Source organism: Peromyscus leucopus, chromosome 7, assembly GCF_004664715.2.
Source record: "Peromyscus leucopus breed LL Stock chromosome 7, UCI_PerLeu_2.1, whole genome shotgun sequence".
Taxonomy (NCBI): domain Eukaryota; kingdom Metazoa; phylum Chordata; class Mammalia; order Rodentia; family Cricetidae; genus Peromyscus; species Peromyscus leucopus.
The window spans coordinates 29,996,339-30,066,930 of record NC_051069.1 but is presented as its reverse complement, the minus strand read 5'-3'; the positions used below and the strand labels follow the sequence as shown (position 1 = coordinate 30,066,930).

The window sequence follows — 70,592 nt, the reverse complement described above, 5'->3', positions numbered from 1 at the left end:
GAAAAATAAGCCCTATTTACTTCAGGCCACCCACCTCCCAAGCACAGCAATGACGATCAATAGTATATCTGAATCATTTATGTATTTTTTTTTTCTGGGCCAGGCTTGGTGGTGCACACCTGTAATCTCAGGACCCAGAAAGCTGGAGCAGGGTAAGTTTGAGGCCAGCCTGAGCTATTTAGCAAGGAGTCCTTGCCTCAAGCAAGTAAGCAAGCAAACCAACAAAGCCAGGCACGCACAGGTGGTGTGTATCTGTAACCTTGCCACTTGGGAGGTGGAGGCAGCAAGGTCAGAAGTTCAAGATCATCCTCCGCTTACGAACTCCCGGCTCTTAACAATGCACATTAGAGATTTTTGTATAAATCTACTTTATTTATGCACACATATATAACTTTTTTTTTTTTTTTACATGATATCTAATTGACGTCACTTTTTGCCTGGTATCATAGAGCATGGCCACTAGGATTTATTGACCTCTCCTAATGAAGGACGTTCCAGTAGATTTTACGGACGAAGCTGCGGAGCCAGCCTTATCCATAGCCATCTGTGCAATTTCTAGAAACAGAATTGCTGCCACAGGGAAATGCATCTCAAGATTGATAAGCATTGCTTAGGTTGTCTTCTGACCAGCATGGACCCAAAGTGGTGACAGGATTGTGTGCCAGCCTTGCAGCTCTGCTCCCTCTATCCTGCCTACCCCCCAGGCAGGCAGGAATACAGTGCAGTGATGTGGGTAATTCCCCTGGGGAGTGCTTGAGAATCACTCCTATGAGGTTCGGGGATGCATGAAGAGAGAGGCCTTACAGGACAATCCATCCTCCTAACAATGCTGAGATGATGTTTGCTTCAGCTGAGCGCTGCTTACATCCCCTGGCCTGCCCCCAGGGAACTCCATGGACTTCTTCCTTGCATGCAGTCATGTTTTGATCATTCACATCATGGTTTTAATTTTTCAAAGCCTTTTGCAGCCCACTTTGCATTTCCATTTCAGCTGCGAGAAAGGTGAAATAGATATTCTTGGTTAGATGAAGAAACCAAGATCCCAAAAGCCTGTGTGATGATGGACTGTGGTCATAGGACGGTTCTGGTTCAAGGGTAAGGAGTCTAGAGTTCAAATCCAGTATTGAGTTCAGTTAGCTACATGGCCTTGGGTTTATGGGGACATGCTTGGTTAGGAGGATCACCAAGCCCTCACCATAAAGGACATGATTTAATGTCTGTTCCAAATGCTACAGTTAGTTTTGGGACCCAATGGGACATGCCATGTTCAACTGGCTGGCTGCTTGTGGTTTGATGACTAGGTGTGGATTGGATGGCTCCGAGCTTGCTCCATTATCCTGACAAGGCTCCGGTAGAGAAAGAGCACAGGGGCACTCTCTCTTCTAGGTGGCTTTGGTGGGGTGGAGGGGATCCTGTATCGTAGGCAGGGACGCAGAGCAGTGGCTGGGGCTGATGCAGTTAGTCAGATTGCTAAGGAAGGGGAGGGACCCCATACTGTGGGCCTTTTGGGAGGCACTGAAGGAAATATCCTTCTCCATCCTCTCCATCCTCCTCCATCCTCTCCATCTTTCTCCCATCCTTCTCCATCCTTCTCCCATCCTCTCCCATCCTCTCCATCTTCTTCCATCCTTCTCCATCCTTCTCCATTGTCTCCCATCATCTCCCATCCTTCTCCATCCTTCTCCCATCCTTCTTCATCTTCTTCCATCCTTCTCCATCCTCTCCCATCCTTCTCCATCATCTCCCATCGTCTCCCATCCTTCTCCATCCTTCTCCCATCCTTCTCCATCCTTCTCCCATCCTTCTCCATCCGTCTCCATCTTTCTCCTTTCTCTAAATTCATGGCAGCTGTCCCCCACAAAACCAACTGATCTCTAGAGTGAGATTCTCCACATGGCCTTGGGAGCTGACTCAAAGCCAGACTCTTCCCTGGCCTCTGGCTCTGATTCTGATCTGCTAGCAGCCTTCAATCTTCCTGGTTCCCGACCTCCTTAACCAATGAATCCCTGGCTCTTTTCCTTCTCTTTTAGCACCCTGGACTAGGACACACTTGGGCCATCCCCAAATCAAGTGTGAACAAGTTCTGGGAGAACATTGTGCTCATGGAGCCTGGGCTCCTCTGGTCACTACCGACTTCTGTTGGCTTTGGAAAAGCTATTCAACCTAGCAGGGCTTTGGTGTTCCTGTCCTTGGCAATCAACATTTATATTGTAATAAAGAACTTCCAGAATGAGTCCCACTTCTTAGGTCTCACAGAATCTTTCAAAAGGAGTTAATTACAAAGCCAGGCAGTAGTGGCACACACCTTTAACCCAGCACAGGGGAGGCAGAGGCAGGAGGATCTCTGTGAGTTTGAGACTAGCCTGGTCTACTTAGTGAGTTCCAGGACCACCAGAGCTGTTACACAGAGAAACCCTGTCTTGACCCACACTCCCCTAAAAGGAGCTAATTACACCTCTTTTGACGACCATCACAGAAGGAGTTCAGGAACACGTGGGCTGCAGGGAACAAGAAACCAGACTCACTGTGCCGGACTGAGAGGGGTCGCTGGGCAAGGCTGAGCTTGTCTCTAAGTTGACAAAGGCTCACAGAGGACCCAGGATCTCTTCAAGCTCTTTCTTCTCTCCTCCCTTCCTCCTCCCCTCCTTATTTGGACACAGGATCTCATGTAGTCCAGGCTGGCCTCAGTCTTTTGCTGCTCTTGCCTCTACCTCCCAAACTCTGGAATTACAGGCAGGCACCTCAGCTTTAAGCTCCATCGTTTGCTGTTGTTTGTTTTTCTTTTCTTATTTTTAGGAGACAGGATCTCCCTATGTAGTTATGGCTGGCTTTGAACTCTCAGCAATCCACCTGCCTTAGCCTCCCATGTACTGGGGCTACAGGTATAAACTATCATACCTAGTTGCTTCTCCTCTCTCTCCTCTCTTCTTGCCATGCCCCACCTTGCTTCACTTCTTTACCCCCCCCCCCCCATGTTTTTCTCTGGGCACAGGGTTTTAATCTGCAGCTCAGGCAGATCTGGAACTCACTATGTAGCTTAGGTTGGCCTCAAACTCATGGCACTCTATTTGCCTCCACCTTCCTAGTGCTGGGATTTCAGCAGTGGACCACTTCACCTTGCTCTTCAGGATCTTTCACCCTGATTCTTGGGGAACTTTGGCGCCTCCTGAGGCTCTTGATAAAACTTAAAATGGTGGGATTCAGGAAGGTCAGAGAGGAAGCCACCCAGGGTCTCTAGGTGGGGGCCCATGTGGGAAGCAACACCTCTGCTCCAGGACACTCAGCTGTACTCAGGCTCCACTGGAGTCAGAGCCTGACAAAGAAGGACACAGGCTAGAGTGGATGCGGGAACCAGACCCGAGGTAGGGAGGAGTCAGCGGAGCCGGCCCCGGGAGGCTGGTTGAGCAGTGGTGTGGAGACACCCTGTGGTGAAAATGGAAACTACACCTTGGTTCACTCCAGGGACTGAGAGCAGAGCCCTGACGGTGCCCAGCAGCCCCTCCAGTGTGGGACAGTGGCCCAGTTACTACCCACCTTCTAGTTCCACCTACCGGAAGCCTTACCTACTCATAAAGCCTCGGTTTCTTCACCTGTGGAATGGGGTGTACCAGCAGGTTGCACCACTTGAGGGGGAGGGTGCTTACCTCAGGGTCTGGCATGGAACACCAGCCAAAGAAAGGCTGGCCATTGCTAGAAAGGGACCTCTTTCCCAATGTCTCATAGTTAGAAGGAACCTACCGAGACTCACAGGAAGCAGAGTTGGGACCCCAAGTCAACAATGGTTCTTAAGATGGAGAGAGTATATGCCATCTCGGGTGGGGCGAGACAAAGCTGATTGGCCACGTCTGGTTGTTTGTTTGTTTTGGCAAGCTTGCTCTGGCAGGATCTGGGGCAGCTGGGCTGAGTTGAGATAGACTGCCACCCGTCCACTTTTAAAGAGGAGACCATGGGCTGCAGTGATCCCAGTAGCCTGGGCAAGATGATCCAGCAAAGGCAGAGTTGAGTTGGGGCCCGTGGAACCAGATGTTACCCAGAACATCTATTTCCAGACTTAGCCAGGGGTGGGGGACAGTGTCTTTCACTCTTTCGGGGTCCTTCTGTCGCCTGCCCAGCTCCTATAGGAGACCTCCAAGGGGTCTTGGCCTGGACACCTTACGGTCCTTCCTCTATTCCCACCAGGGAACTGTGAGAGAAGGAAGTTGGGTGTGGTCTTGCACATCAGTGGCTCTGATCACGTGTCCTAACTGTGTTCGGGAGAGCTGGCCCTGCACCAGCCCTTGTTTTCTCCCTTCATCTTTAAGAGGCACAGCAGGAGCCAAGAATGAGCTGGGTAAATCAAGCAGCCACTGGCTGGGTGATTCAGGCCCCTTGGGGGTAGGGTGGCCTCCTGGGCTGGGATCCTGTCCAGAATCAGGGTGGGACCTCTCCATGCAACATGCTAGAGCTGGCCCAAGGAGACAGGACTCCTGGGCCAGTGTCTTGGCGCTCAGGCTCGGCTGCTCCCTGCCCCATCTGCCCCCAGACCTTTTGCAAACATTGGCAGGGCTTGCCCGTGGTCTGTGCATATCTGTGATGGGTAAGGAGACTGAGATGTGGCCACAGTATGCCAGGCAGCCCACCCTGATGGATCATACCTGGGGCTGGCCAGCCTGCGCTGCAGGGCGTTAACCTGGATCCCAGGCTCCTGATATCTGTTCCCCCAAGGATTGTAGAGGTGGGATTTGAACCCAGCCCGACTGAGTCCATACTTATTGCCATGGTCCCTGGTAGTCCTTGTGTTTGGTTTTGAACAGAAAGTGGGGCTGTGGGCAGGGTTGGGGGAGAGCTGGGGCAGGGAAAGGAGTTACAAGTCCTGGTGGGCATTGGGGACTCTGGAAAATGGGGCAGGCTGGGAAGAGCGGAACCAGTGTGGTTGGTGATTTCCATGGGAGACAAGAATTCCTGGCCAGAGGTTAGAGGCTATAAGTGCCACCTCCAGAGAGCAAAGTCCCATGGACACCCAGTACACAGATTACCACGACAGGGTTAGGAGCAGATCAAGACAGAGACCATCCTAGGCTCAGGATGTAACTGGTCCTGACCCTCTTTGCTGGCTGAGCAGTCCCGCCACCTTGTTCAGTGTGTCATGGAGGTTGAATTTTCTCACCATGACAAGGGTCAGGAAGATCTTCCTTAGGGCACCCTGGGAGTAGAGGGTGAGAGGTGGGGTGTTATTCAGTATCTGAACCCTGCCAGGCACGGCAGACGCTACTTCAGCAGCTGTCTCTGCAGCCACTGGCCTCAGGCTCCAGGCGGAGGCCGGCTGTTGCTACCTAGTGCTCTGGCGCTCTGTGGGTGGGTTAGGCCTGTCTGTCTCGGTGGGCTCTGCCCTGGAGCTGGCTATTTAAAGTCCCTCTAGCTAGGGAATTGCCAGTCTCTGGCACCCCTCCACCTGTCCCTCACCTGATCTTCGGTAGTTGGTTTCTTGGGCCCCTGGTTCTTCACCAGATTGATGATAATAGATGCCCACCTCAGAAGGTACTTGGGAGCAGAAAATGAGACACTGTGTCCGTGTAGCAAGCTCTTGCTGATTGCCTGCTCGTGATCACTGCAGGTTTACAGAAATGTAAGAATTCAGCCTGATGCCTACCCCAGGGAGGGGCCACTCCTCTAGAGACAAGGACACTGAACCTGATAGAAACGGTGGTGGGGTTCACTGAGTAAGGCTCACAGCAGATCCAGGGAGAAGCCCCACCCCCAACACATGCACCAGAGGAGCCCCTGTTTTAATACAGGATCCCGGCTGGGATATGAATTTCAGAGCAGCTCTCTGCCTGGTACAGGGAATCCGAGGGGGATCATAAAATGCATCCCGGCGCTGACCAAGAAACAGGCTTTTGTGGGGGAGGTGGGAAGCGGTCATCAAAGCCTAGCGAGCCAGGGCAGGCCAGCCAGAGCTGGGAGCCGTGGAGGCATCGGCTTCCCACCGCTCCCATGGCTCGGCAGCCACGCTGCTGCAGTGCCTCTCCTCGCCGCACGGGGGCGCGCGCCCTCCCACTCCTCCGCCCCTCTTCAAACCCCCTTTTCTGGCCTTTTGTCTTCTTTCTGCATTTCGTTCAAGCCAAAAAGATGCCTACGGCTTGAACAGTGCCTTCTTCCCTTCGACTGAGTCATTTGACTTGCTTTCCCATCTAGGAGCCATGATGGTGACGCTCAGAGCCAAGACACTGGTGGAAGATGGTTGTCCATCCACTAAAACGCCTACTCACTTTGTGCGGAGCTCCCCGTGTGATGGCCAGCGGCACTTTGTCCAGCTGTGGGTCATCTTGGATTTGGGGGTCTGCCTCCTGAGAGCCATGGGAGGCTACTGCAGGGACTTAGGTCAGGCAGGGTGTGACGGAGGAAGGTGGTGGACGAGGCTGCTGTGTGGAGAATGGAGCTGAGTGAGCCAGGGTGCTGAGGAGACAGCAGCCACCGCATTAGAGAGGTCCCAGTGGTGATGGTGCCCGGGCACGTGCTTATAGAAGCCAATGCATGTATCTGGGTGTGGTAGCACACTCTTGTAATCCCAGTATTCTGAAGGCAGAGGCAGGTGGGTTACTGCAAACTCAAGCCCAGCATGGGCTACATAGCAAGACCCTGACGCAAACAAAACAAAAACAAACAAACAAAACCCCCAAAACACCAGCTGGGCAAACTGGCTCATGCCTATAAATCCCAGCACGTGGGAGGCAGAGGCAGGAGGATTGCAGCAAGTTCAAGATCAGCTTGGGCATCAGAGTGAAACCCTGTCTCAAAAACAAAAACAAAAACAAAAACAAATGAACAAACAAACCATTCCCTCTCCCAGGCAGCAACACATGAAACAGCTCAGCATCGTGGCTCATTCGTAATTATATCACTTGGGAGACTGAGCCAGGAGGATTGCTGCAAGTGCAAGGCTGGCCCTGGCTCCAGTGTGACACTCGATGTCAGAAAACTTAAATAGGCAAAGAAGACCAAGTGACCGACTAACCAAGAACCCAATGGCGTGTATTTATTGGTGGGAGACAGGCCATGTAGCCTCTCCTCATTCTCCACAGTCACCTCAAGTCATCCCTTGTTGGATCCTAGACCCTCTGCCCCTCCAGAGGACCTGTCCCCAGGATGAGCTTGTCTTGAAGCTTCATTCAAATGGGCCACACCACCACTAGGCTGTGAACACAGCCACATTCACCATGCCTGTAGCTGAGTTCTTGGCAGACCCCCATGCCAACCCCAAAAGGCTTTTACACCTAGTGTATGTATGCGGGGGATGATAGGGTCCCAATTTACAGTCCTTCTTGCTTTTCGGATCCAAGGCACAATCAGAGGCAATCCATCTCCAGGGAACTGACTCATGATAAACTTCTAGAAGCCCAAATAAGAAAGCATAATGGTAAAGTAGTCTATAAAGGTCTCATAGAGTTGCAGGACACAGTCCCAATTATGGTGATATGGCATGGACACACAGAGATCAGAACAGTGCTGGTGTCGAGCACACTGGCTATGGCCACACTGAATGTAGAGGACGTGCAGGATTTAGGTTGGCCGTGCATATGTGTCTGGTGTGTGGATTATCTTCTCAGAATTAGAGACGGCTCATCCATCCTCATTTGATATTTCCAGGAAGTCCCTGGGGGAGGCCTCATGAACTCTTCTGCCTCCCACTAGAAAGTGCCTCTCTGGCATCTGGGAAGTCTCTGTTCTCCAGAGCATTGGGGTGTTCGTAGCTGTCCCCAGGATCTGCTGGGTGACAGCAAACATCTTGTCTCTGTTCTCTTCTTCCTGACACTGATTGCTTTTGAACTCTCACAGTCTTTCTCCAGACAGAGTATGCCTTCTCAGACTGCTTCTCTCCTTCCTGTTTTTGAGACAGCGCCTCAGGCTGAACTCATTATGCAGCCCAGGCTGGTGTCAAACTTGTGGCAGTCCTCCTGCCTCAGCCTCCGGTGCTAGGATTACAGAGATGAGCCACCACACCTGTCTATTTCTCACTGCGCACCGTCCATCCTGCTGCTCAGCGGCTGCTCATCGTGCATCTTAGTTCCTGTGCCTGAACATAATGGGCTTCCAAATCCTTTCAGCTTCCTGTTCGTGGACAGTCCCTTGGTTCACTTCTCTACTCTGCTTGTGTGGTTACTACTCAGTCTGGTTCTCAGAAGGTCACCCTGCCACAAATGCTGGCAACCCATTCTGTGTGGCTAGGTTTTACTGCTAGCCACCTTCCCTGGGCCTGATGATGATGATGATGGTGATGAAGAGGAGGGGGAGGGGAGGGCTCACATGTGTGGCCCTCACAGCTCGCAAACTCCATACTTCTGTTTGATCTTTAGAGCAATACAATAACTCTGTGAGTTACATTGATCCTGATACACCAGAAACCGAAGTTTGGAAGTTCCAAGTAATGGCTGGCATGATAGCAGCACATATCTGTGATATAGCAGGTTCAGAACTACATGAAACACTCGGGACCCAGAACCCTATTTACAGCGCCCCTCTGCTTTCTTGCACAATGTGTGACCAAAATGAACTGTTATGTCCAGGGACTGCTGACGGCAGTGACCCCATCAGCACACCACACTGGTGTGGCCAAAGCCACCATGACACCACATTGGTTGTCTTGAAATAAGACAAACTCAGTTCATGAATGGCTGGTCCGTGGTGTGTTCATGTCCAACAACAGAGACAGAGTAAAAGTGTTTGTAGGGTGAGAAGAGGGAGAGAAATGGGAGCATTCCAAACTAGAACAGAACCCTCTCTCCCATTACGCGTGGAGGCAGGACTTGGATGCTAAAGTTGGTAATTAGTCATATGACTTGGTCCAGTCACATCATTTCTATGGCAGCCCTCCATTTCCTCTGGGCCAAAAGGAATAATAAAGTTTTGGCTTCTGTAATGGAAAAATAGCTTGGCTGGATCGATTCCCGAACCTCAATCAGCCATGGAAGGTAGCAGTTTTAAAACCTGGACGCACACACGAAGTGGGTGGGTGCAGATGTGTGTGCACGGGTGTGTAGATCAGAGGATCGTCTTCAGTGTTGTTCCTCAGGTGCCGTTCACATGGTTCACCTGGTTTTTGCCTACCTCCAACCATGCGGAATTGAAACTAGGACCTCACATGTGCTGGTCAAGCACTCTACCACTAAGCTACCCATCCCCCCGCCCCCCAGAAAGCCACCTTGCTTTTTGAAGCAGGGCCTCTCACTGGCCGTAAATGTGCTGACTTGGCGAGGCCGGCAGGTCAGCATCAGCCTGCCTCCAGCTCCGCAGTGCTGGGACCACAGGGTATGACACTGAACTCACCTGTTTCAGATGAGCTGTGAGGGTTGGACTCAGGTCCTAGTCCTGGCAAGGCAAGCACTTTACTGACTGCGTTCTCCAGCCCTAGACAAATACATTGAAAAAAAAAAAAAGATTCATTATTTTTTATTTTTATGTATAGTTTTTTTTGCTTGCATGAATCTTTGTGTACCACATGGATGTCTTGTGTTTGAGGAGGCCAGAAGAGGGTGTTAGATCCTCTGGAACTGGAGCTACAGATGGTTGTGAGCCACCATGTGGGTGCTGGGAATCGAACCTGGGTCCTCTAGAAGAGCACTCAGTGCTTTTAACCACTGAGCCATCTCTTCAGTTCCATACACAAATATTTTTTTTGCAAGTACTTGCAAACGTCAAAGAATAATCAAAAGCAAGCAGAAACTGAAATTTGATTTGCAAGGAGTGATTTTGTCAGATTTTGCAGATCTACTAGTCTGAGGTGTTAAGGTCGGGCCACGAGAACATTGGGGTACAGCTTTCAAAGAAAAGGTGCTGAAGAGGGGCTGAACTGCTAAAGTAATGCAAAATACGCTTGTATAAAAATTAGCTCAAATCCTTGCTGCTTACTAAGCTAGTAAACTAAATTATCAAGCCCGTGAGGGAAATCTCATACACAAAAAAGTGACATGTAGGATTTAAGTAGAAAGAAACAAGCAAAGATGGCATGCCTTGCTTAATACAGTGGAGATGGTTTGGAGTTTGAGTCCAGCCAGAGTAACTGACATCTGGAGTGAAAGTGATCTATAATAAAATGCAGAGTCCTCTGTGACGTAGCACGGTGCTCAATATCTAATTGGCAGTCACTGGGCATACAAAGAAACATCAAAATGTCACCTGCACCCATTTTAAACACTGGTTGATCCCAACCCTGGGATGACCTATTTTTTTTTTTTTTTGTGATTAGTGGATAAAGATTTGAAAGCAGCTGTTAAAATATGTTCAACATCTGGACCTGGCAGTGCACCCCTGCCTGCAATCTCATAGACTGGGGCAGACTGCTTGAGAGCTTGAAGCCAGCCTGTGTTGCAGAGTGAAACAACGTGTTTGATAATTTAAAGGAAAAGATATAGATTATGAACGAGCAGGTAGGAGAGCCTGGGAAAGAAATAGATGCTGTACTAAAGAACCAAGTGAAAATTCTATAGCTGAAAAAAACACTAAAAAATAAAGTTAAAATGTCATCAGATAGGCTTAGCAGTAGAGTGGAGATGTTAGGAAACGGAGTTAGTGGACTTGTAGGTAGATCCCTGGCAAGGATTGTGCACCAAGTGAGTGACCTGCCTAACTAACATCAGTCAGCTAGTTAGGCCAGAGCTGAGTCTGGGGTGGTGGCACACACCTGTAATCTCAGCACTTGAGAGGTAGAGGTGAAAGTCAGAAACTACACGGAGAGTTCAAGGCTAGTCCGAGCTACAGGGCAGCCCATATAAAGAGCAAAAACAGAACAACAAGGAAATAGCAGGCCTGAATGGAAATTTATCAGTAACTACATCAAATTACAGTTGATGATACAAAATGGATGAATTAAACACGTTAATTAAAAGGCGTGGGTTATCCAACTGGAGATAGAAGCAAGGCTAAGTGTGCCCAGACTACAAGAGATACACTTGAAACACAATTTGGAAGCTAAAGGAGGGAGAAGATATGCCATTGCATTGGTTATGGGTCCACTTGGCTTGGCTGTGGTATCCAGCTACTCAGTCATACAGTAACACAGGCATCCCTGGGACCCTCTAAGATGCTGCGGTGGCTAGTGTTGTCTGTCAACCCGGTTGCATTGAGAAGTGCCTAGGAGGTTGCTAAAGCACACTTCCGGGTGTGTCTGTGTGTGCATGACCATAGTAACTTAACCAAGGAGGAAGATCCACGCTGAGTGTGTGTGGCATCATTCCCCTAAGCTGGGGGACCTGGATGTGAGGAAGCCCACCAACACGGACATTCTCCTGACCCCCTTTCTGTCCACTGGAGGTGACCAGCCTCTGTGTGTGTTCTCACTGCCTTGATGTTCAGCTTCACCATGGGCCCCGGGTCAAGGAACACAAGAACCACAGATGGAAATCTCTGGAACCGTGAGCTAAATGAACACTTCCTCCCTTGTGTGGTTTCCTCAGGTATTTGTCACAGTGCTGTAAGAGCTGCTGAATACAGATATGGTTAATGCCAACACCGACTTACAGTCAAGGAGACCCAACAGTCAAGGGCCTGAATAGCAAGTTAAACTTTCCTAGAAATACGAATTCTGCCTAAGGATGGCAGCCTCAGTTTCCGCCGAGAACTTAGCATTGATAGCCTGGCCTCCCTCACACATTTCTAAGGTGCCATGTCCTTAAAATTCTTCCCTTTCTTTCTTCTCCTCCCTCTCCTCTCTCCCCTTCACTCCCCCTCCTCTCTTAATATACCACTCAAACAGAATTCTTCAAAAAGCTGCAGTTTCTATATTTGTATCAGATGAAACAGATTTAGAGACAGAGTGAAAGTGATATTTCATAATGATAAAAGGGTCAATACATTAAAGAATCACAATAATTACCAACACGTTCTAAAGCCTAGTAATAATAATAATTATAATCTGTACCAAATCTAATAACAGAGCTTCAAAATACATGAAGCAAAAACTGACAGAACAAAGAGAGAAATAGAGAAATTCACAATTACAGCTGCAGATTTTATTCTTCTTGCAGTAATTGATGGTGTAATTGGACACATATTCAGTCAGAATACAGAAAACCTGAATACTACTACCTACTTCCTTGACAGAATTGATATTTCTAGAAATATTACACATAACAATTCATTTCCCCCAAGAGTACATGGAGCACTGGCCCGATGCATCCAGGGCTGGGGTGCAGCTCAGTTGGTAGAGTTTTTTGTCTAGCATGCACAAGGTCCTGGGTTTGATCCTCAGCACCACACAAAACTAGGTACGGTGGTCCATGACTGTAATCCCAGCACTCAGGAGGCAGAGGCCAGACCATCAATTCAAGCTAATCCCAGCTACATAGTGAGTCCTGGTGTATATACAAGAGAGTTCTCAAAAATAAAAATGTAACAGAAAGGAACAAACAAAAATATCATGGCAAGTCACATGTTGGATAAAAGAAAAAGTCTCAGATTTCTCAAGCTGAATAGCATGTTGGCTCACAGGCATAATCTTAGCACTAGGGAACTGGGAAGTCCAGAGGATGGCCTTGAGTTCAAGGCCATGTTTGTATTACATACTGAATTTAAGGCCATCCTGGGTGACAGAGTGATAGCCCCACCTCAAGCCCCCAAAAGGCAAAACGAAACAATAAAAACAACAGAAATGCTATTCAGTGTGTTTTTGACCAAAGTGGAATTGAATTCAAATCTATAAGATCTTTAGCAAATATTCATGTTTTATCGTTATTATTTAGTTTAAGGTATTTTAAAATTTCTGTTTTAGTTTTTCCTTTACCATGAATTATTTAAGGCATATATATAATTTATTATTATTATATATTATATTTGTCTTTGTTGTTGCTGTTTTTAGAGACAGGGTGTTTTTACATAGCCCTAGATATCCTGGAACTTACTATGTAGACCAGGCTAGTCTTGAATTCACAGAGATCTGCCTGCTTTTCCTCCTAAGTGATAGAATTAGAGGAGTGCACCACCACACTCAGCCAAGTTATATTATTTAATTTCAAACTAAATCCAGCAATACACAAACAATGGGGCTCTTAACACTTTTTATTTGTGTGTGTGTGTGTGTGTGTGTGTGTGTGTGTGTGTGTGTGTGTATGTTGGTGGAGTCGATTGCTCACATTTCATTTTCTGCTCTCATGCAGTGTCTCTCACTGAACTTGAAGTTCACCAATTCTGCTACACTAAGTGGCCCATGAACTTCAGGGGTCCACTTTACCAACTGAGCCATCTTCCCAGTCTCCATAGTGGATTTTCATCCAATAGCTCAACCACAAATTGGAAATTATAATCCAAGAATGCATTTGAAGCTGGGTGGTGATGGCCCACACCTTTAATCCTAGCACTCAGGAGACAGAAGGAGGTGGATCTCTGAGTTTGAAGCCAGCTTGGTCTGTCTACAGAGTGAGTTCCAGGACAGCCAAGGCTACACAGAGAAACCCTATACTCCTCCCCCCAAAAAGCATTTGAATTGGGGCTATATGTCAGGGTAGAACATTTACCTAGCATGACTGAAGTCCTAAGTTCAAGCTCCAATAAAGCAAACAATCTCAAATCAAAACCAACCAACCAAATAAACCCAGGACAAAAAGCAAAACAAAACAAAATATATTTGATATACTTAACCTACCGACCATGGTGGCTTAATAACACAGCGGCTGCCCATCAGAATGCTGGCTACTTCTTCTTGTGATCCTAGTGGCTGACTGGGGAACGCAGCTCTCCAAGGTTGCCCATTGTCATAGAAAACTGTGGTACTGGATGCCAATAGCCCAGGAGAAGATCAGAACTCAGAATTTGGACTGATATATATATTTCCCACCAACATAAAGTAAGACAAGAAAATCAGAAGCAGGACTCTCTCCTTCATAAGTAGGACATTGTCCTTGCAAACAGTCCATATCGAATTAAATGTTTAGAGTAGTTACTGTAACCCACCTTCCTTACAGGATCAAAGTGAAAAGTCTTACTATTTGTTTTAGAAAAGTCTGTGTATAAGAACTAGCTGTGAAAGGCAAATGGCTTGGAGAGCCTGAAGAAAGAGGGGGGTTGCACAAAGTGTGTCTTTTTGTTAATTAATTAATTAATTTTTATTTTATGTTCATTGTTTTTTTTTTTCACCTGCATGTGTGTCTGTCTGTGTGAGGGTGTCAGATCCCCTGGAAATGGAGTTACAGACAGACATGAACTGCCATGTGGGTGCTGGGAACTGACTCGGGGCCTCTGGAGAGCAGCCTGTGCTCTTAACCGCTGAGCCATCTCTCCAGCCCCTTATAAGTGTGTCTTGCACGGCAGCAAACGAAGATTCTTGTAACTTGAAGATTCTTGTAACCAAGTTGGACAAAGCAGGGTCACAACCAATGGAAATGTACCTGGGCTTTCTCAAAACCTATGAACATGGCACGTATTGGGTAAGCAACAAACTAGGCCTGGCATGGACTACTTGGGCTGACTCTTAATGACTTTGTTTATCTTCCAGCATGTGGAATGTATGCCAAAGTTGCTTGGCAGACAGAATGGTAGTTAAAATCACAGTGGCTGTAGTCAGGTTAAGCTGGATCCTGACTGGATCTAGTAAGTGTTCAAAAACCATTTGAAAAAAATTCCATCCATTCAAAACTTTGGGAAGCTATAAAAATGCAATTGGTCTGATAAAGGGTATTTATTTAAAAATATAGCTAAAGTCATCATTACTGGTAAAATCCCTAACCCATGAGTCACAGCTCAGGAAAAACTAACAGGATGTTTACATTTGTTACGCTGTTGCAAAATACGCTAGCACTCATAGCCTCCAGAACAAGGCAGGAAAAAGAAATAGATAGCATGGGCAGAAATTAAACTGTATGTTAACACATGGCTTGATGATTTAGGAGGCTAGAAATCTTATTAGGATCAATAAGTTAAATTAGCAAGGTTGCAGGATACTAGGTCATTATATACAAACAAGCTGTGGTCATACATGCTGGTGGTCAGAAAAGCCATTGACTAGACAGGGAATATTTCAGTGACAATAGTATTATACACACCGAAATAGTCCGGAATGTCTCTAACAAAGATATGTAGGAACTGTGCTCAGAAGAAAATCATCAAAATGACTGAATGAAACCAAGAAGAGTCAAGCAAACAGAGAGATATGCTGTTTATGATTGGGAAGACATCAAGAAGATAAATTTTGACAAATTAATCTATAGATTTAATGTAATTCTAGTCATACTCCTGGGAGTCTTTCTGGTAGGTTTATTTTGAAAACATATGGAAGTATAAATAACCAAAATATACATAAAAAAGGAAGACAGATCTGGAAGGATGAGTGACAGGTTTGCTTTAAGATCGTAAATAAAGCTACGGAAGCTGAGATGGGGTTGTATTGGCAGATGAAGAGACAGATCCATGAAACAATAGGAGTTCTAGACATAGGCTGGCACTACACATAGTTGATTGAATTTAGACAGAGGTATCAAAGAAATTCTGTGGAGAAGAGAACATCTTCCACAACTGGTGAAGAAATAATTGAACATTTTTGTCCAGAATACATGAAACTTAGCTGGGTGTGGTAATTCACACCCAGAATCCCAGCACTTGGGATGCTGAGCAGGAGGGCTACTGTGAGTTCCAGACCAATCTGGACTACAAGGATGTAGTCCTGTCTTGCAAAAAACAGTAACAACAAAGGCTGGGGTTGTAGGTCGAGTGGTAGAATGTTTACCTAGCAGGTGCAAAGCCCTGGGTTTGATTCACAGAATCTTGGGAGCCGGATGTGGTAGCACACACTTGCAACTCTAGCACTTGGGAGATGGAGGTGGGAGGGTGGAGAGTTCAAGGTCATCTTTGACTGTGTATCAAGTTTGAGCTCAGCCTGGGCTAACAAGAGGGGGGCGGGATAGATTCTCAGTTAAAACCTAGAAGGAATACAGACCTGCCTTGAGTCATAAAAGGAATTTTGAACTTCTGACTTTGGGGAGAGAAGTAGAAGCTTAATGAACTTAATGCCGTATTTTAATACCTGGGCTGTTGTAAGGTAGTTTTATGACATAGAAAAGTTACTTAGATCACTGGAAGAGAGGAAGAGAGTTTGGAAATAGATTTGTGTAAATATAGTGAATGGGTTTTTCATAAAGATGACATTGTAATTTAATGGGGGAAAATACTTTTTTTTCAGCAAGTGTTTTTTAACAAAGGGTGCTGTAGAGACTGGAAGTCCATGGACAATTGGGGGGGGGGGTTGTCTTGTACCAAAACCAAGAAACCTAAGGTTAGCCAAGATTTTTTTTTTAATGTAGAAAGCACAACTTGACAACTCCTATAAGAAAAAAAAATGAATATTTTAGATTTTATCAAAATGGAAATCCAATTTTTAGAAGACATGGTTCTGAAAGTGGAAAGAGAAGCCATAATGGGGGCTGAAAATATTTGCAAAATCTGCGTCTCACTAAGGGACTTGGGTCTAGAATATATACCAGCACCTCCTTTTCCCACTCAATAAGAACACAAACGGCCTGTGTAAGAACTGGGCCAAAGGTAGAGAGATGCTGAGCCAATAATGGTGAGCAGACAGCAGAAGCTCAATGTCCTTGATTACTAGGTGCACGTGCACCGCCATCACACAGAGGTGCTGTACACGCCTAGAATGGCCACAGTAGGATAAGACTGATTAAACCCTGTGTGGGCAAGATGGGAAACAAAAACTCTTGTTGGAGGGATGCAAGACAGCGTGGCCACCCTGGAAAACAGTCTGAAGGTTGCTTACAGGGTTCTGTGAGCAAAGGATCCACCCATAAGAAATGAAAAACCATACATGTCTGGGGACCAGAAAGGTGACTCCGTGGTTAAAGCATTAGCTGCAGACGTGTGAGGACAGGTGTTTGGTTGCCCAGAATCCATGTTTATGCTGAGTGGGTGTGATAGCCAGCCTGCAGTTCCATGCTCAGAAAGTGGAGGCTGGGGATCCCTGAACAAGCAGACTAGGAAGACTAGCCATGTCTGAGAGCTCTGGGTTTGATTGAGAGGCCCTGGCTCAATGAAGAAAGTGGAGGAGTGGATCAAGGATGATGAGTCCTGATATCATCCTCAGGCCTCCATAGGCATGTGCACACACCATGTGCCCTCACACCCACACGTGTGCACCCACAACATGCAGACATACATACACACATGCATATGCCACACGCGTGAAAATGGAATAAAGGAAAAAAGACATTTCTGTAATTCTTCATAGTATGGTTTTTCTTTTCCATTTTTTCTTTCTTCCCCTTCATTCTTTCCCCCCTTCCTTCCTCTCCTTCCTTCATTTAACTTCTGTCCTTTCTTCTCTCCTTTCTTTCCTTCCATTCTTCCTTCTCTTTTTCTTATTTTTTCCTCTTCTTTTTGTTTTTGAGACAGGGTCATACTTTATAGCCCAGACTGGTCTGGAAACTCACTCCGTAACCTACTGCGGCTTGGGGCAAACCTCCTGCCTCAGCTTCCCACGTGCTGGGATTACAGGCATGAGCCACCATGCCCGGCTTGTTCATGGCAGTTAATATAACAACTTCAAACTGGAACAAAGACCAAGTGTCCATCAGGAGTTGAATAGATAGATCGGTCATGGTTCATCCAGGGATGGACATGGAAAAGGAACGAATAACAAAAGCCTGGATGGCTCTCAAGACATTATGTCAGAGAAAGAGTTCGGGCAGAGAAGATGACAGTCTCCGAGTCCCCACTGACATGAAAGTCTAGAAAAGTTAAAGTCAGAAAGCAGGTCAGTGATGTCCGGAGCCTGCTAGCGGCCCAAAGGAGTTTTCTGGAGTGATGAAGACTTCTGTACGCTGCTTCTCATGAGTGAATACATTGGTTAAAAGCTCTTTGGTTGGCATGCTTTAAGTTGGTTTATGTACGTTCTGACTTATATAATTTTATATAACTTATGTGAAGTATGCTTTAATAAGTCTAAAAAAGCATACTATTAAGAAACTCAACAGGCAAGCCACAGATTTAAAGAAAAGATCCATAAAGCATGTCTGAAAAGGACTTGTTGCTACCAAAATATGCAACAAAGTCCTCTCATTCAGTGGAAGGGGCTGAGGCAGAGCTCTGTGGTGAAATTCAGCACATGTGAAACACTGGGGTCCATCCTAAGCACTAATAACATTAATCATAATAAGGATGCAAGAATTCAAGCAAGGAACTATGGTGACAGCTCAGGGGATAAAGGACTCACCACCTAAGTGTGAGGACCGCTTTCGGACTCCCAACACCCATGTGAGGACTGCGCATGACTGTACTTGGCTAAAACCCCAGCTCCAGGATGCAGAGATAAGGGAATCCCAAGGGTTCACTGACCAGCCAGTATAGCCAATCAGTGAGCTCCAGGCTCACTTACCTCAGAAAAGAAGGTGGAGAGTGATCCAGGAAGACCCCTGACAGAGACCCTTCACATGTGCACACCCACATGCAAATATATATGTACAAATACATATATGCACCCCCCTAAAAAGTCAAGTAACCCTGTTAAAAATGGGTAAAAGAGTTCAAGAGAGTCTTCACACACAAAGGAAAACATATGCACATAGGCACTTGACCTCATTAGTCATTAGGCAACTATGAGAGATCACCACAGACCTCCTGGTGGCTGCATTAAAAAAAGCCTACAGGGCTGGAGAGATGGCTCAGTGGTTAAGAAAGAACACTGGCTGTCCTTGTAGGGGGCCCTGGTTCATCCTCAGCACTCACATGATGACACAGATATCTGTAATTCCAGTTCTAGAGGATCTGATGCTTCTTCTGGTCTCCTCCAGCACCGGGCACATACATGGTACACAGACATATACGCAAGCAAACAGTCACACACATAAAATAAAAATAATTTTTTGTTGTTTTAAGAAAAGAAGGCCGGGCGGTGGTGGCGCATGCCTTTAATCCCAGCACTCGGGAGGCAGAGGCAGGCGGATCTCTGTGAGTTCGAGGCCAGCCTGGACTACCAAATGAGTTCCAGGAAAAGGCGCAAAGCTACACAGAGAAACCCTGTCTCGAAAAACCAAAAAAAAAAAAAAAAAAAAGAAAAGAAAAAAAAGGAAAAGTCTATAAATAAGAAGTTGGCGAGACTACAAAAGCTGAATGTGTACACGCACTGGCGGGAATGTCACATGGGAGAGCCACTTCTGCAAAAGATTTGACTCTTCCTTCCTTATTTATTTGTGTGTTGCGTATGTGTGAATGAGCAAAAACAGTGCAAGGGCACCCGCAAGCCCCACGGTGTTCACTGGGAGGTGAGAGGACAAGTTGCAGGAGTCAGTTTCCTTTTATCACCTAAGTCTCGGGGACCAAGCTCAGGTTCTCAGGTTTGGCAGCAAGTGCCTCTTCCTGCCGAACCATCTGGCCAGTTTCTGTCTGTTTCTTTTCAAGTTAAACACACACACTGTTTGACGCAGTGACTCCACTTCTGGGTATTTACCCAGGAGAAAAGAAAGCATGCCCACAAAGACTAATGTTCACAGGAGCCTTATACACAATAGTCATGCCTGGAAACAACCCAAATGTTTACCAGCAGCAGAACTTTGAGATGAATTCCAATGTCCTCATCTAGAGGAATAAAAAGCTACGGACATAAGATGGGTGAGTCACCAGGATGTGATGCCCGGGAACAAAGCAAGCCTGTGAGGAAGCTTGCTGTGTAATTCTACCTACTCCAAGATCGAGGGGAGGCAAAGCAAACCCATAGTTGGAGATGGCGTTAGTTTGGAATGGAGGTAGGCAGTGGGATGGCTTGAGAAAGAAAGAGAATTTCCCAGTAAGGTGGTAACGTACCGTGTTATGACGGAGATGTGGGCACTTGGATATAAACACTTATCAGCACCACACAGCTAATATTTGTACATTTTATGTATGTAAATTTTCCTAGAAAAGCTATGTCAAAAAAAAAAAAAAAAAAAGAATGAGAATTGAGTGGGTGAAATTATAGCAACGCGGGAATGGCGCATTGTGATGGTTGTTGAAGCCGGTGATGGGCACACAGGGATTCCAATTAGACTATTATGTTTACTTTGTGTGTTTTTCAAGTTTTCTGTAATAAAAAGTGAAATAAAATAAAGGGGAAGAAAAGGATAATTGCACCTTGAGGGGCTGTTTTGAGTTCCCGCGAAGGTTGGGAAAGGTTTGGAAGGCTGTGGAGAACGTTGTGAAGTCTGTGCGCTCTGACTTGCCTTCCTCTCCCCCTTCCCCAGGCTCCTGCTCTCTCTGCTGCGCTCTTCTTCATCCTTCCGGCTGAGTTCTTTACGTTGTCTTCCCCCTCCTTTTTCTTCCCTCCCGTTCCTTTTCGTTTGTTTTGAGGCAGGGTCTCACTATCTAGGCCAGGCTGTCCTCTACTCCAGGTGTCCCCCTGCCTCAGTCACTGAGTGCTGAGATTACAGGTGTGACCACAGGACCTGACACTCTTTCCAGTATTTTCTAGCTGCCTAGCTCCTGCCTTGAACCTTCGTTGCCTTTTCCCTACGGTCGGTCCTTTGTCCACCAGGGTGGCACCATGACAAAGATGCCTATTTTTAGGGGAGATGGGGGGGCTTGGGGCCCCTTTGAGGCTCTGTCTTCCCCCTTCCTTTGCACTCTGCTCATCTGAGCCTGGCGTGTGTCCTCCGGAAGAGGCTGGTGACGTCCAGGCCTCATTGTCGGAAAGCCAAGCAACCTGTAACAGGATGGACAGGCTGTGTGGCTCACACTTGTTGGCTCTATGTGGCTTCCCCGAAAACTCTCAGATTAGGGGAAATTTGATTCTGGTTCCCAGCCCTGAGACCTGGTTCATCTCCCGGCAGAAGCCACCCTACCCCGCCCAACCTTCTACACCGCCCTGGCTCCTGTTCAGACAGACTTGGGTGACAGCCTCTCTTCTCTGTCAGCATCCCAGCCCTTGCACTCTGGTTTTTCTTGCCATGCAGCAGCCGGGGACAGTCTCATGAGACGCTGATCCTCTGCACTCTTCTCTCTGCCAACCAGGTTATTGTTAACGATGCTTAACGAGCACCTGCTGCTTGCTAGGCACTGTTAGGTCCTGTGGCCACAGAGCTGGTAAGGGAAGTGGCATAACACAGAGGGCTATGGTACAGTGTTGCCAGGTAGCTCCTGGGGTGCTTGGGGAGGCTGTGGGGCACATCAAGAGGTCTCGTATACAGCATGGATTGGGGTGGGCAGGTCACGTCCTTCTAGACAAAACACCAATGAAGCTAAGACCCAAAGTGGGTAAACAGGCCTGGACTCAGCCTGTGAGGCGGTGGGGTCAGCTCTCCTGGGCCGGGGCTCCCTAGGAACAGCCAGCAGGCAGGTGGTTAGACTCTTCGGGTAGAGGGAGGCTCGGCCTGAGATGAAGCCTGGGATGCCCACAGCCTCCCCGCCAGCACTGGCCATGCCCATCCTTTCTCAGCTCAGCGTTCAGAGTTTGTGCTCACTCAGATCTGGCCTTTCCTGGAGTGGGTAAAGCAGAGTCAGTGCCTAGCCCTCACCCATCTCCCATCTGGGTGCCCCTACCCTCCTATCCCCCACCCACTCCCCATCTTCCCATCCCCTCAGCCCTTCCCACCCCACCCTACCCCACCAAAGCTTGGGCTGGGCAGTGACTCAGGAGGAGCTGGCCCTGACATGCGACGCCCGCCTCTGCCTCTGTGGCTCACCTGCTCCTCTGTTTTCTTTGTCTTCTGGGGAATTCTGGGACTCTGTCTCTGTATCTGGGTCATGTTTTTTGGTTGTGGCCCTGGTTCTGGTGCTGGCCCTGGGTACAGCAATGTCCTCAGAGAAGCACAGAGCCAGGGAGCCAGGCCTTGTTGGAGGGAGAGTCTGACCTCACAGATACCAGAGGAGGAGGACCCCACATTCCTGAGCTGAGATAGAAGGGCACTGGGCAGCCCTGGGATGGGTGGGGTGCAGAGGCCTCCCACACTGGGCTGCTGGAGGAATGTGGAGTTACAGAAGGCCTGCTAGCCACTTCACAGAGTACTCCTGGCCTGCCCAGTCAGGAGGACAAATCACGAGCAGAGTTTAGGGGATTAAAGAGAAAGTTCCGGGGCTGGATTACGTGCAGTTCAAACCCAGTTCTGCTAGCTATTAACCTAGTGACCTTGGGCCTGTTCCTAACCTCTGTCTATTTCCTCATATTTAAAATGAGGAGAATGAAAAACAACAACAACAACAAAAACCCCATCCACTTCTTACCAGGAGAGGCTGGATTGAGATGAGTGCAGCCGAGGCTTAGTGTGGCCTTTGGATCTGGTAAACACTGCACCTATGCTGATAATGCCATTTGTGGTGAGATTTCTAGCTATTCTTGTCACCTACTGGGGGCCCTGCAGGGATTTTCCCTTCCACCTGAGGGAGGAATGTGCAAGCTCGGAGCTGGGCCCTCACTCAGGGAGTGAGGGTGACAGCTCAATTTCTCACCTTTTTTTTTTTTTTTAAAGATTTTATTTGTTTATTGTGTATACAGTGTTCTGCCTACATATATGCCTGCAGACCAGAAGAGGGCACCAGATCTTATTACAGATGGTTGTGGTTGCTGGGAATTGAACACAGGACCTCTGGAAGACCAGCCAGTGCTCTTAACCTCTGAGCCATTTCTTCAGTCCAATTTCTCACTCTTAATTTCCATTTTTTTTTTCTTTTTGTAAGATGGAGATACTGTCCTCTCATGGTTAAGAGAAAAGTTCAGATGGCCTGGGTGAATGACTCTGACTGAGTCCTGGCTGCTGTGTGACTTTGGGAGGGTTGTTTTGTCATCTCTGGGCCCCTGATTCCTTACCTGTGTTTTGTAGCAGGCAGTTTTGCAATCAGGGCTAGGTTGATACAAAGTTCGTGGCAGAGAGTATGCACCAAACCCAAAGCAGTGTCTGGTTCTGTTTCTTCAAGAGCACCAGCAACGATGGACAAGCTGAGTCGGGGTAGGCTGGGACTGGCTGAACGGCAGGATCAGGACAAAATGTCCCCTTCCTGGCCTTCCTCGGAAGTGTACCTTCTTACACCTGGGCAGTTGTCCCAGGAAGGGCTAGAAGGTGCCTTTGGGGGCTCTGAGGAGCCAACAGGGACTCCATGCGTCTATTTGTGGCCCCTTGTGACCTCTAGGCCTCTCTGGGGGACATCCCACGGTTCCCTGACTGCTGTTCCAATCTCTCCCTACCCCCCTCATATCTGTTCAGCTTGTACTTTCAAACACTTTTATTCTCGACTCTACTTCCGGTGTGTGGAGGAAATGTGTCAGCCACTTCCTGCCCCTGCCACCGTACTTCCCTTCTCTGTTACCGTCCCTGCCTCACTGCCAGGAACTCGCTCTCCTAAAAGTTGCTCTCTTTCCTCCTTTCTCTCACAATCCTACAAAATAAAGATCTAGAGTCCGAATGTCAAGGAGGAAATGTTGTCTAATCCATTTTCCACCCTGAGCATCCACCCCCACCGGCAGGCACTCCAGTGGTGTGATGCTCTGAGGCAAGGCCGTCTTCAGCTAGCTGTCTGACTTCAATCCCACTAGCTGCAGTTAGTCTAGAGGGGGAGAGGGAAGCCCGGCCCAGCCTTCCTTCAGAAGGGGGTTATTATGCATGTGGCTCCTCTCCAGGCTAAACAATCCCAGTGCCTTTAACTCTTTCCTCTCAGGTCCTGTTTTCCAAGTCTCTAATTATTTTTGTTGCCCTTGTCTAAATTTCAGGACACAGCCCTATAATCACAGAACTTCAGGGCTCCCAGCTACCTGGATGTACTCTGGAGGAGGGCCAGCAGCAGAGGTGGCAAGCCTTGCCCTCCCCAGCCACTCACAGGGGAGGGGACGGGTCACTCGCCCTCCTCAGCCCTTCCCCATGGCTTTTCCAGGAGGAGAACCTTGCCTGGATCCTCTGTAAGGAAATAGCAACCTGCTATGGGCTCTTGTGCATCTGTAGCCAGAGCTAGCCTCCTTAAGCTCCAGCAGTCCTTCTGGGCATCTCGGCTCAGCCTCACTTTGTAGATAAGGAAACTGCCTCAGAAAGATAAGTAATTTGCCCGAATCTACCCACTGAAACAATCCCTTGTCGGGCTTGGTGGAACATGGCTGCAAACCAGAACTCGGGAGACCGAGGCAAGAGGATTGTCACAAGTACAAGGTCAGCATGGCTGTGTGATAAAATCAAGGCCAGCCTGGGGTAAGTAAAGTACAATAGAACAAAATTAAATGAGGTAAAATGCAGGTTCTAGGTTCCTTCACCCAAGCTCTGCCCCCACCCACTCCTATCCCCCACCCCGCCCTGCCCCCAACTCCTTGCTCTCACACAGGCCCTGAGCACAGCCCTGGTCTCTTCAGAAAACAGCTCAGGCCCAGAGAAAGGAATCAGGAGCCCAAACCAACTCAGAACCAAGAGCATAGGCGTGAATTCACGGAGGGCCCCATCCCCACCAGTTGCCCAGTGGCTGTGCCGTGGACGCCTGCAAGGCAGGGTGATACGGCAAGAGCTCTGTCGCAGCCTCGGGCTGGACCGCATCTTCTTTGGGAAGCTCATGTCTTTAGCACTTCCGGCCTTTGGACTCATGAGAGGAGACACATTGCATCATCTAGGGTAGTCTTTATTTACAGTCAGCTGATTTCTGGGCCTGGCGATGCACACCTGTGATTTCAGCCCTCAGGAGGGTAAGGTGGGAGGGACCCTGAGTTCCTGGACAGCCTGGGCTACAGAGTGAGACTACCTTGTCTCAAAACCAAAAAAAGACTAAGAAGACATAGATGAAAACCAGACAGAACAGAAGGAAACAGCGACCCCTACGTCAAAACCACAGCTGTATTAAGACTGGCCCGGACCCTTCTCTCAGAGCCTTGATGGCTACTTAGCTCACTTTCACAGGAGCCGAAACTTGGGGTCCCCCACTCCACCTGCACAAGTGTACTGCAGCTAGATTCAAAGAAGAACTGCCTGAAGCAAAGATGGCCCCAGAGCTTGGAATGAGTGGCTGGGGAAGACAGCAATGTTTTCCTCCCACGTTTTTAAGGGTCTGTCATCCTTTAAGAGACACACACATAAAAGGCTTTCTAGGTAGTCTTGTCCAGAGGCAAGAGGATGGGCCCTGTGGCCACTCCCCTCCCATCCTGGGTTCCCAGGAAGGTGGAGGAGACTCTTCCTTTTAAAGGGGTTTCCTTAGTTCATGACAGAAGGATTAATGGCAGAGTCAGCTGCAGTTAGGCCACCAAACGTGGGCTGAGGAGATTGCTCCACCCACTGAATCAAGACTTGCAGGAGGGAGGCCCGCTTTGAAAGGACTTTGTGAGGAGTCCAGGGCCAGCTGCAGGTGGGTGTGGGAGTAGGCAGCCCTGTGGGGGCTGGCAGACAGGGCAGATTGGCATTTGTCCTGAGACAGCCAAGGGGAAGACGCACAAATCACCTCTGCTCCAAAAGGATACTTCTCTGGAAGCCAGGAGGGAGAGTCCAGCATTGACTTCTGCTCTACTATAGGCTTGAAGCTAGACCAGAGGGAGGACAGGATAAGATGGGCGATGAGGTTTGGGGATTTAGCTCAGTGGTAGAGCAAGTGCCCAGCAAGTGTAAGGCCCTGGGTCCAGTCCTCAGCTCCGGGGGGAAAAAAATAATGGACAATGAACAGCAGAGGAGGTCCACCCCTGGTCCCTTTCCTTTCTTTTAAGACTTTTTAAAATACAAAAGTCCTTTTGCTTTGGTCCTTGGGGCCCTTTCGCAGTTTGTGTGTGACACATAGGTTCTGAGGGCTCTCAGGAAGTGACCTTTTCTAGGCTGCCGAGGGAAGAGAGGCGCTTGGGTGTCGTCAAGCCCTCGGGTGGGCACAAATGTCGAATCAGTGGGAAGCCTGGGAGAGTGAAGGAGTAGTCACCTTTCTCTGAGTCCTTCTGTCACCTCCGTGTGGGAGCTTCACATAGTCCAGGCTAGCCTTGAGCTCCCCAAGTAGCTGAGAAAGACCTTGAACTTCTGATCCTTCCTCTGCCACCTCCTGAGTTCTGGGATTACAGGCTTACACCACCATGCCCAGTTTACACTGAGGACGGAACCTAGGGTTTCACGCCCACTAGACAAGCACCTTCCTACTGAGTTCCAGTCCCAGCTTGAGCCTCACCTCCTTGGTTCAGCTCTGCAGACACCTGTTAGGGAAACTGAAGATGCCTGGTGGGCAGGGAGGGTGCTTTGAGCAGGACCCGGAACCTGCTCAACCTGGTGGGTAAGAGGTCACTTTCAGGACGGCCTGAGCTCTCCTTCCTCTGGGCATCCCTAGCCCCCTTGTACTTGTTCTCTTATGAGCCATTCACCCCAAATTTGAATGGATTCCTTCATTCTTTTCCTATGACACTGCAAGCTGCCCAGTACAGTTCAAGAACTCATCATTCCTGTCTGGGTGATGGGTCCCTGTTCAAGGCCAGGTGCACAGTAGTGCTCAGGAGTAGGTGGGAAATGAACCAGCACTAACCAACTTAGGCAGGTCTGAGCTAGATGTCTCTGAAGGATAAGCAGGTGCTTGGACTGAGGCCTCAGATCAGAGGGAACGTCTCTTGGGAGAGAGAATGGCATCTCTTCCCCATGTACACTGAAGCTTTTGAACCTGCTTCCCCTCCCTTAGGACAACCGAGAAAGGCTTACCCCAGGATCTGCCATCTATCTACCTTCCTCCGGTCCATCTGTGCACCTCCACCATCCGTCCACCAGCCCGGGGCCTGGGATGTGTTAGAGCAGGCTCCTACTGGCTCATGAGAGCACCGGGTGCTGCTGTCAGCATCTTGAGGGATGAGCGGCTGACTGACACCTCACGATGGAGGCAGCAGAGCGGGAGGAAGCAGCAAGCTCCAAGGGCCAGGGCTTTCTCCTTTTGCCCCCCTGGCAAACCTCTGCAAGGCACTCACTCACCTGCAAACTGTCTGTATCCACTCCTTCCTCTCCCCACCCTCCTCTTACCTCTTTCCCCAATTATTTTATCGATTATTTATTTGTTTAGCAATCCATCCATCCATCCATCCATATTCATCTTTCCATTTCTTTCATCCATCCACCTACCCACAGATGTTTCGTTTTGTTTGGACGGTGGGTTTGAGGTTTTTTGTTTTGTTTCTGTTTTGTTTTTGGTCTGGGTCTGTGTATCTACTTATCCTAAGGCTCAGAGGACTTCCCGGATCTCTGGGAGGCAGGTGTATGAACTCCAAGGACCAGAGCAGCCTTTGGATCATAGGGAACCCGGGGGCTTTACTTCTGTCTTTTATTTGCTCTTCTTCCCCTTTTCCATCCTCCTCATCTGGCCTCTCAGGATGAGGGGGACTCTCAGGGGATGAGGAGGGGGCATGTCTCCACCAGAAGACAAGGACGGCCTCTTCATTTCCCCTGCTTCTTCTAGACCTCAGGCAAGAGTGCAGTGCAGTGACACTGGCCTGGCCTGCCCTCCCCTCCCTTTCCCTCCCCTTCTCTCTCCCCCCCTTCCCTCCCCCTTCCCTCCCTTCCCATCCCTCTCTTCTCTGCCTTTCCATTTTTTCTTTTTCATTTTCTTTTTTTTTAAAATATATTTTATTTTATTTTTATGTGCATTTGTGTTTTTGCCACGGGTGTCGGGGTCCCCTGAAACTGGAGTTACAGACAGGTGTGAGCCACCATGTGGGTGCTGGGAATTGAACCAGGGTCCTCTGGAAGAAGAGTCAGCACTCTTAACCCCTGAGCCATCTCTCCAGCCCTCTTTTTCATTTTCATTTTGTTTTGTTTGGATTTTTTTTTTTGGGGGGTCCTGGAACTTAATATGTAGACCAAGCTAGAGTCAAAGTTGTGGCAATCTTTCTGCCTCTACCTCCAAATGGCTAAGACAACCCTGAGCCATTACATAGATTTGGGTCTGGCTTTTTGACAATAGGTTCCCCAACCCAGAAATCCTTAGAATTTCTTAGGTAAGCCATCAGTGAGTTCAGATAAGAGGGATTTCCGTGAGGCTCCAGGACAAGAACAGGCCAGCACTTCCACCTCCAACACACACACACACACACACACACACACACACACACACACACACACACACACCTCTTCTTAGCTCTAGCTGCTTTGTGAGCCAAGTGTGTCTGCCCTGTTCCCATGCTATGATAACAAAGGATTAGTTGTCAGCCTCTTGAGTCAAGGGGTGTGGTTCCCCAGGTTTAACCTGCATTTGAGGGAAAGGAAAAGGGGACCCTCCCCCTGCACACACCTCAGAACCTTATTCTCCAGCCACACTCACAGTCTACCCCAATCCACCCATCACTAAGGGGATTGGGGCATTCCTGTACTCTGTGGAGGCAGCTGTTTCCAGATGTCCTGTAAGAACAGAAGGTTCTGGTGCTTGCCTGGGGGCTAAGGGAGGAAGAGAGCTTGGCATTTCTCATGTCTCTAGAGTCATCCGAGACTCACACTGTACTGCCTCATTTTGGAGGTTATTCCATATGACCCGGCTCTGAGAAGGTGTGCAGGTTTTTCTGAGTCACACCGCAAACTTACTGTAGAGGAGGGGGAGAGAGAAGTGTTTGGGTTCTGAGGACCCTCCACCTGGCTGCCATTGCTCAGATTCCTTTTATTGCCATGTCTCTGGCCCAGGGACCCCAAGCAGCTTCCGACCTGCTTTGAGGAGGTACCTAAGGCCAGCGTGTGTACTTTCTCAGGGCCACGGGCACAGGGAAACCTCCAGCAACTGTGTTCTAGTGAGATGTTAGCTTTCTCCAAGAAGTGGGGGTAGAAGAAGAGACTGGCCAATCTCAAAAGCTCCAGCCCTGTGATGGGCTGAAGCCAGGGTCCTCTTAGCACCTACATTCCCTCTCTGTTACAAGTCACAGCTGGGGGCTGTGAGATGGCTCAGTGGGCCAAGTGTTTGCCTGCAAGCAGGAGGCCCTGGGTTCAATCCCTAGCACCAGGCAACAGCCAGATGTCATGTCTTTGTCTGTAGTCCCGTTGCCAGGAAGGAGACAGGCAGATCCAATGGCCAGCTCCAGGTTCAGTGAGAGACTGTCTCAAAAAATAAAGTGATGAGCAATTGGGGAAGATGTTAGAAACACACACACACACACACACACACACACACACACACACACACACACGGCATGATTGTAGATTGTAGGGAGGCTTAAATAAACCCAGACATGCAGAGTCCCTAAGACACCAGCTGCAAATTGGTAAGAATCGGTCATGTCCTAACGTCCAAATCGCACCCAGCCCACAGCTTCTCTCAGGATGTGCTGTCCCAGGGTGGAGACTTTCCTTTGATTTCCAGCCCGCAAATTACAAGGCGATTTGGCTTGTGTGACCCAATTAAGAGCCTTCTGACCCATGGATCTCTGTGGACACCTCACCTTCTGCCCCCAGGGGCACAGGCCTCCTCAAAGCTTGCTTGCCCACCTGTGAGGACAGAGGCTCCGCCTCCCCGCTAGAAGTACATCAGATGGAAGCAGCTGAACTGGTTGTCCATGGTGGGAAGTAATAAAAGTGGGAGAAAAAACAAAACAAAACAAAACACTTCTTTAAAAATCCCAGGCTGGGCGTGAATGTGCGGGCGTGGCCCAGGTCATTAGCCACTCTGCCCTGCCTGTCTCTCTGGGCCCGTTGTGTCAGATTGCTCCTCCTATGGCTCCTCCTCCTGCCCCACCTTCTCCTCCCCACAGGTGTGTCCCTGGGCTCTGGCTGCCAGCCCCACTCCCTGCCGGAGACACCCGCTGAAGTCACCGACCACGAGACCCCAAGCCCCAGAAACAGGCCAGCAAGTGACCCGCCATGGAAGGTGCCGATACCTCCAGGAGCAATGGGGCCAGCCCGGAAGCCAGGGACGCCCGCAGCCCATCGGGTCCCAACGGCAGCCTGGAGAATGGCACTAAAGCAGACAGCAAGGATACCAAGACAACCAACGGGCACAGTGGGGAGGTGACGGAGGGCAAGACCCTGGGCAGTGCCCTGAAGTCAGGGGAGGGGAAAAGCGCCCTGTTTTCCAGCAATGAGTGGCGCAGGCCTATCATCCAGTTTGTGGAGTCCGTGGACGACAAGGGCTCCAACTACTTCAGCATGGACTCTGCGGAAGGCAGGAGGTCTCCTTATGCCGGGCTCCAGCTGGGAGCTTCCAAGAAGCCGCCTGTGACCTTTGCTGAGAAGGGGGAGCTGCGAAAGTCCATCTTCTCTGAGCCCCGCAAACCCACGGTGACCATCGTGGAGCCAGGGGAGGCCCGCAGGAATAGCTACCCCAGGCCTGACTCCGGCCTCCTGCTGCGGTCTAAGTCTGGCTCCGAGGAGGTGCTGTGCGACTCCTGCATCGGTAACAAGCAGAAGGCCGTCAAGTCCTGCCTGGTGTGCCAGGCTTCCTTCTGTGAGCTGCATCTGAAGCCCCACCTGGAGGGCGCCGCCTTCCGTGACCACCAGCTGCTCGAGCCCATCCGGGACTTCGAGGCCCGAAAGTGCCCCTTGCACGGCAAGACCATGGAGCTCTTCTGCCAGACCGACCAGACCTGCATCTGCTACCTCTGCATGTTCCAGGAACACAAGAACCACAGCACTGTGACCGTGGAGGAGGCCAAGGCTGAGAAGGAGGTGACTTGCCAGCCCCTCGCTGCTCCCCGCTAACCCCTCCACCTTGGCCCTCACTGGGGACTTAAGTCTCCACTGTGTTCCGCTCTTTTAGAAAACAAGTCTCATCACCCCCAACCTCCAGCCTGGGGGCGGGTGGTGGTGGTGGTGGTGGTGGTGTCAGAGGTCACTCTAACCGCCAAAGATCTTGGGAGAGGGGCATCCCTTAAGTGAGCGAATAGAAACTCCAGAAAGATTAGTAGAAGAAGCTGGACCAAGCTCATGAACTAAATCTAAGTCAGGCCAGACTGTAAAATGGAACTGTATTGAACTCTTCTTCTGGCCTCTGCTCTCTCTCTCTCTCTCTCTCTCTCTCTCTCTCTCTCTCTCTCTCTCTCTCACTCACTCACTCACTCACTCTTCCTTACAGAGCAGGATTGGACTCTCAAGAGTGAGAAAGATGCTAAGAGGGGACTCACGGGCTCCCTTTTTGCTGGCTCCAGGTTTGCTGTGCCCTAACCTGGAAGCTCCCCCTTTACCCCCCCCCCCCTTGGGACTCTTACTCTGCTTGCTCTACCTGGTCCCAAAGCCACTCCTTTCACCCCCACCCCCCACTTTGGCCTCCCTTACTCTGCTCTCAGTGTCCGTCCCCCCCCCCCCCCCCCCCCCGTGTACTTTGTGCGGCTTCAGCCGACAGGTCTGTGCCTGCGGGTGGACAGCACTGGAGGCAGAGCATGTGTGGGTGGGTGGATGTAAGTGTGTGTTTTATATGCACTCGGGTGTCTGCGAACGTGGGTGTCTGCCCATATTTGTGTGTGGGCTACGTAAGTGTGTTTGTGTGAATTCCCCGTGTGTGATTAGGCGGTACTTGGTACTTGCATGAGGAGGGGCAGAGGCAAGTGGAGACTTGTGGATATGATACACCTGGGGAAGGTATTCTGGGTTAGGGCCCAGCTGGGGCCGCTGGTCTTGTCCCTGCTGAGCTCACTCCCCCAGCTGCATGTGGCCCTCCCCAGGGACAAATCTTCCTGGTGGCCAGTGCAGGGGCTTTACTTTCTCATTAGCTTTTGTACCCCAAGTAGCAGAAGGTCTCTCCTCACCCAGCTTCCTGATCATGTGCTTTCTGGTCACTCTCATTCTGTGTCTCTTTCTCCTACCCTTGGGCAGCAGGTGCTGAGTTACAGGTGGGAACAGACTCAGACACCCTCTCTTAGAAGCTTCGTTTGGTTCTCAAAGATGTCTTCAGCTTTTTCTGACCCTAGCATCCCCTGACCCCCAGCATTCCCTGACCCCAGCATCCCCTGGCCCCAGTATCCCCTGACCCCCAGCATTCTCTGGCCCCAGCATCACCTAACCCCAGCATCCCCTGGCCCCAGCATCCCCTGACCCCAGTATCACCTAACCCCAGCATCCCTTGACCCCAGTATCCCCTGACCCCAATATCCCTTGACCCCAGCATTTCCTGGCTCCAGCTCAGCTCTTAACTTCATGATGGGAGACAGAGGGCAGGAGCATGAAGCTCATTCCTGGGGACTGTACTTGGAATTCAGAACAGAATGGCGGGCACTGGGAATAGGCAGTGGAGTCTCGGGCTGGCTGCTAGGAGGTTGCCACTACTGTAAGACGGTGGCTCACTTCCCTCCATATGAAACCGAGGGACAGACATCTCTGTGATGCCCCAGGATTCTTAGAAACATCTCTGAGGACTCTGGGGGTGAGAAGGGAACAAAGTGGGCCCAGGAAGCAAATGTTTCAGGTCCTGTTTCCACTGGGAGCCAGGTGAACCACACGGGTCTCTTTTCTATGCAAGCTTTGGCTTCACGGTGAGTGCCTGCAGAAGAGCTGGGTCTGGGGCAGCAGGAAGGTGTGGGCAGCCTGACCCGGAGACACCAAGAGCTCTAAGTTTGCTGTTCTCAGTCAGGGGCTGCTGGAGGGCTCAGAGAGTCCTTGACCTCCAGGGCTTGCGATGTGGGTAAGGAAGTGGAGGCTCAGACAGACAGACAAGATGGGACACCCCTCCCAAGTGTACAGACACATAAACACGGAACTGCAGAGGAGAGAACCAGACCCAATGGAGCGTTCACAGCCTCACAGTCTACTCTTTACGGCACACCCAAGGAAAGGAAGGAAACTGGCTAATGTTAGTGCTGGGGAAAGATGCGCCTAGGTCTTCTTGTAATAGTTGAGATCACCTTGGAAGGGGATGGGATCCTGGAGTGACTGCTACCGTGGGAACTTGGGGTAACGTGTGTGTGTGTGTGTGTGTGTGTGTGTGTGTGTGTGTGTACGACTGGCCCGTGTATGTTCTTGCAACACAAGGATCCATGAGAGGAATGGGACTGTGCCACCAGAAGACAGCACTGAAGCAGTCTGTCTAGGGCCAGCTATTATGGGATGTTGGACTTGGGGGACTTTGACCCAGAAGGATGGACTGGTGTGAAGCAGAGTGTCAATGCCAGCATCCTCTGAAGGCATCTGAAATGCTCCCACACCGGCTCCCACATGGCTTCGTGCAAGGAAGCAGGCAGAACCAGCTCTGCGGGCTGGTGGTGAGGCCAGGTGAGGTCACTAAGCAGTGGCTGGGGTGGTTGCTCAAAACTGAAGGCGACACCCACGGCCACGGGCACTCATCTCCTGGACCTCAGTCTATGTGCAGACTTGGAGCACAGACTGTGTGTGTGTGTGGTGTGCCATCTGATGACCCCTTTCTCTAGTGGACCTCAGTGTTTCCCTCTCCACTCTGAATGCCCCAAGTGGTCCCAGAACTGCTCACTGGTCTAGCTTATCCCTCTGGGTTTTCTCGAGCTCTGTTAGGAGATAGATGAAGAGGGACATGGACATCCTATTTACCCACTGACTTCCCTATCCATCCCAAGTCCCTCCTGTTATAGCTGCCTGCTCTAGATGGCCCTGTTTTAAGGCATATTTGACATGGTCTCTGAGTTGACAACGTCCTGATGACATTCAAACTGGAGTGCCACCCTAAAGGGGATCGTATTCAGTGACTTGTCCACATTTTAGACATTATCTGGCTCAGTTCTCTTACTGTGCCCCATGGCTTGATTTCTCATCTTCTTGCCCAATTCTCTGAGCAAGGCTGAGCCACTAGGTGGCTAATGCAGCCACTGGTCCTTGGGTTTCTTGCCCTGCTGGTTTGGGGAAGAAAGCTCTTTGGGCAGATACTGGGGACTGGGATCCAGGAAGAGGAGCCAGACTAAAAGCCAGGGTGCCTAGACTCTCTCTGGGCATTTTCAAAGAGAACGTCTGGTCTAAGTAGGAGACAGGGGCATGCTCAGTTGCATACTGAGGGGATCAATCAAATGAGAGATTTAGAGACAGGAAACAGGGGGGAAAGTGAGAACCAGGCAGGTGGGTGGTGATCCAGTCTCCATGGAGCTCATGTGTGGGCCCAGGGCTGGGCTAGGCATTTGCATGGTTACAAATGAAGCCTGGTGTGGTGGGGTACCACACCAGGCTCAGAGGTGCAGAGACTCACACAAAGGCCAGGGGAACAGAGCAGAGGGGCTGGGATTTCTCTCCATCACTCCAAACCTCTTTTCCCAGCGGGATTGGAAGAGTCTTCTTGTGACCATCAAATCCAAGGGCCTCTGAACAACAGGCTGCAGGCTGGGGTTACTCTATGACTTGTTCACACACAGAGTCCCAGGCCTTGCTCCAGGAGGTTCTGGGTCACACGGATTCTAATGTATAGCTGGGCAAGGGAAGGTAGCCCAATTCAACTACCAGGAAGCTGAGGCTAAGAGATGGGTGGTGACGTCTGCAGAGTTCATTGCTGGTCTGCAGATGCCAGGATGAAGCCTCTCACCCCAGGCAGCATCTTCCTCCGACCCAAGGCTGTGAGGAAGCAGAGGGAGCGAGAAGGGGACCTCAGTGAAGTCCATGGACAGATACAGGGCTGTTTGACATGGGAGCATAGAAATACGAAATCTATTCGGCATTTCAGATTCTTATCCAGGTAATTACCATGTGTCTGGGAGTACAAATTTGGCAATTAACTGGCTCATTTGGCAAATGTCACAGCCCAGGGCCCATGCAGTTAGTTCAGGCTGACGGAAGATCTTGGCCAGTCAGATTTCCTCTCCCGGGGGGGCCCTACCGGTCCACCTGTCTAGTGCTTGATTATGTCTACACTCGATGGCCAATCTAGGCTGGAGCACCACAGACGGCCCACCCCTCTACTCTCAGGGGACCTCTACTCACTCAAGGCCGTAAGAGTTTCCGGGCTGGGTGACCCACGCACGCACGCATGCAAGGGCCATCCCTGCCGTCAGAGAGGAGAGGCCCCAGACAGTGTGGGAGAAGGGAACAAAGGAAGCATTTAGGGACAGGCCTGGGCAGGGTAAAGCGAAAGAAGTGAAGAGTGGGAGGGATGGGGAGGGGTGGAGCTGAGGCCTGTCAGACATCTGGGTTCGCCTCTACATTCTGTGGGAGGAGGGAAGTGAGGAAGTTGGAGCCCTTGTGGGTGGGTGGAGGCAGAGAGAGGGGAGAATTGCTGAACTTCACCAGCTTCAAGGAGATGGGAAAACGGGAGAAGGACAAGATCTCTGTCTAGACTGCCCGAGAGGTGCCTCTGAGGGCCACAGAATAAGAAGTGTGCCCCGTGATTGCTTCTTGGTTTTTATGTCTGTCTTTCTCACTGTGCACACTCAGGCCAGCTGCATGGTCCCTCTAGGTCTTGGTGGCCGCACCTTCGAAGCGTGGTTAACACCACTGATTTTCCCAGGGTCTTGGACCTGTAGGAGATACTCAACGGCTCCATTGACTTTCCTCCTGTGGCCATGGCGTCTTTGGACACCCTGTTGTTAATTCCTGTACGGAAAAAACTGACGAGCGCTAAGATTTGAGGCACATCCCCCTAGAGATCTGACCCGAACCCCTCTCCTCAGTGGGGCAGGACTTCTCCTAGGGGAGAGAAGGGACCATTATTGTGGCACTGCTCCCAGCCCCAGGACCCTTCTGTGTCCTGCAGGTCTGGTCTTGCCGACTGCAGAGTGGGTACCGGGTGCCTCCCAGCTGGTGTCCAGCTTCCTTTGAGCCTGACTCTCCTCTGCCCTGATCCATCCCACCGCCCACTGCTGCAGACAGCTCGTCTCCACTTCTGATCCTGCCCCTGCACGTGTCCAGGCTGGTCCCCTCCTCCTCCCAGCATAGGTGGCTGGCCAACACCTCCACTCTTCCCTCCAGACCTCAGATGGCCCCTGACCTCCTCCTCCCTCCCTTTCACAGAGTAGACTCCCAGAGCTGATCTCTCTTTATCCTTGGCTTAGATGCTTCTTGGCTTAAGCCACACTGAACTCTACCCTTGGACTCAGCACCTCCTTTCTTCCTCTTGGCTGGCCAATCCGTTCTTCTAGGAAGGGTCCTTTACTCAGCTGTGGGCCAGCCCTACAGCCCCAGAGAGGCATCTCTTGGAGCCACTGCTCACCCCTCGCTCTAGAGTCTGGTTTTCACCTTCTCCTGGTTGCAGAACTTTTTCTGTCCTTAGCCTTTTCTATCTTGATCCTGCTTCCCTCAGGATCCTCCACTTCCAAGTGTTCACGATATCTTACATCTCAAGTCGGATGTCTCAGCTACTGTCCATCCCTCAGCCTGCCCTCTGTATCCTGACTGTGTCCATACCACATCTGGACTCCATCAGACCCCATGGACCAGCCTCAGCATCCAACACAGCGCAGAGTCACCTGAGCACACCTGTCATGCCTACTGCCTTGCCCCATCTGGGAGGTGCCATAGAGATGTGGCCATGGGGACGTTATTCACTCAGTGCTTTCTCTGTGCCAGGTGCTTTCTGGGAGTTTTGCTTACAGATTCCCGTCTCTCCTTCATCCTCTGTAGTGGGTGTGAGTGCTTAGGTTACCTCCATAGCTGATGCTACTGAGGCTTAGAGAAGTTAAGGAACTTAGTAAGACTTCACAGCCTGCCTGTGGGTGGTGGTTAGGGGTCTCAATCTTGGATTCTTATTTGTGAGCTCTGGGGTAGCCAATTCAAAAGGTTCAGCTGCAGAAGATGGGGGGCCCCCTCCGGCTGTACTTTGACCCTGGTCTCCCCAGGAATTCTTCAGGGATGGGAAAGTTGCTGGGATGGACCCATCCTCTCTCTTCTTCTGTCCCTCGGGATGCAGATCTGCTGCTCAGGCCTGGACCACCTTAGAGTCTTCAGGTCGCTAGGTCAGCCAGCCTTTGTTTCCTGGCCTCTCTGACTCTTCACCCTCAGAGAGCAGAGTTGGGGGGTGGGGGCTTACTCTCTTCCTTCCCTTCCCTCCCTTCACTGTCTTCTCCCAAGCCTCATTCCAGAGACCTGGCCCAGTCCCCGCCTCATTTCTTCCTGAAAGCTGCTCTTCCTCTCTGGTGATGACATTTTCCATGCCGTGGGGTTTTCAGACTTTGGAGGTGGGGTAGGTGCTTATGTAGAACATCTTAGACTCTTCTTGCCCAGAGAGCCTGGGAGTGTGGAGGTGATGGGCAGACCATGGAAGCAGGACTTCCTATCTGGGACTTCCTATCTGGGGGTCTCTGTGGCTCCCGCATCCCTGCCTTCCTCACCTCTGGACACCATGTCTAAAAGGCCAGTGGGAGCCTGTCTACAATTAGATGCCCTGCTCTGGGGGTTTGTAGCAAGCGTCCAGGGTATCCCCTCAGGCTCTGCTGCAGACACCCCATGGGCATCCCTCTGTTTGGTGAGTTGTTCAAAGGCAGCTGATGTTGCTCCAGGCCCAACTGCTCACACCTCCTTGCCGGGAAAGCTCATCATCCTCATGGTTTGTGATTTCCTCACCTTGGCTGTTCTTATAGGTTCCTTAGGGAGATGGCTAGAAAAGGGGAGAGTCTGTTTCAAACCACAGTGATTGTGGGGAGCTCTGAGTCATGTAAGACTTTTCTGAATGATCACCCCCTTATCTTCCATGCTTTAGACAGGGCTTTAGTTACTCCAGAGGGGTCCAATAGGAAAAAAAAAAAAAAAGAGATACCCTTGATTTTAGCTTTAGCATCATGCCTTCCAATCTGCCCCAGTTACAGCCGGGTTTTCAGAGAAGGACCTTCCCCCACGTGGAAGCCAAGCATGGATGTAATGCTGATGTCTCAGTGCCCTGATAGAGCCACTTTCCAGATGCCCCAGGATCCAACAGTCTGTGTGCCTCTAAACAGGGGTCCTCTCCTCCCCTGCCTACCCTCACGCTGTATGCTTTCCTTCCGAGAGCCTGGGGAAGAGTCCCCGTCTTGCCTACACTGCAGATGCATTCCCGTTCTTAGGAACAGGTTTACAGCTGTGCCTGCCTAGACCGAGTCTGTGCCGGCGTCAACGCCAGCTCTTGCTTGCAACACAAGGCTCTGTGTCATGCCACAGAAACACTGCATTGGGTTACTGCTGCAAGCCACTCCCCGGGCAGGGCTCTGCGGGACTGGGTTGAGTGTAGATCCTCTCTTTCCCCCATGGCCCCAGGCCCACGGAAAGGAGCAAGAGCCCTCCCGCCCTTCATTAGGTGGGAAGGATCTAGGAGGCTTAGTCCCTATAAGGACACGGCCGAGCCGCTCAGCTCTAGTGGTCCAAGAGTACAGAAGTATGGTGTTCGATGCATTGCTGGATTCTTGGCCACTGGCACAGAGCCCAGCAGATCTGGGGCACTGATACCACTTGCTGAGTGAAGGGCTATGAGGAGGAGTGTTGAATCTTCCCGAGTTTGCTCTTCTGGTGAGTCACCCGTCTGGGTCTCTGGTTCTGTTCCCCTCTCCCCCTGCTCCTGACAGCTTCAACCCCCACATTTCCCCGCAGACCGAGCTGTCACTGCAGAAGGAGCAGCTGCAGCTGAAAATCATTGAGATTGAAGATGAGGCTGAGAAGTGGCAGAAGGAGAAGGACCGGATCAAGGTGAGCAGCCTCAGGCTCCCCTGCTGCACCCTCACTTGCCTGCCTTGCTGGGGAGAAGGCAGACCTCCAGGCTTTGGCCCACAGGGATCCCCATTCTTCCTCGTTTGGGATCTCCCCAGCCCCTTGGACATTCCCACCACGTCCTTTCTCAGCCTAGGTCAGGCATTTAGGTGGGATTTTGCCTGTCATCTGAACCAGCAAACAAAGATCCTAGACCCGTTCTTCAATGAGTCTTCCAATGTCCTCTAATGCCTGCTTTGCCCACCAGACTACCCAGCTACTAAATACATGCCATTTCTTTTCTACTTGGGCCAGCTTGGTAAGCGGTATGTCTGCTGTGGCTTCGATAATTGCAAACTAGTGCGAAGTTACGGAGTGTGGAGCCTGGCTGCAAGAACAGCTAACTGATTTACTTTGCAAATAATGTTTGCTCTGGTTGGGGTTTCAGCAAGCATACCCTGACTTGAAGGAGATTGTCTGGGCCTGTAGAGAGTCACTTGAGCATGGAATAGTGGCTCATGTTGACCCACCCAGGGGAAAGAGTCACAGTAGATAAGGAAGAGTAGACAATAAGAAACACCTGCAGACAGACGTGGTGACACACACCTGTAATCCCAGCACTTAATGGGTAGAGGCAGAAGGACCGGTAATTCAAAGCCTTGACTACTTAATAAGTCTGATGCTAGCCTGGCATACTTGAGATCCTGTCTCAAAAGACAGCATTAACAAAGAAATCCACCCAAATCAACCACCCAAACACTGGCATTATGATCAGTAAGTGGCATCCCTCAATGATGTCTTTGAATGAGATTTGTGGACAAGAAGGCTTGCAAAGTTAGGGCTCTGGGGGCTCTTTGAGTCTGTTGGAAACCTAGGTTTTTTTTTTCTTTAATGCAACTCTTCTTCCTCCCCCAATTCTGGACCTAGAGCTTTACCACCAATGAGAAGGCTATCCTGGAGCAGAACTTCAGGGACCTGGTGAGGGACCTGGAGAAGCAAAAGGAGGAAGTGAGAGCCGCGCTGGAGCAGCGGGAGCAGGATGCTGTGGACCAAGTGAAAGTGATCGTGGATGCTTTGGATGAGAGGGCCAAGGTGCTGCATGAGGACAAGCAGACCCGAGAGCAGCTGCACAGCATCAGTGACTCAGTGCTGTTTCTGCAGGTAGCAGACTCCACCGTTCAGATTCTCAGTCCTCTCACTCACCTCGTCCAGTTTCTCAGGCTCTCATTCATTATTCATCCATGCATGTATTACCCACTACTCATTGACCCACTATCCATCCATTTATCCATACATAGGCTCATTACCTGCCTACTACCCATCCACCCACTATCAATCCATTTATCTACCCATTCACTACCCATCCACTCACTACTCATCCACTCACCATCCACCCACCAATCCACCCACCCATTACCTATCTGCTCACCATTCATTAATTCATCCATCCACTCACCCATTACCTGTATGCTCACTATTCATCTACCTAGCATCAATCCACCCACCATCCATCCATCTATCCATCCATTACCCCTCCAGTCATTACTAATCCACCCACCTATCACCCATTCACTCATTGCCTACCTACCCACCCACCCACCCACCATCCATCCACTCATTACCAACACTCATCTACTCACTACCCATCTACCCACCATTTATCCATCCGTTCAGTACTAATCCTTCCATCTGCTTAATTTTCTATCCAGTCTACTCTCTACTACTCTAAGGACGGCACACAAATGTCACCTTGTACCAAGTTCAATTGCTATGTACCAGCAGTGCTCCAGGCTTGATAAGAAAGAGTTCTGTGATTAATTAGTAATGCCTGCTTTGGGTAAGGGAGGAATGGCATAAGAGTGTTGCAAATTTCTTTTATCTTTGATCTAGTCTGTTTGTGTATTCATGCATCCATCTTTCTGTCTGCTAGAATGTTTTGGTACTCCTGGGCATGCAGGACTCTATCAGGTGCCATGGTGAATAGAGAAGTATAAGACATGGTTTCTGCCCCCAAGCAGCTGCAATCCAGCTGGGAAGATAAGACATGTACAATTAGAGAACAATATGGAAAAGTGTGTAATTAAATGATAAAGCATGTGGCTCAGGAGATAAGTGCCTATGGAAATTCAGAGAAGGGCCGGCGGGCTGGAGCAATCTAAGGACAACTTTGTGGAGGCAGTGGAGTCTGGATAGGGTCTTGCAGGCTGCTTAGGACTTGAGAAGGAGGAGGGATGCTCCAGCAAAGGAGAAGGGAGGTGTGGAGGCAGGATTGGGTGGGACAGTAAAGATGGAAATACCCGCACTTTCCTAGTATTTTCATGTTCCTCTTTAGTCTACAAAAGTCCCCCAAGCATACACAGCTTGTGCCACTTTCACAACCTCCTGTGTGTGTATGCTATGTATACACCAGTGTGGGGAGCCGTAGAGTCACTCCTTGGAATGCTAATTCAATCAAGGCTGACTTTAGCTGACTGTCTGTCCAAGTGAGGAAAAGTAAGGCTAACTAGTGAGCTGATCCTAGAGCTCAGCCCTCTGGCTCTCAGCAGAGTCTTCAGCTAAACCGAGAGCTCCCTTGTAGACCAAGGTCCCCATAACTCACAAAGACTGGCAAAGTCAATGACTGCTTTTTTTTCTTGGTAGGAATTTGGTGCACTGATGAGCAATTACTCCCTTCCTCCACCTCTGCCCACCTACCATGTCCTGCTGGAGGGAGAGGGTCTGGGACAGTCACTTGGCAACTTCAAGGATGACCTGCTCAATGTGTGCATGCGCCATGTTGAGAAGATGTGCAAGGCTGATTTGAGCCGCAACTTCATTGAGAGGAACCATATGGAGAATGGTGGGTACTCCCTTGTCCACGGGGTTGAGGCTGTGAGTGTTTCTCAGTCAATTCTGCTGCTTGATGTAGACAGGAAGCTACATAGCTGACTCCTCATGGTCCCCGTTCACTCAACCATGGGAGCATGCTCAGACTAGAGTTTAGGGATTCTAGTACACTCCCACTGAACTGGCAGGTATTACCAGAGGCCTCTAGAGCAGTGAGATTCTGGGAACTGCTTTACAGGTGCCTCCTCTCTGGGCCATTCATTAGCATCAAGGACTGGTTTCATTCAGATCTCCATGTGATAGTCAGGTCTAACCCAGCAGTTGCATACTGCTGCTACTTCGAACAGATGAGTGGCAGGCTTCAGAAGTAACCTAGAATTCCATCTGAGCTTGGAGGGAGGCCCGTCACCATGGCTGTGCTGAGCAGTGTTGAGCCCACAGGCTGAAATTGGCCTGGTGGTAGGCTGGAGATGATGGGGCATGGCGTGTCTCTCTGACTCACCTGCCCTGAAATCAGCTCCTTCTCTGAGTCATGTTTTCCCTGTAGAGGTCAACTGAATTATCTCACAGAAAGCCTCCTAACTTGAGGAACTGCCCTATTAAGCCCCATTCTACCCAATCCCGATCCCTTTAGGGCCTGAAGCCTAGGTACTTTCTCCAAGGCCACACCCCAGTGGCTCAGGTCCTGTGCAAGGTCTTCAAAAACAGCCTGATTAAGGCCTCTTAGCCATCGACACACAATGGAAACGATTCTGTCTGGTCTCCAGGTGGAGCACATCACTCTTCCCAGAGGAGTGTGCAGGAAACCACCCGTGTATGATACCATGCAGTGTCCCTGGGTGGAGCACATCACTCTTCCCAGAGGAGAGGGGCCTAGGAGTGTGCAGGAAACCACCCGTGTATGACACCATGCAGTGTCCCTGTGAAATATGGGGGATGCTCAATCACACCTAAGGACAGATATGCCATTTTAGCAAGACAATCATTTGGCTTAAAAATGACACTCAGATCCTGCCATCCTTTTCCTAATGACATCGCCATGATCCTAATGGGGATGGTGACAGCTGAGGTGATTGAGGGCTCCCAGGACGCGGGCAGTATGCTGAGCTCCTGCCTATCTTACCCCTTCCCTGCTCCCTTGCTGGGTGCGGACGTCCAGGTTGATACTCAGAAAAGCGGCCTTTCCAAGGGCCCCCAGCCGATGGGGAGGGGCTACTGTTGGGCTTCACCCTGCTAGTCCGGCTGCTGTACCTTCTCATCTCAAGCAGGGCCACCGCCACAGATATCAGCAGCATCAGTGGTTTGAGGAAGGACCGTCTTCGTCTCTGTGGTGCAAACCTTGCAGGGGAGTACCTGGGTATGGTTTGGACAGATGCGAGAGGACGGTCCTAACTGGGCTAGGGTGGCCTGTGAACCTTGTAGGAACCACCCAGCCTCCGGGCGGCTCGCTGTCCCATTTCTAGGTCATGATGGCTCCTGCCTTGGTGTCTCTGTGCAGGTGTGGTCCGGCGTCCCGTGTAAGGTGTGTAGTGAGGTGGTAGCCAGGAGCCAGGTTGAGTGTGCTGACTCAGCTGCCCTACACCTATGCCGTGGGCCCAGGGGAAGCCTCCTCTGTCTCTGTCATGTTTTTGTCACGGTGGCCTAGTGGCTAGATGATGGTATCTGTTGTAGGAGAGAGAGGATGTGTGGCATATGAGTCAGGCCTGGGATTGACTCTCTGCTGCTCCCTGATGATGGTTGGACTACCAGACCAGAGGTACATTCATTCCCACCCCCACAGGCCCAGGGCTCAGAGGCACCAGGCCACCTCCAGAGATCTTTGACTTAGAGGTACCAGGGCTAGACAAACACTTTTAGTCTACTGTGTGCCGGGATCTTGCTAGATGCTGGTGATGGAGATGAAGATGAGGGATAGGTGTGAGCCATTTACTCCTTACCTGAGAGACAGTGAGGAGGATGGAGGAAATAGAAGTCAGGAAGTAGTAAGGGGCGAGGGGGTGGAGGGCAGCAGGGTAAGAGGCGGAGTTGGGCACTGAGAGACAGGTTAGTTGGGGTTTGAGGGTCTGCAGCTGTGTGCAGCTCACAGCTGGCCATATCGCTGGACCACAGAGGCTAAGACAAGACCTCATTCAACCACCTGATGCTGCCCGCAGTGGCTGGGCTGAGGTATGAAGGGGGGCCAGGTATCAAATCCCAACTCTGCCTTGATTGTCATATTACCAGGGGCAACTCACTGCCCTCACCTCCTGAGCCTTGGTTTCCCTTTCTGTCACATGGAGATGCTCATACCTGCCCAAGAGCTGATGTACGGATCAAACAAGGAATGGGTACCAGAACTGGGTATCTCCTTGCCGTGCACACAATTGCCCTTGCAAGGAGGAGACTGTGTGTCTGGGAGGTGGTTCACCGGAGGAGCAGGGCCGGTGTGGACACAGTGTTGCCACGTTCTCTGAGGCCGTGAGAGTTTGGCTCTCCCTGTGAGCCAGCTCCTCGTCCCCATCTGTCCCTCTGCTGACCCACCTCTCTTCCAGGTGGTGACCATCGCTACATGAACAGCTACACGAGCAGCTACGGGAGTGAGTGGAGCACGCCTGACACCATGAAGAGATACTCCATGTACCTCACACCCAAGGGTGAGGGAGAGTAGGCTACCAATGGCCGAGGTCCCAAGTCCCTCTCAGATAGGTCCCTCCTGGGTCGAGTGACCATATAACTCAGTGTGTCTGGCACCTACTTCCGGTCCCTGTGTGCTGCCTCCAGTCTGCCCCTCTGTATTTTTCCCTGGAGTCACCTGCCTCCTTAGCCCTACCCTCTAGGGAGACAGCCTTGGGGGCGTTAGGCCAGGCCTGCCTGTCCCTGGCTCAGGATCCTCTGAACATTCTTAGACGCCAGCAACAGACCACAGCAGTGCTTGTTACATAAGGATGGGTGGACCAGGTCACGGGCCCAGGGTAGAGGGGGTGTGCAGGTGCATGTGGGAGCCAGGGGGCCTGGAGAGGAGAGCGGGGGTGCTGGAGAGTGGAGGCTGGGGTGGGCGGGGAAAGGTCTGGGAAGGTGCTTAGCTCGAGAGAGAAGCCAGAGGCCCTGAGCGGTCACTGACAGATGGATAAATCTGTAGTGGGCAGGGCTAGGGATTGGGAGAAGTGAGCTCATCAGACAGGAAGTTCTGTACCCCGCCTTTCAAAACAACACACAGACTTTTTGGGAGGTTCTAGGCGGCAGAGGGGTACTGGGATTTCGCCTCTGACATTCCTGGGGTGAACCAGGCTCTGACATCAGTCCTGTCCCCTCTCTGCCCAGAGCTCTGCTCTTAGCCAGTTCCATGAAAGGATAAACTGTGCAGACCGGATCTCCAGCAGCCCTCTCCTTAAAAGCCCATGTCTGCCTTGTCCTAGTCTGGTCTCTCTGGCTCTCCCGCCAGTCAAGAATTAGCCTGTTGGGGCAGTCCAAACCCCACTGGCTCCTGCTTGCTTCTCCCTGCATAAGGGAGAGCCAGGGACAGAGTGGCCCCGCTGCTGACCACCAGGTGCGGGGAGTGCCACCTGCCACAAAGGCTGGTCCCTGTCCCCTCAGGCTTGGCCCCATGAGTCAGTTGTGACATCTGCAGGTGGAAGAAACAGGTTCCTCTGGTGTCCCTGCCCTGCAGGGACAGGATGGGCAGGACACCTGCAGCTCCCAGGCTCAGGGTGGAGGAGAGGCATGGGAGGAGCTGCTGAGACGTCAAGAGGACCAGGGAAACAGGGCCACTAAAGGCTACCGGCCAAGCCTGGAAGTTTGAAGTCAGTGGGATTAGGCAGGGACGATGCCCCCCCCCCTTGAAGAAGTTAGTTCTCAGGCTCAGGAAGGAGGGGCTCTCTGGCCAGTGCAGAGGTGGGGTCCAGGGTGGGGGCAGGACTGTGACGGAAAGAGAACGGGCAGGCAGGTGCTGGGCTGGGTGAGCCCGCAGTGGGTGTGGGTGTATGGCGTCTAGGCAAGAGGGGTAGGGACTACTGCAGGGCCCTGACACAGGACTGTGTGGGAACCCAATGCAGGAGGGTGGTAAGAAGCCACAGGCTGTGCTGATAGCTGGGACAAGTTCCCAGCTGGCTCATTCGTCTTCTGTAGGAGGCTAGGTCTGTCGGGTGAGGACCCAAAGCCTCTGCCATGCCCTCTTCAACCACTGTCATGGTCTCTCTTTCCTCTTACTGCCCAGGATCCCAGCCTCTGCAGTCCGGTTCAGACCGGCACTGGCTCAGGAACGACATGTTGGCTTGTCAGCCTCCTGCTCTCAAAGCTCCCAAGTAGAATGACTGAGCATCTTAGCACACTCAGAATCATCCAGAATTCTAGTGCTCTGGGAACAATGGTCAATAGTGTTCCCCTCTGCTTCCCAAAGGGTCCCCATTTGGGTGATGAGTTTTGTGACTGCCACAGGCTAGACCCAGGAACTGTTCCTGATGGGATCCAGTGGGATCTCAGGGAGATGTTTGGTGTCCTGTCTAAGATTCCCCTCAATAAGTCAGAGGCCACAGGCAATGATGTTTCTGCCCCACAGGTGGGGGCCGGACATCTTACCAGCCATCATCACCCAGCCGCCTCTCCAAGGAGACCAACCAGAAGAATTTCAACAATCTGTATGGTACAAAAGGTAGGAGGCAGCTCAGCTTAGGGTAGGCAGGGGCCCATGTAGGTGTGCAGGATGCAGGTACCAGGGCTGAGCCATGGATTGAATTTGAATGTCTTGACTACCCAGGATGAGATGAATGTAGGGAGCCAGGACAGGGTGTGTGTGTGTGAGCGCAAGCATGCACGCATGCACGCACGCACGCACGCATGCACGCACGCACGCACGCACGCACGCACGCACGCACGCACATACATGTGTGCTGGCTAATGCAGAAATGCATGGTGTCATTAGTTAGGCAGAGAGAAGCTGCTGAAACCCAGTCCATTTGCTCTTCTTATCCCTGAGGGATGAGTAGGGGGAAATGGGTTGAGTGTCTACCGTGAGGTTGGCTGTGGGGGCCTCTCCCGGCAAGTATCAGGACTGAAGGCTGACAGACCTGAGTTGACTTTTGTACTAGCCGCGCAGTAGCGAAAATGATTTATCAAAGCTGCAAATGGAAAGGAAGGCATGACCTGACATGGGTGTGCCTGGAAATCCCAGAGGCACCACCACGTCTCCTTAGGACAGCAGTGTGGGTGGGGTGGGGATGTGCCTTTCCCAGGGGAGCTGTCAAATATGGGATCTCCTGCACTGTGTGCTAAGGGGACCACTGTGCTCCAGGTCAGGGCTGTGTGCTCCTGAAGCCTCTGTTTGGGGGGCCCTGATTCTGTCCTGGAGCTCGTGGGTGTTGGGCTAGTTCCGCCAGGCACACCCATCCAGATCCAGCCCTTGGAAGAGTCTTCAATGAAGAATAGGTCCCTGGACACTGGAAGGCCACTGCCATCTGGTGGAGAGGGCGATGGCTGGGCCTCTCTACTGTTCATTAAGATTCATATCTATAGGGGCCAAGGAGCTAGTTTAGTTGGTAAAGTGCTTGCCACGAAAACACAAGGACTGGAGTTTGACTCCTACCACTCATGCGCAAAAGCTGAGCATGGCTCCATGTGCCTGAAATCTCAGTGCTAGGAGACGGTGTGTGTGTGTGTGTGTGTGTGTGTGTGTGTGTGTGTGTGTGTGTGTGTGTGTGTGTGTTATGACTAGTCAGTCTAGCCAAATCAGCAAGTTCCAGGTTCAAAAGGGACTCTGTCCCCAACGATGTGGATAAGTGACCACAGACACCTGCTGCTGACCTCTGGCCTCCACAGGCACATGTACGTACGTGCATGCACACCTGCCCACCTATCCTTCATTCCACATACAAAAGGTGTCCAGCTGTGACCAACCCAGAAAGCACCTATAGGAGAGAACAGTAGCAACACTGTTAGTAGCAACAGCGGCAACCACTTCATGGCTAGTCTATGACTCAGCAGAGGTGTATCCTTGCGTCCTGACTCTTGCTGGGGGAGGCCCCCAAATCCAACTTCAGGGTGGCTACTTGCTTCATTTCACCCAATTCATCCGTTCGTTAGGGACAAGAGGACCACATGGGCTAGTGGGCGCTGTTCCAGAGGGAGCTTGAGTTGGGGGGTACCCAAGGCTCTCTGCTCTGAGGAAGCGCTGGGTGCCTCATCAATGGGGACTCCAAAGTCTTCTGATGCCTCCGCTGTTTCTCCCTATTTCCCCTTTCTCCACACCACAGAAACCTCCTTGCACATAGCTGTCTGTTAGCGTGTTCACCCCCACGAACAGGCCACCAGGCCTTCTGTCAACTGTCTCTGTCCCCAAGTGACAGGATGTGTTTGGATTTATTTGCTCATTAGTTAACACATGCATCCATCAAACGTGCAGCGAGTACCTTCAGGAATAAGGCTCTGCCAGGCACCGGTTTGATGTTGGGCCAAACAAGCATGTCTCCAGCCCCACAGGAGATGGACAATTAAACAGCCAACTGCAACCCAGGGCACAGGGTGTGCAGGGTGATGAGAGGCAGCAGGAAGAGGCACACACAGGGTCCTGGGGGAGGCGATGTGGAGACATGCTCTATGAATTTGCTGAGGATGGGGAGCAAGGGCACATCCCAAGTAAAGGACCATTCTGGATCCAAAGCCAGAGGCAAGAAAGACGCTGTTGCTGGAGGAAGTGAGGTCACAACTTGGCTGGAATTCCAGGAAGTGAGTGGGAATGGGTGGGAACAAGCAGTTCATGCAAGACCCGTGGGCTGTGTTAAGGGCTTCCCCCATCCCCTATTCTGAGGACAGGATCCGATAAGATGACTCACTGGGTAAAGGTCCTTGGTGTGTGAGCCTGGTGACCTGAGTTTGATCCTTGGACCCCCATGTAAAGGTGGATAAGAGGTATCCTCTTGACCTTTCCTGTGGGCCACTCTACAACTCACCACACACACTGGAAAGTACAAATCCGTGTCTTATTCTGAGGACAGTGGCCTGCAGGAACACACCTATCCTTTATACACCTTCCACAGCAGGGGCGACTGGGCAAGTGTGAGCAGGCATTGTGGCGTCCTGACCTCACAGGCGGCAGAGGGACCAAGGGTCAAGGAATTGCTCTTGTCTTGGTCCCTTCTGCAGGCCAGCCTACCTGGGTCTGACATGCCTTCTTTTCCTGCCAGGTAACTACACCTCCAGAGTCTGGGAGTACTCGTCCACTGTTCAGAACTCTGAGGACCTGCCCACCGTGCAGGGCAACTCCTCCTTCTCCCTGAAAGGTGAGCTCTTGCTTTGCCTGGAGGCTGCCCCTGCTGAGTCTCTGTTCCCTATCTGGCTAGCTCTTCCCTCGCTTTCTGGAGGTGAGGCCTCTGACCTACATGGAGGCTGAGCCTGGACCTTTGGTGCATCCCAAGGCGGGGAAAGGGGCCGGCTATGGCAGTGTTGACATACATAAGGCTCCTAAAGAAGGGCTGGGACAACAGGTGACTGGAGAGGCATCCCTACCACCTGGCCCAAATGCTTCTTTTGTATTACTTTCCCAGCCTCTCTGCTACAGAGTTGATTTAACTCGGTTTACCCACTGACTCCCAGCAGTTGACTAGACCCCGTCCCCCCACCCCGGGGGCTTCCCAAGAGTCATCTTGCAGCCGCCCCTCTGGGGAAGTGGGATCAGGCCTCTTGGGTGTGACTTTCTTTTCCTATACTTGACCCCTACTTACCGTATTCCCGTAGGTCTTGAACTGGTTGAATGGTCTATCCCTCCTGCCCCCTGGGGTTGGGGTCACCCTGAGGATCTAGGCTTGAAGCAGTGTGTAGTAGTGTGTGGTGTAGTAGTGTGTACTACTACCTGTGTGTAGCAGGCCCAGGGTCTGTCTCTCTCTCTCTAGGTCATAGAGGCAATTCTGATGGGTAGGGATTTCACCTCTCCCTACACCCGAAACACCTGTCCTGGGAGGATCAGAGGCTGGGTCTCTTGGGATGGAGAGAGAAGGGAGCTGTCTGGGACACACACCCCCAAAAATCCACAGCAAACAGTGGCCTCTGAAGTGGCTTTAGCACTTAGTGGTCCAGCCCAGGTTAGGGCACAGCCTCTATCGAGGACAGGATTCGTGGGCTGCTACCAAGATGAGGAAGGGTATGAATAAGGGGTTCCAGCTTGTAGGAACCAGAAGACCAGCCCCTGGGCCAGGCCTGGGACACTCTGGGACTCACCTTGGCACGCTGGCTTCCAGCTTACCTGTTCCTTGCTCAAGCCTAGCCTAAAGGCCGCCTGACACAGAGGGTAATAGCTCTTAGGCCTTACACATTCCCCATCAGACTGGGGGCCCCCTCCAGCTAAGGTCCGCCTTGGAAGGACCTCTTCTCAGATTCAGTGAGCCCACCTTACCCTCAAGCATAGTAACTCACCAGGATGATTGAAATGGCCTAGACAGGTTGCCCTAATTCCAGAGATCCCCTTCTCCATCCCCTCTACTAGGCCCACAGGCAGACAGGGAATACCAGGCGCGGGGGGGGGGGGGGGGCGCCAAGCCAGCTCCAGCTCCCAGGTCTGAACAAGGCTGTGGGGGCACAGGAGAGTACAGCACCCCACCCCAACCTCACCCTTACTCCGTGAGGTGTTAGAGTCTCGGCCTCTTGGATAGTAGGCGCATGCTGCTAACACCTCTCTCTCTCCCAGCAGGCACTGGGAAAACCCCCTATCAGTTCACAACCTTGGGACAGGCCACTGCCGAGTTTTCCAAGCCACTGGACCGCAGTGGGCTGTTTAAAAACAATCCCGGTACCCACCTTCTTCCCATCCCTTCCCTTCCGCTGCCATAGTAGGGCAGGTGGGCCGCCCTGTGGGAGATCTCTGCCACTTCAAGGGTGTCCTGGTCCCTCTTCTTCAGAGCTCCCCAGAGAGACATGCATGTCCCCGGCCCCTGTGGTCCCAGCTCACTCTCTCTGGACTTCTGCCTGCTGCCAAGATGGTTCTCCTGGGCCACCCCTGTCCCTACCCTTAGCTCTTACGGCTGGTACGGGTTTTTCTTTCTGGAAACTGAGAGGCGAGGTCTCAGTTCCCAGTCTTCATCATCACTCAGGACCCATAGAATCTTCTCTTTCTCAGGTAGCTCCCACGCCAGTCGATGCTAGACGCAGGCGCATGCCCAGGGATTCTTGCTCAGGGCTGTTGTGGGAAGTGGCAGGTGGTACGGCTTACCCCATGCAGTCGCAGCCTCACTGGACAGTGGCTGCCAAGGACAGGCACTGTTCATCTCCCCAGCTTCTCATTCTCCAAGTCACAGCCCAGTTTCTTCCCAAAACCACTGCTGTTTGCCCTGTGGGCTGAGTGGGGTTTCCACTGTGCTGTGCACTTAAGTTCTTTATAGAGGTCCCTGGGCTGAGAAGGAGGGCCAGGGAGGCAGCAGGCAGCTTCATCCTGGGCTAGCATCTGCTCCCCAAGGACGGAGAGCCACCGCTGGGATCTTGGTCTTGCTGTCCTAACCTTGAGTGACGGCCACACCGGCAAATGGCTGCCCGTCTGTGGGTTCCTGGTCTGCTGCTAGTGAGCTGTGACCCAGCCAGAGCCAGGCAGAGGGAATGGGATTATGGATTTTGGAATCTGGCAAGCTGTGGTTTCCAGTTCTGATAGCTGCTGACCGGCACGTGTGGCTCAGGCTAACTGCTGAGTTAGAGGAGATGGGGGGCAAGGGGGGAGACACCAAGCGAGGGGCAGACCTCACGTGGTACTTGGCACACGTGGAGCTCCATAAATGAGACCCATCACCCTGACCCCCAGCTCAGCCCAGCAGAGCCAGGAGTCCTTCCTTCTGGGCAGTGCTGGCAGGGGCTGCTGACTGAAGGATTGTCCTGGACTCTGGGAAAGGGACGAGTCTTTGGTGGTAAGCCCTCAGGGTGAGTGGGTGGTAGTCCTAGCTGTGTAGTAGAGCCCTGGACTGGGAGACAATATTCTCCTGCTGTCTGTCCCTGTCTCCCTGGCTGGCGCCTCCTTCTGTCTGCCTTGCCGCCTCCTTCCTCTGGCTAGCCTCCCAGGATCTCCAGTTGGCAACTGCACCAACCCAGCTGCTGCACACCTCTGCAGGTGGCTGAACTTGCTCTTGGGCTAGATGATGCTTTGGGGGTGACTCTGGGGCAGGCAGCTGTGCTGCTCCCTCTGGGGGGGTCCCTGAGCACCAGCCCAGGCTCCTCTTGACTGGAGCATCTTGTCTTCTCCCAGGCTATCCCTCCATCCTCCGGAGCCAGGCTTCCAAGGCCCAGCCTCAGACTTGGAAATCTGGCAAGCAGACTTTGCTGGTGAGTAAGGTGCACTTTGGGGATGGGGGGGGGGGAGCTGCGGAGCACGGGCATGTCCAGTGGCCCGGCAATGGTGTAGGCTTTCAGGGTCTGTGGGAAGAGAAGAACTTCTCTGGGCCACGCTGGGAAAATGGGAGGCGGCAATGGCCTAAGCAACCACATGTAGCAAAGGGAGAGAGAGACACACACAGGCTTATATGTAGGGGACCTGGGTAAACACACACCGCCTTTGACCTCAGTTTAGAATCTGTAGCATGGACAGCCCGTGTTTGTGTTTGCAAGTGATAACTGGGCATCTGTGGTGGCTAGGTCTCCAAGAGGTGTACGACTGGACAGGCATCCCGGAGGTGGGTCCCTCTCTTGGGGCTACTTTCCAGTTCTCATAACATAGAGGCCATTAGGGGTGATAGTGTGTGTTTGGGGGAGCTGGAACACTAGGAAGTTATATTCAGGACTTACTCTCTAATAACCTTAAGCTGGGATTATTAGAAAGCGGCACTGGTGGTGTGTGTGGCCCAGGACCCAGACCACCTGCTGGCACCTCAGAACCACATACTCCCTGTCAAGGCTCTTCATTCTTACAATACGATGGTGAGATGAAGTGGTCCCCCATTCCCTGCGGACCGGATGCATCTTACTCTGGCCTGGGAACAGCAGTAACCAGAGACTTCGTCTCCTCTTCGTTTTCCTCCCAGGGTCTGTGGTAGTTCCTGAGAGGGCTAAGCAGCCTACCATGCAGGTAGCATCAGGGCTTTGTTGAGAGGAGGCCAGAGCTCTTGGCTTCTGCTGCTTTTGCATTTTGAGGTCAGAGCACAGGATTTGCTCTGTTCTCCAAAGAGCAGCTGGGGCTGGTTTAATTGGAAAAACTCTTTAATTTGTGGGCGAGAGGAGCTAAGTGATTGCGTGTGTAATGTGGAGCTGGGCCCAAGGGCATCGAAGCAGCAGGACTGTGGGAAGCCGATAATGGGAGAAAATCGTTCCTCTCCCTATCATATACATTCCTGTCCCCCAGACCTGAGTCCCCATAGAGAAGGCTCTCCAGCCTCTGAGGGCTCCAGCAGGACAGGGTTGTGGTGTCCAACTGGCACCTAGTGCTGGGACGATGGAAGCCAGTGTAGCATGCACAGAGGCCAGCCTAAGACTCAGGCTGCCTGGCAATTGGGACCCAGCCGTCACCAGCTTGGTATGTGATCGTGTATGAGCTGATCTTCCATGCCTCAGCTTTCCCATTTCTAACTTGAATTCCTCAGCCCGGGTGATTGCACAGTCCCTTCTAACTCTCACATACTGCGATCCTAATTAGGGAGCGATGGAAATGAGCACCCTGTTCACCCATTGCCCCAGCCTCTCAGACTGCAGCCATGTTCACTGGCCTGCAATCCATATGTGCTATTGACCCAGCCTTTCTGAAAGGAAAATCCATTCATCTCACCCTGTGGACTGCTTTAGGGGTCCTGGAATGGACCTGAGGGCTGGAGAACCTGGCATTAGGCCCTGCTTTCTTAGAGTGGCCTCACGACGCTGTCCATGCTCAGTTTTCCTTCTTGGGCCTCAGTTTCTTCCTCTGTGAATGGATGGTTTAGCTCAGGTCGGGGCTGCAAACCCTCCTGCCCTGGCATTGCCTAGGCCTGACTCCTGGAGTCACAGACCAGGAGTGTCTGGGAGGCACAGAGCAGCTCCATGTCTGACCCACTTAGGGACAGGGCTGATTCCCTCCCGAGACCCTCCTGAGGCTACTGGTGCTCTAGTAGGCAGGGACAGCTCCACTTTGCTCTTCCATTCCAGCCCAGGGGACGTGACTTCTCAGAGCCCCGAGGCAGGAATTAGGAGGACCAAAGGAGAAGGGCCGATTTCCCCAAAATTGTCATGTGACATGCATGACCCAGAGCGGAGGTTGGCAAAGCTGTCCATGCCTCTGGCCAGAGAGACTCATACTCTACAGTTATGGTTGGTGGTTGGGGAACACTGTGGGCTGGGGCAGCGGTTCACTCATTCTGTCCCCATCTGCTAGGGAGAATCATGTAGAGAGCCTAAGCCGACATGTGAAGTGCCCGAGACACAAGAGTGAGACCAAGAAATGGGGTGGGACAGGGGATGATGGGATCTTGGAGTCCAACCTCTGGGTCTCCCATCCTGCTCCCCCTGTTCACCAGCTGGGTGACTTGGGCAAGTCGCCTAGCCTCTCTGCGCCCTGGTTTGCTTACTCATAAAGCGGCCATGGTCACAGTAGCCTATTTAATTGGATGGTTGTAAAACCTAATTGAGTCTGTCGACGGAGAGCCCTTGGCACGGTGCTGTGTAGTTTTGTAGAACACCGAGTCCTATGCACATGGTGGCCGCGGTGGCACTCAGAGGACATTGTGGGTGGTGGATGAAATCCAAGCTCATATACTAAGTGACAGGAATGGGTTCTAGTTAGACTTTGGACCCAGAAGTTTTGATGCTATCAGGGGCCACCTCCTGGTAGCAAGATAGGTGGGTAGCTCTTGCAGGTCAGGCCACAGGGCACAAGCGGCTTGTGGGTTTGGTCCAGCATTGCTTGGGGAGGTCTAGGGTGGGTGGGCTGGTTAGGGAGTTCTGCTACCACCTGGCTAATCACTCCCGTTTCCGTTTCCCTCACAGTCTCACTACCGGCCATTCTACGTCAACAAAGGCAGCGGGATGGGATCCAACGAGGCCCCCTGAGTTCAGCGTGGAGCCCCACAACCCCATTCTCCTGTCGCTCCCGCTTTCCAAGCTGCTGCGCACTCGCGGGGCAGGAGCCCCGCCCCACTCTGCCCTCCCACAGCCTCTGGCAGCCCCCCACCCCACCCCGGGGCACGCTGGCTTCCTCTGCTCCCCTATGGGTTCCTTTTCTGCTTGATGACATACAGTCACTGTGATTTCTATGTGCGAGGCCAAGTTGCCTAGCACAGGGTGAGAGACAGTTGGGCTCCTTTTTTGTAAACCTCTCCCAAAGCTGGTCACCAGGTCCGCTTGGTGCCAGTCTGTTTCCCCAGCCTGGGGTCTACCATGTCCAGGCTTGGTGACCATTTCCCTCCACTGTGGACGGTAGGTGCCCAGTTAAGGCAACTTCTCTGTGCCCATCTCTTGGACTCACGTTTTTATCAGTAGCCCGAGTCTGTCAGGAAGGAACCGGTCCTGTGTGTCCTCTTGGATCCCACTCACCCAAGCCTGTGTGGCCTGGCCATACCTTATAGGATGCTCTCAACATCCTGGCTTTTTCCTGGTCCAGCTGTGAGGCTCCGCCATGTCTACTTTGAGGCCACAAAGCTGGAGAATGGGCTCTCCTGCCTGGCAAGAGGATCGTAGCCTAGATATTTCTCTGCCATGGCTGGGGGAGGGGGAGCGGGTCCTCTGATGACCGCAGCGCGCTCATGAAAATTTGCCCGTAGACTTTCACTCATTTGGAATTGGGTACTCTTCACAGCGAGGGGCAGCAGGTGGGCTGGTAAGAGTGGTGTCGCTTGGGAGGTACCACACACATCAGGGGAGTCAGTCCCCATCCATGTCACATGTCACTAGGCTTTGAGAGGGCCAAATCAGCAGCAGCACTGGGTGTTTGGGGGCCTTGTCTCCCGCTCTGGGCCGATGGGGCCGCTCGGGTCAGCTTGCAGGGGCGGGGAGGGGTACTTTTGGCTTGGGCTTTCCCCCTCCCTGAATAAACCATTTGTCTCTTTACTTCTCCGGATATGAATGAGTGGGTGGCTCCTCAGGGTCGTGGGGAGCTGGTGTCCAGTCATCCTCCCTCTTACGCCTTTGGTTTTGAGACAGGGTTTCCCTGTGTAGCCCTGGCTGTCCTGAAACTCACTCTGTAGACCAGGCTGGCCTCGAACACACTTGCCTCTGCCTCCTGAGTGCTGGGATTTAAAGTGTGTGCCACCACCACTTTAAAGTGTGTGCTCCCTCTTATATCTTGAAAACATGATGCCTTTGGGTCTAGTCTGGGTCTCTGAGGAACAGAAACCTGGAACTTTCTGAGGCACACTTTCATTAACACTGAACATGAAAGGTCAAGGCCCGGGGAGTCCTTGAGTTGCCCGAGAGCCACTGCGAGTGGTCAGATCCTCTGCCACCATGCGCTAGGATCTTCCATGGGCGCTTCGAGCTAGTGACTTGAGTTCTGTGGAGGAGATGGACCAGAGGCATGGCCCAAGGATATTCTCCATGGAGGGGCCCTGGGTGGCGGAGGCCACGACTGAGGCTGTTTCCCTAGGACAACACTGTCCTGGGCTTGGGGTTCAGAGGAAGGAAATGATACCATCCAAATCCCTGGACCCCAGAGAGGCCTAAGGGACAGTCATGGAGGGCTTCCTGGAAGAGGTGATCAAACCAGACAGAAGCATGATGTAGCAGAGAGAGTACAATCTTGGCAGGCTTTCCCCTGGTGGGGCCTGGACATCGTATGTCTTAGCTCTAATGGTCCTTACTCTTCCTCCTACCCCGGGCTGTCAAAATGGCGATGGGGGGGGGGCAGCCACTACACCACACACTGTGAAGAGCATCCAAATCAGCTTCAGCTGGTCTGCCTGGGGCAGCACCATGCCTCCTCCTCCTTCTCTGTCCCTCTGCCTTTGGGGTTCGAGAGGCTTTCAGATCTCAATAGCCAGGCCTCCCATGAGGGGCCCCTGGGAACCAGGAGAAAGGAGAGCTAGAAGGGAGAAGGGGGGGGGGCGCGGGAGGCTCAAAGGGCTCAGGAGAGGCAGGGGTCCCGGGCCACTGCTAAGGGACCATGCCATGCCACGAGAGCCGAGAGGACAGCGTTCCCTGCACTTGGCTGTTGCTCCCTAAGCCCCAATCTTGCCACTGTTTTTCCTAAGTAACAGTCCCCAAGGAGTGCCCAGCAGGTCACCTCCCATGCCCTTAATGCTATGAAGTCCACGGACCTTTCCTGGGACCTGTGCTTACCTGGGATGCAGTGAAGGCTCCAGAGATGTCCAGGCTCTGAGAACAGTGCTCGCCCAGGTGGCTCCCAGTCCTGGAGGGCCCCCACTGTCCGCTGCAGAGGAGGGGGTGGGATAGGAGCCAGAGTTCTCCAGGGGAAAGTCAGGGAGGGCCTGAGCCACTGCCTACCCTCAGTAGGGCTGTCACCTACGGCCCAGAGACAAGGCAAGGAGGATGAGAGCAGCGTGGCAGCCCTGGGCCCTCTGCTGGGACCCAGGTGGCAGCGTCATGGAACACACCCCTGCTCCCCAGGCCATCACTGTCACCGTCTCTGGAGCTGTGACTATCAAGCAACCAGGAACCCTCTCTTCTCGGTTCCCAGGCCACCTCCCTCTGAGAAGATGACAGACCGGTGGCAGGTCCCCGACACAGGGGAAGTGTCTCTCCCAGAAGCAGGATGTTTACCACTTCAGGTTCCTCTCAGACTCGGCAAAGCTCTGGGCTGTAGGCAGTTCTGGGTAGGACACGGAATGCCTATAAGCAGTCAGGAAATGCGGGCTTGCACTGGGGATGATAGGAAGCTCTGGCTGGGCGACTGGGACACCTGACTTCTCATCCTGGCCCTGCTGTCTTTTCCTTGTACCTGGACGAGCTATTTACCCTCTCTGGGTCCAGCCTTTCCCAGCATTTCCACTGGATCTGTCATTGCTGGCGTCCATCCTCAGCTGTCACCGCAAAGAGGGTTGGAAGGGGCTGGGAGATGTGCTTGGTCAAGGTAGGGACTGGGGTGGAGGCTGGGCTGGAATCCAGGTAGCCGATGCCCATCCCCAGGGCTCTCTTTCCCGAGCCCAATTACCTCTTCTTTCCTTTAGATCTGACCATCCCAGACTCAGACCTCCAGACCTTGAGTCCTTGACCCAGGAAAAGCCTTTTCATTCAGAAGAGAAGGCTGGGGCTCTACAATCTTTGGGCCTCTCTGGGCCCCCAGGACTCAGAGCAGAATCCCGGAGGGACAATACCATTATGTCCTGGAACAGTAATTCTCACACACGGGTAGGCTGGGGAGCTCAAACAGTCTCCTGAGCAAGGCAGTGGAAGAGGAGAGTATCGGGGACCCAGGGAGGTGTACAGTGATGTGTCGGGGCTTCTCTGCATGGGAGGAGCCAGGTGAGAGTGCAGAGTCAGAGCCACTGGGCCTGGGCTAGGATCCTGGCTGTTCCACATAGCAATTGCTTGACCTTGGACAAGTTGTCCCATCTACACGGAAAAAGAACTTCTACCAAAACCCTGTTTGCAAACCCTGGGAAGTGATTAATAATCGAGAGATTGTAACTTTATTATAATCATGGAAGCAACAAAGTGAACAATAACAACATCCCAACCTGGTTGCTGTTATATATTCTTTCATAATTTCATACACTTTCTTTACCTTTCAGAATACTTTTTATTTTTTTGGAGACTCTCTTGTAGCCCAACCTGGCTTCAAACTCACTATGTATCCAAGAACGACCTTGAACTCACCATCTTCCTGCCACATGTTGGGATTACGGCACCTGGTTCTTTTTTTTTTTTTTTTTTTCTTTTAGCTTTTGCATTTGGTGATGAGGAACCAATCTCTTAGCTCTAGAACTCCTGGACTCAGGCTCCTGGAGTTCTAGAACTGACCAGCAGGTGGCAGCATTTCATCATGGTTAATAGGCACAAAGCCGGGCTTCTCTGCCTAGGCTGAGGCTGAGGCTGGGGCGGGGGCAGGGGGGGGGAGGGGGGGGGGGGCCGCAGCACAGCCTGGGTTGCTCAGCCAGTTCTTCCACAAAGGGAGCCAGCCTGATTCCCCCACTCCCTCATCATTAGCTAATCAGCCCTTCTTGTTCGATGAGGTGCGTACTGTTGGACGTCAAACCCGCAGCCTGAGCAGGAGTGAAGGACTTGCCCCTTGTCCCACTAGGGCATGCTGTAGCTGGCCCAGAGGAAGCAGGTTGGGCAGAGGATGCCTCATTTTTGGGGGCTCTGCAGTGGAGCATCTGCAGGACTGGCCTGAGCAGGGGCTGCGGACATACCAGGTTCCTTTCTGCAGCCCTCTGCCCATTTTTGTTTTCCCATCCCGTCTTCAAGCCGTCTCCCAAGAGTGACCGAGGCAGTTTTTGTCTTCCTGAGGATTGACTATTAAGTTTGAAAATGAGCTGTTGTTCAGCCACATAAACAAGGGAGATAAACAATAATTACTCGGTGGATGTGCCAACTTCTGGTTCGGAATCCATCACCTTGCCAAGGCTGAGGCCCAGAAGAGGCTAAGGGAGAGAAGAGGGGACTGTGGGCTGGCCCCTTTGGGGCCGGTAGATGAGGATTCTACAGGGGTACATGAGCTCAACTCTTCCCAGGTGATGAAAGGATGTCCAGGGCCTCTGAGATTCTCCGGGATGGATGGATAGGGCTCTAGGGGAGGGAAGGAGACAAGGAGGGAGGGGGAGAAGGTCTTTTGCTGTGCTCATTCATGGTTATCAATACATTAATATCAATTGGACGCACGTTTTGTTTTGTTTTGTTTTGTTTTTTGTTGTTATTGTTTGTTTCCTTGATGGCCAGTCGGTCCTTAGTAGAGTCTTTCATTCCCGTAAGGTTGGTCCACTGTTACATGAAGACCTTCGGTAGGGCTGAATTGGCGGGCTGCAAGCCTACCTGCAGGAAGCTGATTCATTAGTGGGGGGCGGGGGACTGCCTAGGGATACCTGTGTTCAGAAGGCCTCTGATGATTTTGAGGTGACATGGTGAGGGCCATGTCACCAATGGCTAAGAGATATGGGAGGGACCTGATGGGTTTATCTCCTAGGCCCAGGTCAGACAGATGTACAGGGGTCTCACTGAGGGAACAGGATTGTGGACAGACATGAGACCAGAGAATAAAACTCCATTCATTCATAATTGTAGCCCGCCCTCCAGACTGTTTGTAGCTGAGGTTCCGGATCGGCAGATTCAGCCAAAGACAGATTAAAAATGTTATGGAAAAAAAAATTGCACCTGTATGGAACATGGAGACTTTTTTCCCTTGTCATTATTCTCCAAACAATACACTTATTTACATAGCATTTACATTGTATCAGATATAGGTAATTGGGAAGATTTGAAATGTGCAGGAGGATGTGCGTGGGCTATATGCAAATTCCATAGCATTTTACACAAGTAGCTGTGTGTCTGTGGATCGTGGGGGCTGGGCACCGTAATCAATCCTTGTCAGACACCAAGGGGTGACATTATTGGAGCCATGGCAAGAGGTAGGCGCGGGAGTGGTGGGGACTGCAGGGTGGAGGGGACCAGAACCAAGCTTTCACTGGGGGGAGGTGAGCTGATGGAGTGTGGTAAGCAGGGAGTTCAATCCAGGCTGTGGAAGGTGAGCTCTCTGAAGAGGAGACAGCCCTGTGGAGAGCCATGGCAGGAAGCTTTGGAGGGACCAGCCAGGCCTGGCATGCAGTCGAGTTCCCTGTGTGAGGAGGACAGGGCTCAGCCCATCAGGAATCAAGGCTCCATTACAACCACATGCGGAACTGGGCTCTGGGCAAGTGCTGGGCTCTGACGGCCAAGTGCAGTGGCTGTCTCCACGGGAGGGGCTCCGAGAGGAGGACTCAGCACAGGCTGCGAGCAGAGCACCTCAGGAACCTAGACAGCTGGAGAGACATCGTCCAGGAGCCCCATTGTGGAGGTGGGTGGGCAGTCAGGCAAGCAAGCTGACCCATGCTGGGCAGGAGGTAGCTGCAGGCAGCGGAGGACCATAAGCAGGACCAGCAAGTGGGGGAGCAGGTCCCAGGTGCAAAGGGTGCTAGCACCGGTGAGGGGTGCTTTGTCTGGACTGCCAGGGGCTAAGGAGAATAAGATCCCAGAGATCACCCCTTGCTTGTGCCTGCATGGGAAGGAGCATGTTGGGTCAATAGAACAAGATGCTTTTTTTTTCTTTCTGATCCTCAGTCTTCTTGTCTGCAGAATGGGACTCATACTGTGCCTCAGTGTGAGGGTTAAATAAAAGCAAGCGCTGGTGCACCAAGTGCCTTGCTCTTTGTTGTCAGGGGTGCACAGGACAAGGGTGGCCCTGTCCCTCCCCTCCCTCGCCTTCGGCTTCTGCTCACGGCTTTTGCGGCGATGCATTGGCAACTGAACTTTCCCCACATCGGCAAAGGCCTGGCTTGTCTCCTACGCGTTGCTCGGTTGTGCCTGCTGTGGCCAGCCTGAGCCTGAGCCCTTCCTTTCCCCATGGGCATGTAGCCACAGGTCCCCTGAGCTGCGTCTGGCAGGGGAACTAACCTGCAGGAGGGACAGAGGCCAGGCTTCTCCCAGAGTGCAGGGCCAGCCGCTACATGCAGGGGTGGCGGGGGTAATTAATTTACACAGTTTATCCTGCTCAGACTAATAAGCTGCTCCATCCACCTTCCCTGAGCCGGAACCTTCACGCTGAGCGTGTGTGACGTCATCTCCACTCTAGGGAAGGCCCATGCACCCTGCTGGTGTCCTTGTCTCAGCCCAGGGTCCACATTCTTGAGGCTGCTCATTTTTTGCTGCCCAAAGCCTGCTGGCCCAGGAATACCACAGAGGCTATCAAAAGATGCCAATCAACCTTGGTGCAGCCGGCTCACTGGATCTGCAGAATCTGTACCCGGGCATCTGAGCAACTGGGAAAGAAAATGACTTGAAAAAAACGGCATCTACATTAAACATGTGTAGGCATTTTTATCTTGTCATTAGTCCCTAAACAATAGCATCTGACACCTATTTCCATAGCGTTTGTATTGTCTAAGGCATTGAAAGTCATCTAGATGCTGTGTATAAAGGACATGCTGTTTTATACACAGGACTAGCTCATCCATGGAACTTGGTATCCACTGCATCCCGGAACCAGACCTTCTTGGATTCTGAGGAACCACTGTGCACCAGCTGAAGGTAAAGTAAGACCCCGGGGGTCCATCCTTGGCTACTGCTCCCATTCTCTCTGAGCGGAGCCTGGCTTAGAAACAAGCGGAAACACGAGACTGTCCTCTGTCTGCATAGTGACAAGGCACCACCTCTGCAGAAAGTTTCGAAGCGAAGACAGAAGATTGAACAGTGTGTGTCGAATCCTGTTCTGCCAAGGAAGGGGGAAAATCATAGACACATTGGATTGGCTGAGGAGAATGACCCCTGGACAGGCACCCAGGACCATAGCTGTCCCCAGGGTAGATCTGGAAGTCACAAAGCAGGGCAGCAGGGGGACTTTCTCCTGAGGTCCTTTTGAAGGCTTTGAGTCCTCAAGGCTGTGAATATATTATGTATTCAAAAGTACCCTGAAAGGGAAATACAAATCAGATGGAGACGCCATTTGTGTAGTGTGTGTGTGTGTGTGTGTGTGTGTGTGTGTGTGTGTGTGTGTCTCAGGTACCGCTTTGGGCCCGGGGAAGGGGCGTGGGAGAGTTACCTTTCCTGAGAGTGAGAGGTGAGGGACAGGTAAGGTCTAGGAGAACCAATGGGGAATGCAATGCCAGGGGAAGCCTGGGATCCTCCAGCTCACACAGGAATCCAAGTAGATGCTCGAGGTGTTTTGAAGGTAGCATAGGAGTTGCCTTGGAGGGAGGAAATGGGGAAAGACGCAGATTCCTCAGTTCCATCCGTTTTCCACTCAAGCCTGCTCAGGAGCAAGTAAGGAAAGCCGTTCTGTGACGACTGTATCCTCCAGACCTGTCTGTGAGTGGACACGTTGGGATTTAGTTCTCTGCCAGCTGCTCTGCCACAGCAAGGCTCCTCATTAGCTGAGGACAGCAGGCCAGCTCCTTCCGGCTGCTTTCCTCTACTTATGGATTCCATTTGTGCGCTCTGAACCCAAATCCTGCAGGATTTAATATCCACTCTGTAATCTACTGGCACCAATAGGCATTATCTAACTAAACCTTAAATTGGAAATGCTAGGCTTCCATTTTCCCCACGCCGTCGGGAGGAGCCGGGGCTCTGTTCGTCCGATGTAATTTACTCTTGCACTAATTAAAGTGCATCACTCTGCTGTCCTCATAGGCACACACACAGCCTGCTCCCAGTGCTGGATGCAGGAGGCAAAGTGAGGACCTGGGCTGGCTCACCCAGGCTGGAGGGTGCTGCTGGCTTAGTCCCCAACTCCTTTTACTTTAGACCCACTTCATTTCCTGAGCGATCAACAGGTCACTGACTCTGTCATTCACTCATTCATTCATTCGTTCATTCATTCATTCATTCCCCTCTACATTTATTAAGCACTCATGGCAGGCACAGAAATAAAAATGTTAAACCTATGGTCAGGCTCTTCCTACCTGGCCTCTCTCCTCATTTGCCATGATGGTTTTATTTGACACAAATTCCCAGGACACATATCTTGTCAAGGAGCCCTTGGGGAATAGGCAATGTTGTCGTAGATTGTTATTCTCTGCTTGACATTGTTTCAGTAACTCCCATTTAAAAAACAAACAAGCATTAAACATTTTGTTTTGAGACAACCCACAGGTCACCATGGGAAACAGTGGAGACCCAGGATGCCCTTCATTTCTTTCCTCCAATATTAACATTTTGCAAAACAGCACAAGATCGTGTCCAGGATGTTGATGTTGATATGGCCGAGACACAGGGCAACTTTCTCACCAAAGGATCCCGCTGGAAAAGGATCACTTTTTCATAGGCTCCCCATGTTAGTCGGCATTTCATGGCGGTAACAAAACACCTGAGAGAAACCGGCTTAAAAAGGAGAGCTTCATTTTGGCCCATGGTTTCAGAAGTTTCAGTCCCTGGATACTTCTTTTGGGGTGTGAGGGTGGCAGCAATTGTGGTAGAGACCAGAATCTCATGTGTGGGGGACGTTGCTCATCTCACGAGGGCTAGGGGGTAGAGGGGCAGGGTCAAATGACCCTCTTCCTCCAACAGGGCTCCCCGCCTCCTAAAGATCCCACCCCCTTCCCACAGCCTGTTAAACTGTGATGAGAAAGTTAAACCTGGATGAGATGGATTAACACTGATGTCAACCCTTGAGATCAGTCACCTCCCCAAAGTCCCACTCCGAACGCTGCTGCTTGGGAGCCAGACTGTCAGTGCCTAAGTTTTCGGGGAGGGTCACGATCCAAACCAGGGTTTGCAGAGATGACTCAGTGTGTTTCCTACTCCTGCAGACAACCCAAGTGTGGCTCTCAGCACCCATGTCAGACAGCTTACAACGGCCTGTAGCTCCAGTTCTGGGGGAGCTGGCGCCCTCTTCTGTCCTTCTAGGACACCTGCACCCATGTGCGTGTACCCCTCCCTGCCAAGCCACATACACATGTAATTAAAATTGGAACAAAAATGAATATCTAAAAAAAATCCAAGCCACAATGTCCCCTTCCCTCCCTCTTCCCTGGTCTGTAGCAACCGTTCATCGTCCGTTGTTCGTGTCTATAATCTTGGGTTTTTCATAGATAGCCTCAATAGCGTGTAAGCTTTGGAGACCAGCTTGAAAAACCCATAGATCCTCACACCTTGGTGAGTGAGGCCTGGGTCACTAACCCAGTTCACAGCAATGCAGGTGGCAAAGCTCCTTGAAGAGGCTGGATCCCCAGGGAGGGCCACCCTGATGGTCCTCCAGCCGCAGGCTTTCAGATGTGACGTGGACTTGCAGGTACAGCTTGGACCGATGATACTTGATTTTCCCCAAGGCAAAGGGAACTCCTGCTGCTATCAGAATGCAGCTTGGGCCTGGCCTGGCCTGTTGCCCATTCAATCCTGGGGGTGACTACATGCTCTTCAAGCCTGAATTCTCAAGGACTGGAAAGGAACTCCCTTGCCATGGACCCCAGGAGTGATCTTGCAGAGATGAAAGCGAGGCTGTGGGTGTTGGAGGTTTTGGTCTGGGGCTTGGGGGTCTCTTTTGCCTTGGGTGGGTGTTTCTAGGACACTTAGGCATTGACTCACTGCTCGTTACTGTTCCCTCTAAGATCAACCTGGCCTCATAGACTGAGATGAGGGTCGTATGTGCCTCAAAGTCACGATAGGGTTGGCTCCAAAGTGGTGCAACTCAAAAAGCTAAGCAAGCACAGACAGGACTGCGGTGTGGCCAGCATGAGCAAGCCCTGTGAGTACCCGCCCCCTACCTCCCCAGCCCCATCCCCACCCCCACCTTCAGTCATGAGCTAGGCTACTTTAGGCTTGGGCCCTGGTCCTGGTGAGTGGGCTGGCAGCTGCAGGGTTTCCAGAGCTACCTCACCACTGACCAGAGTCCCATCTCCTCTTGCAGGCTGGATTCATGTCCCTCGCTCTCTCTGCACACATTGGGTATTCTCCATAGGCCTGTGGGAAGCAGCACTCCCTAGACTCAGCCCCGTTCAGGCGTGGTTGAGTGTGAGTAGGGAAGAATCTGCCCTGCTCACCTGTCAGTCACCCGGTGTCACCTGTCAGTCACCCGGTGTCCTCTAGAAGGCTGAACCCAGCCCAATGGGAGGAGGTTATGATAGGGACAGATAGTCTTTGCTCAACAATGAAGAATTCCGTGGCTCCTGGAGGAGGTCTACGGCAGAGCGGACTACTGTGCGAGGCAGTGGGGGCTCCGTCGGGGAAGGTATTCACTGACTCACTGGTTGTCTGCTTTGGGAAAGCAACATGGACCCATCCCTGAGGTTTCACAGACAGGAGTTCAGGCTCCAGTTCTGCCACTTACCATACCACCATCCCTAGCAGGTCCTCAGTGGCTCGGTTTTCTTACCTGCCAAGTAGGGATGATGTGGTTCCTTATCTGCTTCCGTGGAAGAGGAGAAGTTGTCAGGACTGGTAGATAAAGAACTCACGGAGACTGGGACAGCACACAGGACCTTCACGGGTTCAAACCAGACAAAGTCACAGCACTAAGAGGGGAGGTGGAAACAGTCCCAGCCATTAAAAAACAGGCCATTTGCAATTGATGCCTACTAGGAAAGGGAAGACCAGTTTTCTTCAATGGACTGACACCGGGGTACCAACTGCCCTCTAGGGTAGGCCCTACGCCCAGGAGTACTTGGCTAACTCAAAATGGACTCCACTTTGTGTGTGTGTGTGTGTGTGTGTGTGTGTGTGTGTGTGTGTGTTTTGTTTTATTTTGGTATTTCTTTGTCTTAGTTGGTTTTCTTTGTCTTGTTTTGATTTTCATTTTGTTTTTGTTTTGTTTTGAGAGAGAGCAGAAAGAATATGAAATTGGGTGGATATGGAGGACCTGGGAGGAGTTGGGAGAGTTGAAAGTATGATAAGATATATTGTATGAAAAATAAAAATAACAAAGAAACAGTCCAGCACCAAGCAGACTCGGGAGCCTTGTATAAGCCGCTTGCTATGTGTGGCTCCTCCTGCTCCATAGATGAGTCTATCATAAACACCCCAGTGTTCAGCATCTGAAGGAAAAAGTGAGCCCAGAGCTGTGACTGTCCTCCTGAACCACGGGACTGGGCTTGGCTAGACATTCAAATCTGAACCAAGGGGCTTGCAATCCAAACATCGTAAGGAACACAGCTCAATAGTAAAAGGCAAGTGTCTAATTATATAATATGGACAAAAGCTCTGGATGTCCATCCTGCTAGGGAAGATACAAACAGCCAAAACACAACCCAAAGGCGAGGAACCTGCTGCCTCATCGCTGGCATCACGGGCATGAGCCACCATTCTTGGCATTTGAAATGTGGCTTCTGGAAGTGTGAGCTCAGGCAAACACTTTACTGATGGAGCCGCCTCCCAGCCTGGAACTGTACATTTCAAATGAGCGAACTCTATGTTACTGAAATTCTATAGCAAGAAAGCTATTAAGGGGGCTGGAGGGATGGCTCAGTGGTTAAGAGCACTGGCTGCTCTTCTAGAGGACCTGGGTTCAATTCCCAGCACCCACATGACAGCTCACAACTGTCTGTAACTCCAGTGCCAGGGGATCTGAGCCTTCACACCAATGCACACAGCATAAATTTAAATAAATTATTAAAAAAGAAAGCTATTAAAAGGAGAGATAAAGCCGTATAAGAACTTCAGTTGAGTGTAAGATGTGGAAGCTGGGGAGCGGTGGAGACTGGGGAGCGGTGGAGACTGTGGGGTGGTGGAGACTGTGGGGTGGTGGAGACTGTGGGGTGGTGGAGACTGTGGGGTGGTGGAGACTGTGGGGTGGTGGAGACTGGGGAGCGGTGGAGACTGTGAGGTGGTGGAGACTGTGGGGTGGTGGAGACTGTGGGGTGGAGACTGTGGGGTGGTGGAGACTGTGGGGTGGTGGAGACAGACTGTGGGGTGGTGGAGACTGTGGGGTGGTGGAGACTGTGGGGTGGTGGAGACTTGGGTGGTGGAGACTGTGGGGTGGTGGAGACTGGGGAGCAGTGGAGACAGTGGGGTGGAGACTGTGGGGTGGTGGAGACTGTGGGGTGGTGGAGACTGTGGGGTGGAGACTGTGGGGCGGTGGAGACTGTGGGAGTGGTGGAGACTGTGGGTGGTGGAGACTGTGGGGTGGTGGAGACTGTGGGGTGGTGGAGACTGGGGAGCAGTGGAGACTGTGGGGTGGAGACTGGGGAGCGGTGGAGACTGTGGGGTGGTGGAGACTGTGGGGTGGTGGAGACTGTGGGCGGTGGAGACTGGGGAGCAGTGGAGACTGTGGGGTGGTGGAGACTGTGGGGTGGTGGAGACTGTGGGGTGGAGACTGTGGGGTGGTGGAGACTGTGGGGTGGTGGAGACTGGGGAGCGGTGGAGACTGAGGAGCGGTGGAGACTGTGGGGTGTGGAGACTGCTGTGGGGTGGTGGAGACTGTGGGTGGAGACTGTGGGTGGGTGGAGACTGTGGGGTGGTGGAGACTGGGGAGCGGTGGAGACTGAGGAGCGGTGGAGACTGTGGAGTGGTGGAGACTGTGAGGTGGTGGAGACTGTGGGGTGGAGACTGTGGGGTGGAGACTGTGGGGTGGTGGAGACTGTGGTGTGGTGGAGACTGTGGGGTGATGGAGACTGTGGGGTGGTGGAGACTGTGAGGTGGTGGAGACTGTGGGGTGGTGGAGACTGTGGGGTGGTGGAGACTGGGGAGCGGTGGAGACTGGGGAGCGGTGGAGACTGTGGGGTGGTGGAGACTGGGGAGCGGTGGAGACTGGGGAGCGGTGGTATTGCTCATGGGCATTTCGGGTGGAGTGTAAGTGGAACTTGGAACTTTCTTCTGGGAGGAGGTGCCTTTGAGTACACCCGGGAAGAGCGCGGTTAAGTGTTGACTCCAGACCTGTTGGTGACACTCATGGTCTCTGTCAGGAAGGTATAATGCACATGATAAGGGTACAAAGGAAAGTTGGGCATGGTGGTTTACACCTACCATCCCAGCACTCTGTAGGCGGAGGCAGGGGGTTTGCTGTAATTTGAGGCTAGCCTGGTCTACATAGCAAAGTCCTGTCTCCCACAAAAGGCTGGTGGTAGAGTGCTTGCTCGTTGTGCACGAAGTTCTGTGTTTGATTCCAGCACTCCATAGACCAGGCATGGCGGTGCCGATGAGAGGCAGAGACAGGTCAAGGTCATCCTAGGCTATATACTGACTTTGAAATCAGCTTGGGGTACTTGAGGCCCTGTATTTAAACAAAGTGCAAATAACAGACAGAAACCCATTTTGTAGGCCTTGGCCTTTGAATGGATGAGGGGCAGATTATCCCAGTTAGCAGATGAAGAAATGGACGGTCATATGTACATGTCAAAGGACATGCTATCAAGAGGGACCAGACCATCTCCAAATGTATCAGCAGGCTATCCTCACTGCTGGCTCCTGCTAACACCGCAGGGCAGGATGCTTCTAAGAACACCAGTTTCACCTGCAGGGCATACCTCTATAAGTGGACAGATGTTGTTACCAGCTCCTCCAAGGAAGGGGTGACAGGGTCCCCTCAGCACCTCTCAGGCCCAGGAGTCTCTTGGATGTGGTAAAAGTGTGGTTCCGGGCAGGGGCTGATGAGGGCGGCAGAGAAGGGTAGTGGGTGGGTAGATGTTACACCTCCTTCTGCAGGGCAGAGTCGGGGCGCCTAGTCATCTCTTCACGGCCCTCCACTTCTCCCCCAGGCTGGGGAGGGCTGAAGAGACTGTCACTCGGCCGTGTTCCACGGTGCTCAGGAAGGAGGCTGCACATCAAGCTGAACTGCACAAGCACACTTGATAAACAGCGGTGGCCCGGCTCCTGCCAGCTAACAGGATTAGTCTAAATGCACACAGGCGCAGCTGGGTGAAATCAAAACACAAGGACCCAGGCGACATGACACTCCTTAGCAGTGGAACCCTCCAAGTCTTGAGCCTTAGAATGTCAGCCTGGCCTGTGTGTGCCAGCATGTGCTGAGGTCAGTTTCGGAGGGCTTCATGATGTCCACTTGCATCAAGGGTTCGGTTGACCCTGGGGAAGGGTGAAGGGACAGGACAATGGCACAAGGAGGAGGCTGGGCACATGGGCAGCCATCGAACGGAGCATTGTAATGTCTGAAGTTTGGGAGCCACAGGCAGGGAGGGACACTTGCTCTGGAGGATAGAAGAGGCCTCCAAATGCTCCTGTTACCAACCCACTACTCCAACACCCGATCTTGCCACCCTGCCACCCCACCATCCCACCATCCCACCACCCCACCACCCCACCACCACCCCACTACCACCCCACCACCCCACAACCTTGACAGTCCTGCCTGATGGGAAGAGCTCACCCTGGTAACAGTTGCAAGAAGGAGAAACACATGGCACCTGGAACTTGTTCTGGCCTCCTTTGCAAAGGGAGGAAGGCATACTTACCCACACGGCCACATTCTATTCCACCTGGTTTTAGCCACCTGTAACCCCACTGTGCTGCTGAAGAAACCGAGGCAGGGTTGGTTGTCTGTCAGATCATGCTCTCCACAGTCCACATTTCCTCCCAAATCATCGCTCTGGGGGAAAGGTACATCCAGGTCAACTCCAAGGCCAAAGCCAGAACAGAGCTCACCGCTTCACAGGGTGCAGGCTGTCTGCTCTCCAGCATCAGACCCGGTCAGTCCCCACCTGCACACATCCTGACTCTGAGTCCAGCACCCCACCCTCAAGGAAACTCCAGGTGTTGTGGGGGACAGAGGGGATCTGGGACAGGGAGGAGCAATCACTTCTGATCTGAGAACCAGGGTGGGGTGGGGTTCCTGTACCCACCTCCTGCCTCTGGAATGACAGGCAAGACATAGAGGGCCACACTCTTCCTGGAACCTCTGGAATAGCAAACTGATAGTTTCTATGCTGGATGCTTAGCCAGGGTTTTGTACTCCTCCTCTAATGTCCCCTAGCAGCTCTGGAAGTGGCTGTTGGCTGTCATATGAGCCCACTGTCTCGGGGAGCCGAGGCCACACTGGGGGAGTCTCACTACAAACCCCAGTTCCAAGGACCCACCCGAATCCCAGCTCCGTTGGGTGGGCAGTGAGAAGAGAAAAGGTGGGGTCTGGAAATACAAAACCGTTCCGAGTTCTTCTTCCCTTGATACCCAGTTCTGTGGCCCGGGGAGACCTTTCACCTCCCTCAACCTGCAATCCTTGGCTTGTAAAACAAACCAGAGGAAAAGACTGCTTTACCTATACCGCTTTGTTGTGGGGATCAAATGAGAAAAATATATGTGTGCGTGGTCTCCATGCTGTGAGGCGTCACAGAACATTAGCTAGTCTACCACACCCCGGGGGCAGGCATGTTCCCCGGCTCACAAAAGCTTTTCTATTAATACTGTTTGCAACAATAATGACTCAGTAATGATCCCGTTGGAGCGCTTCACACCCCTGTATGGGGGGACCTCGGTGGTCCTGGCATTGAGACACCATGAGGCTCTCTCTACAGGACCAAGGGAAGGGACACTGCTCTCCACTTTTTCAAAAATTGTGTGTGTGTGTGTGTGTGTGTGTGTGTGTGTGTGTGCGTGCGCGTGTGTAATGTCCATCGGTGTTTTGCCTGCATGCATGTCTGTAATGAGGGTGTTGGATCCCTTGGAACTGGAGTTACAGACAGTTGTGAGCTGCCATGGGGGTGCTGGGGATCGAACCTTGGTCCTCTGGAAGAGCAGCCAGTGCTCTTAACCACTGAGTCGCCCCTTCAGCCTCCACGTTTTCTTTAGAAGAACGAAGAGCTGCTGGGATCCTGGCCCTCCAGAGAACATTCCGGGCTTGGAATCTGGGTTCCTGAGGCTCCTGCGGCCATGACAGTGACTCATGGCAGACCTTGCAAAGTGGTCTTCTGTCCCACTTCGGCTGTCTGACTTTATCTGCTGTCCTTGTCCCGTTTCTCCCAGGGCCGCCGCTCTCTCCGCTAGCATCTTCCACTC

General features: G+C 51.7%; 1 protein-coding gene across 3 annotated transcripts; it reads left to right on the top strand.

Annotated features, from left to right (window-relative positions):
- Positions 1-29,557: 29,557 nt before the first annotated feature.
- On the top strand, positions 29,558-55,121 carry Trim29 (tripartite motif containing 29). Of its 3 annotated transcripts, none has more exons than XM_037207577.1 (10): positions 29,558-30,485; positions 38,253-38,348; positions 39,276-39,509; positions 40,989-41,187; positions 43,706-43,807; positions 45,709-45,801; positions 48,329-48,424; positions 49,828-49,926; positions 51,364-51,440; positions 54,063-55,121. In XM_037207577.1, the coding sequence occupies exons 1-10, from the start codon at positions 29,682-29,684 to the stop codon at positions 54,123-54,125; spliced, it is 1,863 nt and encodes a 620-aa protein (XP_037063472.1). In that variant the 5' UTR covers positions 29,558-29,681; the 3' UTR covers positions 54,126-55,121. The 3 variants fall into 3 exon arrangements, with proteins under 3 accessions (XP_037063472.1, XP_037063471.1, XP_028722382.1); XM_037207576.1 differs by having other exon boundaries at positions 49,825-49,926; XM_028866549.2 differs by lacking the exon at positions 49,828-49,926 and having other exon boundaries at positions 29,559-30,485.
- Positions 55,122-70,592: the final 15,471 nt, after the last annotated feature.

Bases quoted from the DNA above. Each gene is read 5' to 3' on its own strand.
- Trim29 (XM_037207576.1), top strand. From the start codon at position 29,682: ATGGAAGGTGCCGATACCTCCAGGAGCAATGGGGCCAGCCCGGAAGCC. The intron at 30,486-38,252 runs GTGACTTGCCAG...ATTTCCCCGCAG, and splicing joins AGGCCAAGGCTGAGAAGGAG to ACCGAGCTGTCACTGCAGAA. The intron at 39,510-40,988 runs GTAGCAGACTCC...TTTTCTTGGTAG, and splicing joins ACTCAGTGCTGTTTCTGCAG to GAATTTGGTGCACTGATGAG.